The 71,886-nt window shown below is 44.7% G+C and overlaps 2 protein-coding genes and 1 pseudogene across 3 annotated transcripts; 1 reads left to right on the plus strand and 2 right to left on the minus strand.

Moving 5' to 3' along the window:
* The first annotated feature begins 4,652 nt into the window (after positions 1-4,652).
* On the plus strand, positions 4,653-57,411 carry LOC147433983 (hexosyltransferase GAUT11-like). 2 transcript variants are annotated; one of them, XM_086490610.1, is made up of 3 exons: positions 4,653-4,860; positions 4,954-5,183; positions 55,669-57,411. In XM_086490610.1, exons 2-3 carry the CDS (start codon positions 5,034-5,036, stop codon positions 57,115-57,117), a joined length of 1,599 nt encoding a protein of 532 aa, XP_086346736.1. In that variant the 5' UTR covers positions 4,653-4,860; positions 4,954-5,033; the 3' UTR covers positions 57,118-57,411. The 2 variants fall into 2 exon arrangements, with proteins under 2 accessions (XP_086346736.1, XP_086346737.1); XM_086490611.1 differs by having other exon boundaries at positions 4,653-4,855.
* Positions 9,522-20,002, minus strand: LOC147433984 (uncharacterized; annotated as a pseudogene).
* Positions 57,412-59,281: 1,870 nt separating the features above from the next.
* On the minus strand, positions 59,282-62,732 carry LOC147433985 (uncharacterized). Its single transcript, XM_086490613.1, has 5 exons — positions 62,492-62,732; positions 60,323-62,363; positions 59,971-60,023; positions 59,730-59,877; positions 59,282-59,655 (listed from the first exon to the last, which is right to left on the minus strand). The coding sequence occupies exons 2-5, from the start codon at positions 62,306-62,308 to the stop codon at positions 59,350-59,352; spliced, it is 2,493 nt and encodes an 830-aa protein (XP_086346739.1). The 5' UTR covers positions 62,309-62,363; positions 62,492-62,732; the 3' UTR covers positions 59,282-59,349.
* Positions 62,733-71,886: the final 9,154 nt, after the last annotated feature.

The following is a 71,886-nucleotide window of genomic DNA, read 5'->3' on the forward strand; positions in this document are numbered from 1 at the left end:
AAACAGGAAATAGAAGGAAGACAGCAACTCAGAGTAGGAAGAAGATGGAGAAGGAGAAGACACAGAGCTTGTGTACGAGATCTCTGTAGTCTGTCTCTCTATATTGGAATAATAATTGTGTGTACAAACTCAGAGCTACAAAGCTTATATGAAACCCTAAGAGATAAGGTGTCCTTTCACACCAGATGTCCAGGGGGAAAAACCCAGTGGGAGAAAAGTGCCCCTGGTGAAGCGCGTATACACACTAACACTACTACATGTCTACACTAACTCGACTATCAACTTCTTCTTTTTTCGCAAACTTTGATATAAATCTCATCTTGCTCATTACAAGAACTCTTGTCTAAAGTGGAAGATTTGTCTTCAGAATCTTTGCAATTCCATTTTGCTTCTTTATTGGCTTCTGGATGAACCTAAGAACCCTTTGATTGGCCCTCCTTCAATTCAGTTAACCCAGCTTCAATCAAGTCTGTCCTGACTTGTTGTACGTCATTAGCGAAGCTTTGCAATGTAGCTATCATGGACTCATCTAGTCCAAATACCAACCTTTCCTTCTGAACCTTTGAAGCCTCGAAAGGTAGTTCTTGAATCGTATGGGCTTCGGAACACTCTGGCTATTCTGGTAAATTCTTAGCTAGGTTTTCAATTATTTTTGGTGCGAGCTCCCTTTGCTCCTGCCATTCATCTACTACTTCTCCTTGCCCTTAGCCTTTCAGACGGCTCTCTACTACTCCCACTTCTTGGTCTCAGCAGTTTGTTTGTCCTCCTCCTCTTGGATCTCTTCAATGATTACCTCTTTACTTCTCGTTACCACCCTGATTGGCATTGGTTATAGTGCCTTTTGGTTAGTGGTTTCTGGCTTCGAACCTTCTGGGTAGTGAGCAGTAAAGTGGCCATACTTGCCGCAACCATAACAATTTAGGTTTTGTTTTTCATAATTTCCCCTTCCTTTGCCCCTACTAGTGCCTCCTCGATATCTCATTCTGCCAGCACCAATACTTGTACTAGCTTCATTATCCTTGGACCCACTGGTCCCATCTTCCTTGGGTGCTTTAGAGTTGGTCAACATGATCATTGTTAAGTCTTTACCCTTCTTAAAGTGGTGAATTCTTATTCCACAGTTATTCCAAACATGACCAAAGGCTTTACAATAAGTGTGTTGAGAACATTCAATAGACATATGGTCCTTTGATCTACACTTGGAACACTAGATCTATGTCTTCTTGATTGGGGATTTTGTCCTCGCAATTTCAGTGGACATCTCCTCTATCTTTCTAGTCCAGGACCCCTTTTTATTCCCCTTACCCTTATCATCTGACTCACTTTGAGAGGAGCTGGAGCTGCAACTGGAACTGAAACTCTCTTTAGTGGAGGACTCACTCTCACTAAATTGTTTCTTCTTATGCCCTTTCTCCTTCTTTGCCTACTACTCCAGTTTTAGAGCTCTTTGCACCAAATCATTGAACTTTTTTGTCGGTGTTGGAACCTCTTGTTCCCGTAGTTTCTTGATTTTGAACCCGTTCAAAAATCAGGCTCGCATCCCTTTTTTTGAAGGGGTTTCTCCGTCTGGTCAGTTCTTTGATCTCTCAACGTAGCTTGTGACCAATAATTTCCCTTGCTTAATCCTCTCCAATTCACACAAGATGTCTTCATCACCCCTGTTATATGAATATTCCAGCTTGAAGGCCTTAATAAGCTTGCTGTATAATTTGATTCGGCAAGCTGGGTAACGGTAGTACCATTTTCGTGCTGTACCAATAAAACTTCTCAGCATAAGTGCAGACGAGGTGACTATTATAAGATGCAAATATTTTTTGCCACCTTCCTCGATCCTTCAATAAGCATGATAACTGAACATGCTGAGAACTGGCTATCCCCAAGTACTTCTCTCAGAAGCATTCCCATCTGTCACATGCTTGACAATTATCTCAGGCCTCGTGCAATTCTCAAACGTGATCACTTGACCAACCTCTTCACCAAGCCTGCAACCAAATTCGTAAGCAACCCTCTTGGCTACAAACATTGCTACCACGCTTCGAGGTTGTGTGCAACCAATCTTCACTTTTGTTGTACTTGCTTCTACTAGATATTGTGTAACTTGTGTTGTTTTCCTTGAATCAATTCAACCTAAAACCTAGTTCTCATGGACTGTTCTAACTAGTGCATTTTTCAGCTTGTAAATGAGAAGCAGACCTTCACTTCTCATCTAAAAGTGTAGTGATCTTCATCCCATGTGATGGCATATTTCCCTCATGCTATGAAAAGGATTTGGCCCTCATCTAGTGACTATAAGCATTGGGAACACAAGCAAAAGTGATTGCACGTGCCCCCTTATTACATAATCCAACGACAATAGTCCATGACCAGACATACCATCCTACAAGCGTATTCATATGAACTTCTTGTCGAGGGGAACCCTCACTAAGCAGCCACTAAAAATAGCCTAGACCTTCCATTTCAAGACCATGTTGGGTACATCCTGCAATGAACACACTTAATCAGACAACATTCAAGGCCGAAAACTCCTAAAGAACATTTTTGAGCTTTATTGAGCATGCCACAATTTTTGTGACAACCCTTGACTAGCAATCTCAATGTGAATTCTCTCGCACATATGGAAGACTTGCGTGCCATAGACCTTCACGATGCTAGCATAGGTGATTACATCTAGAAACGACCCTTTACTTTTCATATGATGAAAACAACCCGAAGCTTCGTCGCCAAAGTCATGTTGGGAATATCTTGCAATGTAAGTTTTCCATTCTGTGCCACAGTCATGTTGGGATATCCTACAATCAAGATGTTCCAATAGATGACACTGCATACTGAAGTTCATGAAGATTTTTCAAGCTTTTGCAACATTTTGGAAGGAAGCTCATGAAGCATTTTTCATGTTTTTGCAACATTCTTTTGCAAGGATGTTTTTGGAAAAGTCCGTTGACTGGCAAAATGATCATGAATTCTTCCCATGCCAACATCTTGTGCAATGTCACATTTCAAGGTGCAAGTATGTTGGTAATTAATTCATGTCATCATATCAGTAAGCCACTCTTCAAACCCACGGCCTCATTATCTTCCTGCAACAACACTACCTTCTGTCTCCTCGCTTCAACGACTTTCATATGTGAAACTTCAAATGCATAATGGCACTACTTTTGTGTTGCAGAATGTCAGACATGTGCCCAAACTTACAAAGAGCTCGCTTTCTATAGGGCAATTGGATGATCTTGGCTACACTACAATTTTTGGTAATCGTTCTTGGCTGATCCGCAAAAGAACAACCTTGTCATGACGAAAGGTCGTAAAAACAGATCCCTGTAATCAATGTTTGTTTGGAGTGTCGATGAACACTGCATGAAGCTTACCCAATTTAAACAACCTCAATCTATCCTTTGCTTTTGACCATTCCTCCTCCAATTGACCAATGCCAAGTGGCATCCGTGCCCTTCCACCATTTTTGGCATGCTAAAGGCCTTAGTATCCATATGGGTGAAGGTCGTTTAAATTTGTTTGCTTGACATGTGTCCCTTTAAAAAAAATTGAACAGAAAGAAAGCATTTCTTTCAAAAGGCTGCTTTCATATTTTTTGGCATGCTGAAAAAGACTTTAAAAAACAAAGGATTAAAGAGTATGCATAGGAGTTTGATCCATAATGTGATGTAGTGATTTGATATATATATTTTTATACTCTCACTTGTAAATTTTCAAATGAGAACATTAATATATATTTTTGTTTTAGATTTAATGTGTCTTTTCATTTTTTTGTTTTTTTTTTTAATAATAATGTGTAATGTGCACCTTTCATCTTACTAATTAAGTGGAGTTTTTTTTGATATATGGTTGGGTTTACCCAAGAGTCGATGAATGACACTCAAAAAGGAATGTGCCTTCACCATGGAGGTTGTCAATTGGCATAAAAGAAAATTATACTTCTTTGGACCCGTAAAAAAATTAGCAAGCCTTCTCCCCTTGGAAGAGCATTTCTACCATCCACTTTTCAGCACGAAACGTGGATCGGTGTGATTGAATTGAATCCAGCAGTTACGTATTCAACAACACTACCACTACATTAAACATCAAAATCTTATAAAATAAATTTTATAGAGCTACCTTCGTCCCTTGTGAATGAAGAGAGATGTTGAAAAAAAAGTACGAGGTTTTTGCCGTCGACTCTTGTGTATCTATAATGAATAATATAATGTATATTTTTATTTTTATTTTTTCGTTTTATTTTGATTTTAAATGATAATATGTAATGTGCATTTTTCACCTCATTGTTTAAACGGTGCCTTTTTTAATATATAAACCATTTATGATTATTTATGTATAATGGATAATATAATTATATATTAAAACACAATGATAATTTCATGTGATTGTAACACTCATTCCTCCCTTAAGTTAAGAGGCCTTCGCGCCTCTTAGCCTTGTTCAAATAGCTCTTAGACAATCAAGGTAAAGAAATGAGCCGAGTTGAGAGGGTCGGGTTAATTCTCATTTGTTTGTTAAAACAAACTACCTACTACGTTTTTGCCTCAAATGTCGCACGTGCTAACGTGACTATGCTGGTCACTCGTCTTTGCCACTCCTGTGACCCGCTCCTCCCTCTCTCATAGACAGTTCCTCTCCTGTGACCCATCCCCCCCCCCCCCCCCCCCCCCCCCCCCCAAAAAAAAAAAGAAAAACCGGAAACAAAAGCAAACTCACACGCACTCGCACACACAGACGCAGGCACATTGGCATTCCTCTTTTCGTGGATCCGCATTGGATGAAAGCTCTTTACGGGGTGGTCTGCTGTACAATGATGGTGCTTGGAGCTGGATATGCTTCTTGGCGCTTTTGTCAGTTTTTCCTTGTAAGGTACACACACACACATAGAGAGAGAGAGAGAGAGAGAGAGAGAGAGAGAGAGAGATAGAGAGAGAGAGAGGTCTTCACCTCATGATTTTCCAGGGACCGCATTTTCCCATTCAAGAGTGCAATGGGCAGCCTACGCTAAGGGTGCAGTTTCTGGACCTGGGTGTTGTGCAGCAATGAGGCGAAGAGTTGGGGATCCCAGGCGCCAACAGCGGAGACGGTTCCCCACGGCCTTCATTCTGCTTATTATTGGTCTGTTCACGCTAATGATCTTGGCTCTTTATGGTCACCATCATCGACCCCCTGCTTCCTCATCAGCAAGTCAGGTGTGTGTGTGTGTGTGTGTGTGTGAGAGAGAGAGAGAGAGAGAGAGAGAGAGAGAGAGAGAGAGAGTGTAATATTATAATGTAGCGAGGAGTAAACTAAAAAGTATCTCAACTATATGTAATCGAGGAGATAAGTTGGACCGCAAGTGATGTTTTTCTGTTTGATGGAGCCAGTGATGTTATGCTTTTCAGCCTATTTAGGATGTCTCTTCTTTTCTTATTGCAAGTAACTTTTGAAGCCAATGCATGCGCTTGGCGGATAGTATCTTGGAGTCGACTGTCATTTGATGATTTCCTTGCATGATTATTCTAGAGTGTGCCTCTCTCTGAACATCTTCTGAAATTGTTTCACATTGGAAGTCTGTGGCAACTTGTATTGGATACTAGTTGATGAAGAATCGGTTTTTGAAGGCGCATCATCCACAAGGTAGTAGGAGAGGAGGTTTTGTAACACTTGGCCCAATACTCCCCTGTAATCACTTCCGGCGAGGGACCGGACGGATACGTAGAGATAATTGCAATCTACACACTTGACAACACCATCACTTCAAAACACTTGAATATCTGTGAAAGATAGAGAGAGTAGATGACACGACTCGGCGGAGTTCCGAGCCACGATGCACTATCCCCAAAGACTGGCACCCCTTTTGGTATTTCTTTATTAGTACACTTTGCAAAGTACAACTCATGAGGGTCCGATTCTCTTCGAGACTTTGCGTCCAGATGCTCCCGAGCAGTGGCACCTACTTGAGTTCAAGTGCTTTTAGGAATGATGCTTTTGAGGCTCTGCTTTGGCCCCTTCACTTCGTGATTCTTAGCTTGGCGTTGCTCCTTGAGTAGCTGGAATACTGAAATCCAACACCAACTCGCTTCAATTGGATCATTTATTCTCTTGCGTCAAATCGGGCATAATACTTGTAAAACCAAGGCATGCCCAATAGAACATCACATCCTCCCAAATCCATAAGGTAGAAGTCAACTTGATGTGTAAATGTCTGAACTTGAAGTCGGCGTGATCTAATCAATGGTGTCAATGAAGTATAAGTTCCATAGCCATTTGTGCTTCAATTTGCATCCCTTTGGCATATTGTTCAATGCCTAATCCTGCAGCTAATTCTGGGGAGATAAAATTTTGCATGGAACCCAATCAAATAGGATAATGGCATCTTGATCTTTAACTTTGACCACAACTTTACATGGTTCATTGGACGTGTCGACGGTAGGAACCCCTATCAAATCAGAAGCCAAACCAACTGAGGGAATGGGTTTCTTGTTTTTTGTGCTTCCATATGGGAGTGATCTTTTGTTATTGGGGTTTTCCGGACAATCCTAGGAAACATGGCCGCGCAGGCCACATTTGTAACACCTTCCTTCTGATTGTTATTGTGCCATCTCGTCAAGAGTTTGCTGTCGAATAGAAGTGTTGGAAACTGTACTAGGTCACGGTTGTGGAGTATCTTGGGCGGAGGATTGTGAACTTTGGTTTCTCTTCTGGGAAGGGGCGATAGTCACGAGACGAGCACCACGTGCCAATAGAAAAGAACAGACTGAATAGACTTTAAACACTTCAGTGACAATTGAACTGAAAGAGAGAGAGCACACGCGACACGAAGTGGCTGAATTCCACCCCAGAGAGTACTGGTCCCAAATGACTTCCCAGAAGTATCTTATCTAAAAAGGAATATTCAGTTGTTGGCACATCACAATGCAACACAAATGCTTACATATGCATGTTACAAGACACAACGAACAGCGCCGTTGAGCACTTCTCCAAGACAGACGGTTAGCGATATGAAGCTACTCAACGACTACCTCGTCACTCCCCCCGCAAATAACCTAAAAAGGTCCGGGCTATGAGTTCAGAAGACTGGTACAACCTAACGCTCCTTAGACCGCAGCCTGCGTCGCTTGGAGGTTCAAGCATACAACCAAACTAGACATCTCGTCTGCGTCGTTCAGAGGTTTTCTAGCATACAACGAAATGCTCCCCAGACATCCATCTGCATCTTTCTGAGGTTCAGACAATACCAAAACATCATTTTTCTCACTACTCCAGCCGAGAGTTAATTACCAATCAATAAAACTAGTATTTAAAACCAGAGTCAAACAGTTCAAATCGGTACCAAGACAGGTTTAAAACAAAGTGTCAACTTTCTCATACCAAGCACAAGGAGATCGCTTCAACCCATACAAAGCTTTCTTACATTTGCACACTTTATCTTCTTGCCCTTTAATGACAAAACCGCGAGGTTGTGTTACATAAACTTCCTCAAATATATCACCATTCAAGAAAGCAGTAACAATATTTGATTGATGTACATCCCATCCAAAATGAGCTACCAATGCATAGAAAACGCATAGTAGTCATACGACAAGTGGGAGCAAAAGTCTCTTCATAACTAGCCTTTCTGCTATGCATAACCTTTTGCAACATGTTGAGCCTTATAGCGATCAATCTCACCATCCGGCGTACGTTCTCTCTCTCTCTCTCTCTCTCTCTCTCTCTCTGGCTCATTCAGAGCTGACGAGCCGGTGAGCAGAGGAGAGCCAGGGCAATAGTACTTGCTCAATTGTTAATGCAAAAAGAAATACCAAAAGGGGCACGCCAATCTTTGGGGCCAATCTCTCTTGGCACGAAACTACGCTGGGCCGTGTCGACTCAATGAAATTGTGACTGAATTTTGCGAAGTGTTCTAAGGAAATCTCTCTCTCGTGTCGCGACAAATTTCAGACTTGGGGTGTCCAAGTTTGTTATAGTATGCACCAGCCATTTTGGCATACCTCTAGCCTACTCATTCTCAGCCCTTTCCACATCAAGTACATCATGTACATTTGCATCAGTAATAGACTGATTTGTAGCATTTTCTGAAACCCCCATAGGCTATACATTTGCCTCATTGGAATTTACATTCAAGTTTCTATCACTGAAAAGAGGCAATAAACTATCATAAATGTCTTGTGAGCTTACATTACTGTCACTAGGACATGACAACAAGGGTTGAACAGGATCTTCCACAAACACAACATCTCATGAAACCAAGATATGCTTTGTTTGTGGATGGTACAACCTGTAACCTTTGCTTTTAGTACTGTAACCAACAAAAATGCATTTAACAGCCTTATCATCCAATTTTCTGCGTTGCATTTGTGGCACCAAAGCATAAGCTAAACAACCAAAAGCGCGCATGTGATCAATAGAAGGCTTTCTATCATGCCATGCTTCATATGGAGTCGTATACTGCAAAGCTTTCGTAGGACACCGGTTGAGTACATAAGTAGCACACATGATGCCAAAACGAATGTGGTAAAGCTTGACTCATGACCATACATCGTGCCATCTCCGTAAGTGACTTGTTTTTTCTTTCAGCAACACCATTTTGCTGAGGTGTATACGGCACTATACATTGGTGTTTTATCCCACGACTAGCCAGAAATGCATTAAACTCATGAGACATATACTCCCTCCCTCGATAGCAGATACACTCTTGCATGCTTGGAGTAATCATCAATGAAAGTTACGAAGTAAAGCTCCAAGGATCAATCTGGAAGACAAAACATAGGAAATACTACTCGGATGCACTGGTAAGAGCAACCGTCACACCACAAATTCGAAAGCGAAGCAACCACCAAAGTTGCTTAAGAAAAACACCTGCCAAGGTACTAACTGCACTGTGGGCAAGGAAGTCAAGGACTTGAAGACACCGTGCATGGTACTCCGTTGAATGGAGCATCAGTAGGCGACTGAAGATTATAAGGTGGAAGCCCCCTGTAAAAGAGAAGTATCCTCAAAAGTACGCTCTAAGTTAACAAACTTACTCAACCCCACGTCGAAATAGAGTAAACACTGTCACTGAAAGCTCCAGAGCTAAAGCTGAGAGCTCCCTCCAAGATAGGAAGCCCCCTTCTCGCTCAATCTTGGGAAAAGAGAATGAGTACCACTAGAAAGAAATGTGAGACAATCTGAAGTAAAACTGCTTCTTGTGTAATTGAATAGCAAAACTTGAATCTCATAGAACTCAAGACTCAAAGAGTATCACACCATGGGTAAACTCGGACTGCTAAGGATAGGAAGACCTGATAGATCGTCACTTGAGGATCATGTTTGCCGAAGAAGCTGTCGGGGTCCAACAAGAACCTAGCTACTCAAGCAAACACCTTGAGATCAAACCAAATGTCCCCCACTCCCTTGCATCTTCCAAGATCAAACTTGTAGGTACAATCCAATACAATTTACTAAACTGCATATAGACTCTGAAGAGCACAAATACTCCCATTGTTGTAACTTGCTTCCTTAAAATCTCCACCAAAATTATCCTTTGTATTGAAGGGATATACCCACAAATACACTGTGCAATCAATATCCAATACACAACATGACACCAATACTCTAGGTAAGAGTAAAGGAACCGGCTTGGGGAACAAGCATGTGAAGAACACTAGGGCTGATCTGTAACATGCTAGAAAGCTGGGCAAAAAAAATGCGAGGAAAGAACCTGCTATACTTGCCCGCTGTTGCCAAATCTGCACCCGAAGGGCTGCCCCCAAGGTTGGAGCTCTTCAAAGGGATGTATGGAAGAAGCATCCCGTAGCGAAGTAGGAAAGCAGGGCTCGTAGCTCGCAACAGGGAACCTGCGTGCAGGTGCACACACACAGTGTCGAGCATCGCCTCTCCCCCTTACAAATGACTGTTGCCTCCTGCATGGGCAAGGCACGAGCTGCTTGACACTTGGCTCTCGTAGCCTTTAATAATTTAACTCTCAATATCTAAGGGGCGGTTTACCCGGCCATTACCCCTAGCTCAACAATGTGCGTGCTCCCCCATATTGGATACGTCACATTCCTTCCCCCTTCAAGAATTTTCGTCCTCGAAAATTTCTAGAATAGTCTCAAAGTTGGGAAACCTTTTCGGAGAGTGCTTACTCGCTTCCATGTTGAACTCTCTTTAATACAATCTTTCCATTTAATTAAGCACTCTTTATAAATTGTATTTCTAATTCTTTTTTCTCTTGTGTCTAGTATTTTCTCTGGCTCATGTGGAAGAGATTGAGTATCTATGAGCTCCACTATCTGATCATCTAGAATAAGATTGTCAGATTGACCCAATTCCTTTTGAGTATGCTAATGTGGAATTGTCACGATTGTGACTATGTTAACAGCATTACATCTACTCCTAGTTGTAGATACGCGAAGTGCCATGCCAAGGAGGACCCCTACGCTTGGATGGTCACACCCCTTTGCCCAAAAGATGCGTCTCTTCGCCAAAAGCCACACTCCTTCGACGGTTGGTCACACCCCTTCGCTCTATGGGTGTGACTCTTCGATGGTTGCAGCTCTTCGCCGAAAGGATGTGTCTTTACGTCTAAAGTCATGTCTCTTCACCAGGAGACGTGTCTTTTCATTTGTGTCTCTTCGTCTCCTATATAAGGAGCCTATTGTACTCATTTTCAAGTAGTGATTCAATCAATCAAACACAGAGTCTTCTGAGTCTTGTTTCTGAGTTCAATTCAAGTTTCTTAAGTCTTAATCATGAGTTTAAGTACTTAATTAAGGATTAGTGTCACAAACGGGAGCGCATCGCAGTATAGAATAAATTCGGATAAATAGAATTTATCACTTATTACTGAAGCCAGACGATATATATATATATATATATATATATATATATATATATATATATATATATATATATATATATATAGATAGATAGATAGATAGATAGATAGATAGATAGAGAGAGAGAGAGAGAGAGAGAGAGAGAGAGAGAGAGAGAGAATCGACACATTACTGGGACCAGGAGATGGGCTGGTCCCCCCCCGTAATAATATCTTTATTACTTAGGAGAAGTATATACAAGCACTTGAACGAACGTGTTAGGTGCAGCGGAATGAATGTTGTTCTTTCTCAAGATGAGTGCTCCGAATTGTACTCAAGGTTCCTTTTGTTCTTATGGAAGAGAGAGCCTTCCGTTCTTAATGAGAGAATGCTATGATCACAAACAAAGTGAAAGGACACTATGCGTGCAAGTGTATGAGACTGAGAGATAGAGAGAGAAGAGAATATGACACCAGAGACGTAAAACCCTCCTCCAAAGGCCCCACTCTCGTCGGCGAGAGTGGTCTACTTATGATTGCACAATCTGGTACAATGGGAATGCATGAGACTGATGCAAGTCCAGACTATGTTGACGACGACGACGGGGATGACGAGGCCGACTCTAGGGCTGAAATCTGCAATCGTGTATCTGCTGTCCAAAAACGCTATGGGCTGAAATCTGCTACAATCCAAAAACGCTGATTTGGGGGCTGTTTCTGTGGGTCTATGTCACTGAAAATTTGCAGGTTTAGGGCTGAAAACTGAGGTTCTTACCGGGCTGAATCTGTTGCTCTTTAGGGTTGAATCTTGATGGTCCTGTCCATTGCTGAAAATCTGCAGGCTAAGGTCATAAAGGCTGGAAACGCTAGGCTGATGCAACCCAAAATCGCTAGGTTGTTGGGTTCCCAAAAACGCTAGCTTGCTGGCTGATTCTGGCGATAGTTGCTGATGAAAAACGCTAGGGGATGTTGCTTCGTGGGCGAGGATGCCGATGCAAAACGCTAGGATCTGGGAGGTATGGCGATGACCACCTTGATGGAAACTCCAAGGTGCTAAGTCCTTTGCTTGGAGGGGAGACCACCAAGTTCTTGTTTAGAAGTTGCATGTTGAGCTTGGCTCCTGTTGCCTCTTCTGCCATTTAGTGCTAGTCTAGGTTTGCTTATATACAAACTTAGCAAAATTGCCCTACCTATTTTCCAACAAAAGTCACTTAAAAATAATAAGTGAAAAATGTCAAAAATAGGTAAAATAGGCTAAATGCACTGGAAAATTCCCCAGATGGATTCTAATGGGAATGCTGATGATCATGTTGTGTGCAACCAGAGGATATGCATCTACACTAAGTGACTGGACATGCACGGTCTACGAATAGACTCACAAAAGTGCCAGATCACTTCTAAATCTAGACCGACTGGACTGACTGAACCCTGATAATGCTGTAGCTTGTCCACGGACACATAGGGTTGGATGTGTCACGTGACATCCCCTCCTTTTCAAAGTGAGGTACTGGTATCGAACTGTATGGTGTCGAGGGAGATCGCCAATAGTATCCGGAATCTTGGAAGGGACTCTTCGCCGGCCCACTCTGATGTGTGGGTCACACGGTACTTGAACTTCATAAAGGTTTGCAATGCTTGCTTCTTTGGGCCGCGCCGAAAGTGACAGTCTTTTGTGGCTCCTTCGATGCTTCAACTTCGTCTAGAGTCATGCTTCTTTCATCTTCAAGAATCTCCATGGCTGAAAATTCCTGAAACCATTTCCAACACAAAACCATGAACATACCTATTCCATGTAAAGTGAGTGGAAAAAATCCTGTCTTCCTCAAAGACTGTGCATGCAATGTAGATGAACAAAGAGAGGGAGTGCCAAACCGTTCACCACACACATGCAAACAATGAGATCGAATCTTTCTCTTATGATTTAGAGCAATCCATTGTGGCAATTCACAACAGAAATGCCCATGCTTGGTGCTCATACTTTCATGTGTTCTTTCTACAAATGTGTCATGCCAAGGAAGAGACATGGAATGTGACTTCCTTGAATGCATACTTTTCAGCTTTTCATGAACAATCCGCATACATTCGTGCTCATTCATGAGTGAAACGTGCTCAACGTACAATATGTCATGCCTAGTAAAAGAGATCACATAAAGACACTGACTAAAATACAAGAAACGATCACGAATGAAACACGTGTACAATGCGTGCGTACTAATCATGCGAACACATAATACTTCCTGTGAGGGTTCTTTGGACCTAGGCTCGAGAGCCAAGATTGGTTCTTCTTGAATGATCGAATCGTCCTATGGGGGTTCTTTGGACCTTGACTCGAAAGCCAAGATCGGATCTTCGTGATTGATTGAATCTACAACGAGGTTAGCTTGGCTAGAGAAAGTATCCACTAACACATCATCCTTGTGAACAATCACATCATCTTCATGCAACTCATCATGCTTGTGAGAAATCACATCTTTATCATGTAAATCATCATGCTTGTGAGAAATCACATCTTGATCATGCAAATCATCATGCTTGTGAGAAATCACATCTTGATCATCATGCAAATCATCATGCTTGTCAGTGTCATCCAAATCATCATGCTTATCATATTCATTCAAATCATCATGCTTCTCATAATCATGCAAATCTTGTGTGTCATGCTTGGGAGAAGAAGAGACTGAGAGAGTCTCCTTTTCCCGAATCTCTTGCATCTGTGCCTGCATTTGAGAAAAGAGTTGCAACATCTCTTGCATTTTTGCTTTGGTCTCGCGATCAAATCTTGCTTGACATTCTTTTTCTTCCAAGTCGTACTGACGCTCTATGGCTGCCATTTCTTCTTCGTAGGCCTTTCTTTCTGCTTCTTTTCTTGGTCCAACTTCTCCATAGGAGTTAGTGCAATTCTTAACGTAGATGGGGAAGGGGGAGGGTCGGAAAAACCTCCTGCTGGGGAAAATTCTTCTTCGCCTCTCTCATGCTCTTTTCCGCGGGCGCACCCCTTGGCGGCCTTGCGCTCACACCAAGGTTGCTTTTTCCCACCTCACGTCGATTGGCTGGCCGCTAAGTGCACGGTCCGCTCTCAATGAGTGAAAAGAGGCACAAGGGGAGGCTGGACAAGCTATTCTTTCCTGGGATTCCTGTCACTCTTCAAAAACACGATTAGGAATCGACACGCACAAGGTTCGTGCGACCGCAACAAGCAAACAAAATTCTTGTGATTCTTTCCTTGAGTGATACAGAACGTTGCCAAAGCTCTGATACCAATGTTAGGTGCAGCGGAATGAATGTTGTTCTTTCTCAAGATGAGTGCTCTGAACTGTGCTCAAGGTTCCTTTTGTTCTTATGGAAGGGAGAGCCTTCCGTTCTTAATGAGAGAATGCTATGATCACAAACAAAGTGAAAGGACACTATGCATGCAAGTGTATGAGACTGAGAGATAGAGAGAGAAGAGAATACGACACCAGAGACGTTGTAAAACCCTCCTCCGAAGGCCCCAGTCTCGTCGGCGAGAGTGGTCTACTTATGATTGCACAATCTGGTACAATGGGAATGCATGAGACTGATGCAAGTCTAGACTATGTTGACGACGACGAAGGGGATGACGAGGCCGACTCTAGGGCTAAAATCTGCAATCGTGTATCTGCTGTCCAAAAACGCTATGGGCTGAAAACTGCTACAATCCAAAAATGCTGATTTGGGGGCTGTTTGTGTGGGTCTTTGTCGTTGAAAATGTGCAGGTTTAGGGCTGAAAATTGAGGTTTCTTTAGGCTGAAAACTGAGGTTCTTACCGGGCTGCATCTGCTGCTCTTTAGGGCTGAATCTTGCTGGTCCTTTCTACTGCTGAAAATCTGCAGGCTGAGGTCATAAAGGCTGGAAACGCTAGGCTGATGCAGGTCAAAAACGCTGGGTTGCTGGGTTCCCAAAAATGCTAGCTTGCTGGCTGATTCTGGCGATAGTTGCTCATGCAAAACGCTAGGGGATGCTGCTTTGTGGGCGAGGATGCTGATGCAAAATGCTAAGATCTGGGAGGTATGGCAATGACCACCTTGATGGAAACGCCAAGGTGCCGAGTCCTTTGCTTGGAGGGGAGACCACCAAGTTCTTGTTGAGAAGTTGCCTGCTGAGCTTGGCTCCTGTTGCCTCTTCTGCCATTTAATGCTAGTCTAGGTTTGCTTATATACAAACTTAGCAAAATTGCCCTACCTACTTTCCAACAAAAGTCACTTAAAAATAATAAGTGAAAAATGTCAAAAATAGGTAAAATAGGCTAAATGCACTGGAAAATTCCCCAGATGGATTCTGATGGGAATGCTGATGATCATGCTGTGTGCAACCTGAGGATATGCATCTACACTAAGTGACTGGACATGCACGGTCTACGAACAGACTCACAAAAGTGCCAGATCACTTCTAAATCTAGATTGACTGGACTGATTGAACCCTGATCATGCTGTAGACACATAAGGGTTGGATGTGTCACGTGATAGAACATATTACCACATTCGTTCTAGAATAAGACTTGATGGTTCCCGGAAGCCTCGGCTTCCTATTCCAAGGGCAAAACCCTTTTCCAAGGAACTTCCGTTCCTTATTCCAAATCCTCGAGAATCAAGGTTCTCGCCTTTGGATCTCACCTTCTAGACGCAGGGCATGGCATCCCTGCAAGTGTTTTCTGACTCTATTTCTAGAGTCTGCTTTTCCGGACATGAAGTCCTTACTTGGAAATCTCAACTTCCGGATCACAACTCAAGAGACTACCTCTCTCCGATCCGTGGATCTACTTCCCAAACTTGGGTACGAAACCCTTGGGCTGATCTGGCTCTAATTCCTCAGAGCGCTTTCTCGTGCAGAGGCTCATTCCTTCCTCTGCTCCTACTCCCTCACTAATAGGAAGTATACCTGCAAACAAATACTTAAGAGATCATAACACGAAAACTGTTACCTTTAAAGTTTCGATGCTCGAAACGCAACTTGGTTCTCGAAAATCAATTCCCTGGAAGAGATCTCTACGTAGAAAACCCTCTCTTCCAATCCTACACACAAAAGAGGTGTGTTTTCGGGTTCCTTCTCGTAAATCAGCCCCGTCTACGACGTTTATGGGCTGAAAACAGAGAAAAACAGCAACTTGTCGCGATGGAAACACGCTCCGTAGGCACTTCTTCGCAAGGGAACTCGCGCACTGGGTCTTGGCGACATCTGGTACACTTGGGGCAGCCATGGGCATCACCGGCAATGTCTTCTTTGCGGATGAAATTTGCAGTAGCATCTTCTTTTTGCAAGAACTGATATCCTCCTCTGAGTGGGGGCATGTGATGCTTTTATAGCTCTTGTCCACGGCTCGAATAGCTGAGCGTAGGTTGCTCGCGTAGAGATTGCGGCTGTTTCTTTTATTATTTAATTTCTTTCTTTCTTTTGCGCTGTTATGCCAGAAAAAGAGAGAGAGAAAACGTTGGCTGATCTGTTGCCTTATTTAATAAGTGGGCAGCCGTCATATTTTAAAAATAGTATGAATGTGCCCAAAAACTCAATAAAACCTTATAAGGTAAAAAACAAATGCTTTCACAGCACTTCCTAGGCGTCCCTTGATGCAATCACATGCACAGCTGCAATGCAGACATAGACTTCCTCGCGAGAAAGCATCTACTTTTCCAAAAAGCAATCCCACTTTCTTAGAAAGCATCCGTTTTTCCTCAAAGTTTCCTTTGAACCCATCTTCATTCAAGCGCTTGCTTTTCCTTGTGCACAATTCTAACACAGTTTGGAATTTCCTCTCGACTATGGATATCCCCTTTCTGATGCACCCGTCACCCACCTTGTGAGGCATTAGGAATACCCATCACCTAGTCCTTTTCTACCGAACTTACGATACAATCTCCTTCGCGATGCTCTATGTCACCCATATTACGACGCATCAGAGATGTCCGTTCCCGGATGGTTGGATACTTCTTTCCGATGCTCCCTGTCACCCATCCGAAGTACTCGTTCCTGGTGGCTTTACAAATATTCCCGTTCTCAGTGCTGTCGTCATTACTCTGAATGAGGTACTTAGAAATATCTGTACTTGGATGTCTCCAGTGAGAAAACCCCTCACTTAAAATTCCAATAATTCATTCAGAATTATTTTTCCTGGTGTTCCAAGCGAGAAAACCCTCTCACTTATAAATCCAATAATTCATTTAGAATCATTTTCCTGTCAGATAAAGCCAATTTAGCAACAATAGTACCTAGAATCCTTACAGTGTTTATCGACGAACTCAAACCCAACTTGAAGGACGATGTGCACAAATACAACCCTAGCACCTTGGATGCTGCAATTGCCTATGTGGAGCGTCTTGGCGATAATCGGTGCCCTACACGGAATTTTCTCCCTGGTGAAAGATCTTTAAATAACGCTCGCTTTTCACAACGCGATCACAGAGACAACTATAGCCAAAGTCAGCAACATAAGTCTAAGTTCAGACAGCAAGCAACGCAACCTTATTCAACTTCAAGGTTCTATTCTCAAGATCGATAATCTCAAGGCAGATCTTTTTCAAATGTTCCTCCATCAAGCCCAAAATGTGACTTATACTTTTTTGGGCACATGAGTGGTATTTCATGTCAGATTTTGGCTTTGTGCAAAGTGAGTGCATTTTTGGTCTTGGAGCTAGTGAGCAAGTGACTTTTGTGCATCATGTGGGTTTTTGGCTTGAACACAACATGTAAAAGAGTCCTAAGGTGAAAAAATACAAGCAGATGCCAATTTAAGCTCTTGAGCTATTAATCGCAATTGATAGTTGATGATGCAAAATTTTATCAAGTTAATTTTTTGATGACCCACATTTATCCTATACCCTCAGTAAGTAATACTTAGCTTCTGTTTGGTCTTCTTCTGAGCTGTTGACACCATTCGAGCACTTGGTACTCCGACTCTACCAGTTTTTGGTTCTTGCACTTTGTTGCGGCCATTTTCTTCAGTCCCGGCATATGGACACATCCCATAGGTTGTCCAGACATGCTCTGTCAAGTTTCGTCCAATTTGGAGTTGATTTGTGGACATAGCTAAAAAATGACGCTTTGTAGATCATCTAGTCGTTTTTGGTTAGGAAGGATTATGTACAATTTGCGGTGGTGACCATAGATGGTATCAATGTCCAAAGAAACCAAATCCATCTAATTTGAAAAGAAATTTCAATGCGGAAACATCATCAAACTTTGAACAACTAGATTCTGCTAAGGATAAAGGAAAATCAGTGGTCAATACAATTCGTGTCTGAGAGGATACAAGTATTCTTATGAAGCATGCTTAGTGTGGTTCTTCACTTTTGGAGCCTCTTTCAAAGCAAGTTTTGAGCCTTCTTGGAACTATCAATGGTCGTTCCATCAATGTTTTGGTGGACAGCGGATGTTCGATTAATTTCGTCAGCACTCAGATAGTGCAACAACTTGGCTTACCAACTCAGAAAACATCTCACTTATATGATGTGGAATTAGCAGATGGATCAATTTTGACTTGTGATCAGACAGTTCGACAGTTGCAGTTCGATATTCAAACTAATGCAGATCAATTGGATTTCGAAGTCATGCCTTTCTTGGTGAGCATTGGTTATTCCAATATGATCCCGCAATTAGCTTTCAAGGACATACTATCAATTTGTTCAAAGATGGACGTGAACTGGTTTTACATGGACTTTATCATGCGGAATGAGTGATTTAAGCCTCACGTGTACTAGTCAAACGACATGATACAGAGGATTATGAAGCAAATATGATCTCCGATGTAGATGCAGAAATTCTAATTGATAAATTTTTGAAATTATTAACTTCTCCTGAATCAATTACTGAAGACAAATATGATTTCAAGTAAGAAGTTTTTCCAAGTGATACTTTGTTACCATACAAAGATAAGGACATAGTTGCAGATTCTGAGTCTGAAGACAGCTATGCTTTCTTTGATTCTTTGCTGGATGATGATATGCCAATTGCAAGTCATGAAATGGCAGTTTCTGAAGAAGACTCTGAAGAATTTTGGGATTCTTTATTGGAAGATGATTACAGTCTCAAGCCAAAATCCTCTCCAGTGATTATTAAAGTTGAAGTTACCCCATCTGAAGAGTACCTTGAGAAGATTTCCTCTTCCCCAAATATTTCACAGTTACTGAAAGATTTTGAACCAGAAGTCTTACAACGCATGAAGAATTTTGAAGATCAATCTCTTGTTGCAGTCAACCTGATTATGCCAAATTCCTCTAAAAGGTCTTTGAATAATGCAATGACATGGGATTTAGCGGTAAAAGCAAAAAGGTTTCGTAAGAAGCAAAGGTTCAAGACAAAGGTTTCCGATAACTCAAAGATTGAAGATTTTCGAAGATTCAATGCTTTTTCAGAGTTCTATCAACATCAGAAGTCATTTCTTTGACACTGACTCTGATTTTAAATGGGAGGGAATGTCACGATTGTGACTATGTTAACAACATTACATCTCCTAGTTGCAGATACGCGAAGTGCCATGCCAAGGAGGACCTCTACGCTTGGATGGTCACACCCCTTCGCCCAAAAGACGTGTCTCTTCGCCAAAAGCCACACTCCTTCGATGACTGGTCACACCCCTTCGCTCTACGGGTGCGACTCTTCGCCCAATGGTTGCAGCTCTTCGCCGAAAGGATGTGTCTTTACATCTAAAGTCATGTCTCTTCACTAGGAGACGTGTCTTTTCATTTGTGTCTCTTCGTCTCCTGTATAAGGAGCCTATTCTACTCAGTTTCAAGCAGTGATTCAATCAATCAAACACAAAGTCTTCAGAGTCTTGTTTCCGAGTTCAGTTCAAGTTTCTTAAGTCTTAATCACGAGTTTAAGTACTCAATTAAGGATTAGTACTTAGAATCCTTACAGGAATACTGGATGTATGCCACTTATCTCTGGCAAGTGGAGTTTGTAAGCCATATCTCCAACTTTCTTTAGTATTGTGCAAGGTCCACATTACCTTGGTGATAATTTTGGACATGGTCTTGTCTTCATGGTTTTAGACTTTTTAGGCACTTTCAAATAAATTTGTTCCCCTTCCTCAAAGGTAAGAGGCCTTCTATGCAAATCAATATTTGTCTTTGCTCTATCTTGAGCCCTTTTAATACTGGCTTTAGCAAGTTTAAGCTTTTCATTCATATCTTCTAAAAAGTCTTTAGCTGCCTGAACTATTTCCTTTTGTAGTCCCACTCCATAAGGAGCTCTAGACTGAAACGCATACATTAACATGAATGGACTATATCTAGTGAAAGAGTGCTTGGCACTATTATATGCAAACTCTACTATAGGTAAGTACTCTTCCCAATTAGCTTGCCGCTTACTTACATATGCTCGTAGAATATCTGCTAGGATTTGATTAACCATTTCAATTTGACCATCCGTTTGAGGATGCTCAGCTATAATCATGCCTAGTTTAGTATCCAACCTCTTAAAAACAGCTCTCCAAAAATGGCTATGAAACTTCTTGTCTCTATCAGACACAATATCTGCCAGTAATCTATAAAGTCGTTAGAGGTTTTCTACAAGTAATCTAGCCAATTCAAGAGTTTTAACACTAGATTTGGTTGGAATAAACCTAGCCATTTTGGTTAATCTATCCACTATTTGTTAGGTGCAATGGAATGAATGTTGTTTTTATCTCAAGATTAGTGATCTTTATTGCTCAAGGTTCCTTTTAGTTCTTAGGGAAAGAGAGAGCTTTTCGTCTTATGGAGAGTGCTATGATCACGAACAAAGTGAGTGGATATTGTGCGTGCAAGTGAATGAGACTTAGAGAAGGAGAGAGAAGAGATACGACACCGAGAGGTTGTAAAACCCTCCTCCGAAGGCCCCACTCTTGTCGGCGAGAGTGGTCTATTCTTTGATTGCACAAAGGTGTACAATGCCTATGCAATGGACAGATGCAAGTTGGACTATGCCGATGACGACGACGACTCGATGGCTGAAATCTGTAGGCTTCTAATCGCTGAATTCGGGGACTGTTTCGGTGGCTGAAAATGACTGTTTTGGCTGCGTTTTCTTGGGCTAAACTTGGGGGAACTTTTGCAACCAATCTAGGGCTGATCTGCTGTGCTTCATCTGCCGATAATCCTGCGTTTTCCAATGCTGAATTGCTGATCCAAAAACGCTGGAATGGCAGAGGTGCTACTGCGTTTTATGGCTGAAAACGCTGGTTCAAAAACGCTAAGGCTATGGGTACTGCTGCTGCAAACGGGATGAATCTGCAACCGCTAGATGACTTGGGGAGTGAGGGCAATCAAGCAAAGGCTGAAATCGCCATGGGATCTGGAATGGCTGATCTAAGGCAAAAACGCTACCAGGCTGAAGTTGATGGCGATGATGCAAATGAGGAAACGCTGGGGATCTGGTGTTGCCCGCGGTAACTGCGAGAGGGAACGCCGGGCTGATGTGTATCCAAAAGGCTAGGGCTCTGATGGTGTAGCTGATGATGCAAAGCCAAAACGCCAGGGGTTCTGGGGGGTACCGCTGAGAAGTTGCCTGTTGAGCGGGAAGCTCCTGCTGCCTCTTCTGCCAGAAAGTGCTAACTGGGGTTTGCTTATATATTAACTTAGCAAAATTGCCCTACCTACTTTTGTTGGAAAGTCACTTAAAAATATTAAGTGAAAATCCCAATAAATAGGAAAATAGGCTAAATGCACTGGAAAAGTCCCCTAACTAATGCTAATGGATTCTGATGGAAATTTCGATGATCATGCCGTGTGCAACCGGAGGATATGCATCTATGCTAAGTGACTGGGCATGCACGGTCTACGAGTAGACTCACAAAAGTGCCAGATCACTGCTAACCCAACTTGACTGAATTGACGGAACCCTGCTGTGGTGTAGCTTGTCCACGGACACATAGGGTTGGGATGTGTCACGTGACATCCCCTCCTTTTCAAACTGAGGTACTGGTACCGAACTGTATGGCGTCGAGGGAGATCGCCAACAGCATCCGGAATCCTGGAAGGGGCTCTTCGCCGGCCCACTCTGCTGTGTGGGTCGAGCGGTACTTGAACTTCATAAAGGTCTGCAACGCTTGCTTCTTTGGGCCGCGCCGAAAGCGACTCAAAGTCTTCTGAATCTCCTTTCTTGCTTCAACTTCGTTTAGAGTCCTGCTTCTTTCGTCTTCAAGAATCTCCATGGCTGAAAATTCCTGAAACCATCTCCAACACAAAACCATGAACATACCCATTCCATGTAAAGTGAAGGAAAAAAATCTAGTCTTCTCTAAAGACTGTGTATGCAATGGAGATGAACATAGAGACGGAGTGACAACCCGTTCATCAAACACATGCAAACAATGCAGTCGAATCTGTTCTGTTTGATCGAAATCAATCAACTGTGGCAAATCACAATGGAAGTGCCCATGTTTGGTGCTCATACTATCATGTGCTCTTTCGGAAATTGTGTCATGCCAGGGAAGAGACATGGAATGCGGCTTCCTTACATACAAACTTTTCAACTTTTCACGACAAATCCGCATCCATTCGTGCTCATCCATGAGAGAAACGTGCTCAACATACAATATGTCATGCCTAGGAAAAGGGATCACATAACGATGCTGACTAAAATACAGGAAACCATCACGAATGAAACACTCGAACAATGCGTGCGTATCAATCATGCGAACACACAATACTTCTTGTGATGGTTCTTTGCACCAAGGCTCCAGAGCCAAGATCGCTTCGTCCTGAATGATCGAATCGTCCTGTGGGGGTTCTTTGGACCTCGACTCGAAAGCCAAGATCGGATCTTCGTGATTGATCGAATCTACAACGAGGTTAGCTTCGCTAGGAAAAGCATCCACTAACACATCATCCTTGTGAACAATCACATCTTGTTCATGCAATTCATCATGCTTGTCTTTTCCATCCAAATCATCATGCAAATCATTATCCTTCAAATCATCATGCTTCACACAATCAGGCAAATCCTGTGTGTCATGCTGTGGAGAAAGAGAGACTGAGAGAATCTCCTTATCGCGAATCCTTTCAATCTTGTCCTGCATATTAGCAATGAGAGATGGAGAAGGAGAAGTATCCACTCCATGAAAGACAGTAGGAGAATCACTGTCGGCATTGAGAGTTATAGTGTTAGCCGCAAATTTTATGACAGCATTAGTCTCACGAAACCACTTAATGCCTAAAATCATATCACATCTTGAGAGAGGAGAAACAACAAATCTTCTAGTGAAGGCAGTCTGCTGAATTGCAAACAACACATCAAGGCATTCCTCGGTGATGAAAGCGTCCATACCGGGACGAAAGCCAGAGACCTCGATAAGAGATCTTGGACTAACCTCGAGGCGGGCTCTCTCAACAAGAGAGGAACTGATCACATCATGTATACTACCTAGGTCAAACAATATGACAAAACGGTGCCCCGATGTACGACCATTACATTTAATGAGAGAATCATCAATGGGAGGGTCCTGAGAAACTTTGGGCACAATCGTGTTATCATTCATTGCATTGACAAATGTAGTGGGTGCTGTGGGTTCTTTATATTCATTCGACTCAAGCTTAGGACATGTTCTTTTTATGTGACCCTTCATGTGACAATGAAAACAACGACCTTCCTTAGAATAAGTGCTTTGTTCTTCCGACGTGATGTATCCTCCTACAATTCCTTGTGCTACCTTTTCATCTGGAGTAAGCTGAGGTTTAGCAATTGTGTTAGCCTTACCCTTAGATTCATTGGAAGAATTCTTTGATGAGATACTGTTGGCAGATTGGTTAGAAGAGTTATCATTCTTACCATTCTTACCGTTCTTACTGTTCTGAGGAGTTTGCGAGGTACTTGTGGAAGTCTTGTTCTCCTTAGGCTTTCCTTTGTCGTGCTTCATCTCCTGTGCGAGAGCAATCGCTACCGCGTTGTTGAGATCGATTGGATCGAGTACCTCGACATCGTACTTGATATACTCGTCCAATCCAAATAGAAAAGCCTCTTTGCGCTCTTCATCCGACATGCGTAGTTGGGTACCTAGCTGCAAAACACGATTAGAAAAAGACATAACCGGCATACCATTTTGCTTGACAGCGCGCCAAATGTCCTTCAATCGTGCGAGGTACTGAGGTGGCATAAACCGCGCCTTGAGCTTGTCTTGGAAATCAGCCCAACTAAAAGAGAGGGGCGTGAAATCGTCTGCTGCCTCTAGGTGCGCGGCTAGCTGTGCCTCTTGCCACGCGTGGTACCAATTAATGGCATCACCGGCAACGTACATAACTACCGTCAAAACTTTGCTATTGCTTGTCTTCTTAGTTGTCGCAAAATAAGCATTAAATTGATGCAGCCAAGAATGAATAACTGTCGCATCTATCTTACCGTCATACTTACTAAAAATCAACTTTTCTGTGACTGGATGGTTGGAATCAGCGTCGTGGCTTGCGCCACGTGACGAACTTCCACGATCTTTGGGTGATTCGATCTTCGAGGCTAGGACTTGGGCAATCAATTCTTGAGTGCGTAGCTCTCGTCGAGCCTCACGCTCAGCCTCCAAGGCCAACCTATGAGTGGCACGATCGGCCTCCAATGTTGCGTTTCGTGCTACCGCTTCTTCCTTCCTTAGGTCTTTTCTTTCTTTCCTTGCGTCGCGCTCGCGTTCTAAGGCAAGGCGCTTGTCTTCCTGTCTATCCATCATGGCCATCATCTGCTTCATCATTGCCTCCATAGGGTCTGGCGTAGATGGCGAAGGGGGAGGGTTGGAAAAATCTCCTGGTGGGGAGAATCCTTCGTTGCCTCTCTCATGCTCATCACCTGAATGCGAAGTATCCATGCCGCTTCGGGTGATGACCATGCACTATGATCTTGGGGTCTTAAGCTCGCGAGGAACTTGGGTTCTTGAGGGTCTTGAGGTTCTTGAGGTCCTTGATTTGTAAGAATCTTGGGTTCTTGAGGTTCTTGAGTCTTGAGGGTCTTGGGTTCTTGAGGTTTTCTTTCGCTTGCAAATCGCGTTGGAGAAGGATCTTCTCTTCACCCGAGTTCTACCCTTTTCTGCTGGCGCACCCCTTGGTGGCCTTGCGTTCACACCAAGGTTGCTTTTTCCCACCTCGCGTAGATTGGCCGGGCGCTAAGTGCACGGTCCGCTCTCAATGAGTGAAAAGAGACACAAGGGGAGGCTGGACAAGCCCTTCTTTCTTGGGATTCTTGTCACTCTTCAACAAAACACGATTAGGAATCGCCACGCCCAAGTAAACTTGGGTTCGTGCGATCGCAACAAGCAAAAAAATTCTTGTGGTTCTTTCCTTGAGTAATGCAGAACATTTCCAAAGCTCTGATACCAATGTTAGGTGCAATGGAATGAATGTTGTTTTTATCTCAAGATTAGTGATCTTTATTGCTCAAGGTTCCTTTTAGTTCTTAGGGAAAGAGAGAGCTTTCCGTCTTATGGAGAGTGCTATGATCACGAACAAAGTGAGTGGATATTGTGCGTGCAAGTGAATGAGACTTAGAGAAGGAGAGAGAAGAGATACGACACCGAGAGGTTGTAAAACCCTCCTTCGAAGGCCCCACTCTCTTCGGCGAGAGTGGTCTATTCGTTGATTGCACAAAGGTGTACAATGCGTATGCAATGGACAGATGCAAGTTGGACCATGCCGATGACGACGACGGTGATGACGACGACGACTCGATGGCTGAAATCTGTAGGCTTCTAATCGCTGAATTCGGAGACTGTTTCGGTGGCTGAAAATGACTGTTTTGGCTGCGTTTTCTTGGGCTAAACTTGGGGGAACTTTTGCAACCAATCTAGGGCTGATTGTCACCAGCGTGTGACTACTATCTATCCTTTTTGTTGATTTCTTTCTTATTATCTATTTACTTTCACTTTTTGGAAACACCCCTCGGGAAATCTAACTGCCCTGCATTGCATAGCTAGTGTGGAACTGTCCAGAGGGAGTCCAGGCCTGAGGGCAAGAGAGCACTAAAGTTGGACAAGGACTATGGTTAGCCAAGTGGGGTCATTGACTAGCCAAACTGGAATCCTTTGTTACAGAGGCTACATTTCAGTTCTGGGTGTGGCTGTAGTGTACAAAGAGGGTCAGATGGCCTAGAAAGATACAATGGCAGCATCTCCTAAAATTTAGGGAACTGTTATTTTGGGACTTGAAAATGTGTTTGCGTCATTACCTCCGGAATGACAAGGAGAACATTTTCTTACTCTGCCGTGAAGTCAACTGGGTGACCGGTTGGGAGATTTCTAAGCGGCAACCCCGAAACGGGAAAATGCTTATAAATGTGCCAAGTGGCACCTTTTGGTGCACTTTCCTCATGCAAGAGAAGGGGGCGCTGATTTTAGAGAGGAGAAGGGCTCATTTGCTGAATTTGTCACAGTTTAAGAGCTATGGAGTGCTTGCTTTCCCTCCTATGTACAGTGCGGTGCCAGGAGTGATGCCCTGCACGCTACGCACTGCCCTCTCTCTCCTCTATGGCAGTATGTTATGCCCCTCTAGTGGGCTTTTCATTTGACCAATGTACAGTTGTGTGGGTTCATGCGCGATTGGCTAGGCAAGAGCCTCTTGCACAGGTACTGGATTAGCTAGCGGCTAATCCCCCGCAGGTACAGGTGAATTCGGAGAGGTTTCACGCCAGAAATCTCGTTCGATTCAAAGGGCAAGTAGCCCTACAGGTGCGGGAGCTCGAGGACTTGCTACGGATGCGACCGGCACGCGAAACGGAGCCCAAAACAGTAAATTACAGCCTGCTGTGTATTTTTGCAGGTTTAGGGTTTTGGCCCTAAACGGTCCCTAATACCCCAGGAGGTTTGGGGACGCGAGGGGACCGCTGTGCAGGTGATCTGGCGCATTTTCGGGGCTGAAAACAGAGAATTCAGCATGCTGCAGATTCTCGCCAGGTTTTGCAAAGTGCCTGTATGCGTCGGGAAAGTCATTCAATGCGTGGGAATACTGACTGTGAAGGGTCCTAGTACAGTTATGTTGCCGAAATCGGGCCGGAACAGTTGAAATTCAGCCGAGCTTGTGTGGAACAGCTTGTAGGGAACCACAACATTTATTCCCTCTTTTAAACAATAAAGAAATACCGAAAGGGGCGCCTAAGTTAGGGGCCAATTTGGTGTCGGTCTACTCATACAGGTGCAATCTAGCAGCCTGTATCCCTCTCCCCTTTGTTGTGTCTTGAAAGTACAGGTAAAGTAGACGACTAATAATGGGTGAAAGCTAAATCAAGGTTTGAAGTAAAGTCTACCGCCCTTTTTGGATTGAACAGGCCGGTTACACTTATCTGCTGTGCTTCATCTGCTGATAATCCTGCGTTTTCCAATGCTGAATTGCTGATCCAAAAACGCTGGAATGGCAGAGGTGCTGCTGCGTTTTATGGCTAAAAACGCTGGTTCAAAAACGCTAAGGCTATGGGTACTGCTGTTGCAAATGGGATGAATCTGCAACCCCTAGATGACTTGGGCAGTGAGGGCAATCAAGCAAAGGCTGAAATCGCCATGGGATCTGGTATGGCTGAGGAAAGGCAAAAACGCTACCAGGCTGAAGTTGATGGCGATGATGCAAATGAGGAAACGGTGGGGATCTGGTGTTGCCCGTGGTAACTGCGAGAGGGAACGCCGGGCTGATGTGTGTATCCAAAACGCTAGGGCTCTGATGGTGTAGCTGATGATGCAAAGCCAAAACGCCAGGGGTTCTGGGGGGTATTGCTGAGAAGTTGCCTGTTGAGCGGGAAGCTCCTGCTGCCTCTTCTGCCAGAAAGTGCTAACTTGGGTTTGCTTATATATTACTTAGCAAAATTGCCCTACCTACTTTTGTTGGAAAGTCACTTAAAAATAATAAGTGAAAATCCCAATAAATTTGAAAATAGACTAAATGCACTGGAAAATTCCCCTAACTGATGCTAATGGATTTTGATGGGAATTTCGATGATCATGCTGTGTGCAACCGGAGGATATGCATCTATGCTAAGTGACTGGGCATGCACGGTCTACGAATAGACTCACAAAAGTGTCAGATCACTGCTAACCTAACTTGACGGAACTGACGGAACTTTGCTGTGGTGTAGCTTGTCCACGGACACATAGGGTTGGGATGTGTGATGTGACACTATTACCGAGATAGAGTGGTGCAATCCAACTATAAAGTCCATAGAGATACTCTTCCCTGATGGAATGCCTAATGGATGGAGTAGTTCTCCCATCTTAAGCCTTTTAGCCTTATTGATTTGGTATTTATTAGATTTAACCACATATTTTAGGACGTCCTTATACATTCCAGACCAATAAAATTGCCTTTTAACAATACTACAAGTCTTGTTTATACCTGGGTGTCCCGCACTTGGACTATCATGACACTCATAGAGTATCTTGCATAATCTCTCCATATTTTGGGACACATACTCTACCTTTGTATAGTAAATAGCCATCATTTATGGCAAAATTTTTCCTCTTGAATCCTTCTAAAGCACCCGTCGATGCTTCATTCTCATTGGAAACTTCTTGTTGTGAATTCTCTTTTTGGATGGTTTCGCATATCTTGGAATATGCAGGATCAACCTTACATTTCCCTCGAAATGATTCAAGCAGGTCACTATTGAATCGAGTAAAACTTAATTCATTTATCATAGGCATCTTGCTAAGGGAATTTGCTACCACATTATATTTCCTTGTGCAATACGTAAGCTCAATTGAACTCTTGTAAGAGTTCAATCCATCTGGCCTTACGACCGTTCAATTCATTTTGATTGGAAATCCATTTAATGATTTCCTGATCAAATACATTCATAACCTTAGCACCATTTAAATAGTGCTTCCATTTCTTCAATGCATGGACAATAGCATACAACTCCCTCTCATATACTGAGTAATTTTGCTTCGCATGGTCTTAACTTTTTTCTCTCAAAAGCTCTTGGTCGACTCTCTTGAGTTAGAATTGGTATCTACAACAAAATTACTAGCATCTGTCTCAACCACAAAAGGTTCATGGGAATCCACTATGTATAAAATTGGAGCTGTTCCTATTGCTACCAATGATTTTTGTATACTTTTCTTTTGATTTTACCCCCACTCAAAAGTTTTGTCCTTTCCTTTGAGTTGGTCAATCATGAGAACTGCTATCTTGGCATAATCCTTAATGAATTTACGATAAAATTCAAACATTCCTAAGAAGATCTGCAGCTCTTCTAGGTTCTTAGGTTCAAGCCATTGCAAAGTAGCTTGAACTTTTTTTGGATCCATCCCGATTCCATCTTTAGAAATGATATGAATAATATATTTCACTTCTTCAACAAAGAATTCACATTTGGATTCCTTTGCATAAAGGGAATTTTCTTTGAGCAATTGGAACACTTCTCTAAGATGTTCTAAATGCTCCTCTTGAGTACAGTTATAGATGAGGATATCATCAAGAAGGACTACTACAAATTTGACTAGTTAGGGTCATAAAACTCTATTCATCAGCTTCATAAAGGTAGCTGGTGCATTGGTAAGCCCAAAAGGCATTACCAAAAACTCATAATACCCATATCTAGTCCTAAAGGTTGTTTTTGTGATATCTTCAGCCTTTATTGTAACTTGATGATAGCCGGACCGTAAGTCGATCTTAGTAAAATACTTGGCTGCCTCTAACTGATCAAAAAGATCTTCCATTCTAGGCTTGGGGAACCTGTTCTTGATTGTGAGATTATTTAAGTCGACTATAGAGCTATCTTTGTTCTTGACCAATAAGATTGGTGAAACCCATAGAGGTCTAATAAAACCTTTATCTACATAGACTTGTAATTGCTTTTCTACTTTCAAGTGCTGTGCTTGGCCTAATTGCTTTTCTACTTCTAAGTGCTGTGCTTGGCCTAATCTATAAGGCGGTTTACTTTGCATCTCTTACTAAATCAATAGCATGATCTACTTCACCTCTTTCAGGAGGCAAATCTTTGGGCAAATCAATAGGAAAAACATCTCAAACTCTTCTAGCAAGACTTTTGAATCACTTTCATAATCACTACGAGAAGACAAAGACGAGTAAGAAACCTGATCTTTCATTTCCACATCAGAGTCCTTATTTACAACAGATTGACACCAAAGCATATATACATCACAAGGCCGTTTATTTACAAGCTTTTGCAACTCAAGAGAACACATCAAAGGACTGTATTGTGCATCGTGGTCACCTTGTATAGCAAACTTTTTACCTTATTATTCAAATTCTAGTGAGTTTTGCCGGTAACTCTGTTTCAAAGAAGGTCCTAGTCCCCACAACCATTCCTTTTCACAGCCAAGTCCGCATGATTCATATTCATAATTTGGAAGTCAAGGATATCTTTATATCAATATATTCCATATCTTCTTGTCTTCACTATGCATCATGGAGACGACATATTGGTGAACACTTGGTTGTTGAGAAAGTTTTTCTTGACAAGAGCATAATTTACAATGTTATGTGTGGTTGAGTCATCTACCATGACCCTAACCCTTTTCCCATTCACAAACCGATGCATTTTCATCGGTTCATGTGGACCAAAGCTCGATTTTCACATTTTGGTGGACAAACAACAATGGTGCTCCCTGTCCTTATGCAACACTTCTATGAATTTATACTTTTCATTACCATTTATCGGAAGTGTTTGGACCACATAGATTTGCCTATCTTATGACTCTTGTCAGGACTTTTACCCTTTTTATCATCTTTTTTTCTCTTGTTCTTTGGACATTTCCATTGAGAATGGTCGGGTGACAAACAGGTGAAACACAAGTTTTCGTTTTTTGCCTTTGCAAAGTCCTCTTGGTTCAGCCTAAGTCTTGGTGCAACCCTCCTTTTAAAAAATGGTTTACCCTCCTTATTAAATGGAAATTTTCTTTTTTCTTTTTAAAAAGGTTGTGATACCCCCGTATCTGTGGACTTGGGCTCAGTCTGAGTGGATTAAAAGCTGTCAAGCGAGTATTGTCTTCATAAATTTGTGCAAATTTAATTGCTTCTTCCAATGTTTTAGGTGCACTTCCTTTTACCTCTTGCTTGAAGTGTCTATCTAATCCCCGTATAAACCCTCTAGTTTTGTGAAAGGTGTGTATTCCCTAAAGCCCGAGGATTATTTCTCTGTATTCTCCAATGTAAGTAAGCAAAGGCCTACCCCGTTGCATAGCTTTGTCCCAATCCTCCCAATTTCGTTCTAGTTCAATTTTAATCAAATAATTCTTTCACAAAAATGCTCTCAAATTGAGCGAATCCCGTGGAATCTTTCTCGATGCTTTGAGACTCATCCACCATTTGTAGGCTTTTGAACCCAATGACAAACTAGCCTCAAGTGGTTGGTCTTGGCATTTCTGCGGGAAAGTATAGATAGCATCTTTGTTTCTATCTTTTCTTCACCATTAAATTGAGGAGGTTTTATGTCTTTGAGGATAGGGTTTTCTCTAGGTCGTGATTAGATATGGAGAGAAGGTATAGCAGTCTCTTTATTAACTATTCCACCATTCCTAGACGTGGAAGGCAGGCATAGTGGATCAGATGGCACATAAAGTTGTGTCATCGGCTGCTTTCTTTTCTGCATGTACTTCGTCAATTTTGTCATTTGATCCTTGAGACCATCAAGAGTAGCAAGGAAAGTCTGTAATTGTATTTCTATTTGTTTTAGCTCAACATGAGCATTGTAGTAGATAGGCGTGATGAGAGAGTGTTGGTTCTTGCAACGATAGGTGTTCTCAAACTGGCAGATAATTGGAGGTGCAGACGTAGTGTTTGTTCCGATGTGCTCCGAGTTAGAGGGTCGATTGCTTTCGCATTTGATGATGTAGTGCTCGGCGCTTGATGGTCCTAGGGAGCAATGGCTAAACCAATTCAACTCCACCTTCAATGATATTGATCCACAATTAAACCCAGATGAGATGACCGTTATCCTCCTTGGTAAAGAGGCTGGCAGGAAGCGGATACCCTCATGGGTATGCCGTGATCGGCACTCGAGGAATGGAATTGCAGGGCATGTCCCTGTAGTGAAGTTCCTCAGTGAGGTTGTGCCCCAGTACTTGAGTGCTCTCCATCCCGTTCTGGCGAGGCTCACGCCCCCGCGGGGGCAAGGTACTTGAATGGCTCTAAGGGCTCATTTGTCGTTGCTTTGGGAGAAAAGCGTCATCTCCCTTGAGAGGGATTGGAATACAAGTTTAAGCATAGGAAGGGAGGTGCCACCAATTTTAGCCGACGACACCACGTATGAACTGAAGCCCTTCCAAGCGGACACATTCCAGGCGTCCTCGGGTGCAGGACATGACACAGATGCAATGCAGACACAGACTCCTCGTGGGAAAACATCTGTCCTTCCGAGACTGTTCCTGCTTTTCGTAAAAAGCTTCATTGAACCCATCTTTATTCTTGTGCTTGCGTTCTTACGCGTATTTTCTTACTCAGTTCGGATTTCCTCCTTAGCCTACGGGATGCCCCCTTACGGATGCACCCATCACCCATCATGTGACGCATCAGGGGCACTCGTAACCCGGCCCTTTCCACCGAACTTACGGAAACTCCTTCGCGATGTTTACCGTCACCCATCAAATGACACATCAGAGTTGTCCGTTCTTGATGGCAGTTCCTGTAGCTACAATCTTTTAACAGTTCTTAGTGCACACAATAAAATATCCAAAAAGATTAATCATTAAAAATAAGAAAATAGTCCAATTAGCAACAAGGAGTGTGGAGTTCCACCCCAAGACAGCACTGGTCCCAAACCCTGGGGCCCCTTTCGATATTTCTTTTTATTGCTTGAACTCGGTATAATGCTGGTACTCCATCCTAAGCACCTCTATGCGGGAGCGTGCCAGAGAATGAGCACTTGGCCCATATTTATAGGCCCTTGGCCATGAAAAGTAGTTACATGAAAAGCTTCTTAGTTCTAAAAGCATCTGGTCCAAAAGCAGGTTGCACAAAAGCAAGAAGTCCGTACAGCTGCCATGTGGCACTGTCAGTGAGTATTGCGGGATTGTTCGTAAGTGTGCCACATCAACCTGTGAACGTGTTTTGCGGGGGGATCCTTACAACAGTGCCACATAATCACTTGAAGAATTCGCAAGAGAGTTGGAGTGTACGACTAAATAACATCTTGCAACAAAAAAAGAGCTCGCTGTTGCTGTCTCCCCCGCGCTGTGCCCCCCCCCTTCCCCCCCCCCCCCCCCATCGCTGCCCGCCTGCCCTCTCTCTGCCCCCCCCGCCAGCCCTCGCTGCCCCCTTGCTGCCCTGCGTGTCCGCGCGCTGCCCATCCCCAGCTGTAGCAGTTCGCGGCACAGCCACTGTTGCAACCCCACCCGCCACTGCCGCCCCTGTCGCCGCTGCCATTCGCTGCCGACTCCCCCTGTTGCGTCGCTCCCGCCATTGCCCCCGCCCGCTGTTGCCAGTGCTCTCGCAGTAGCTGTTCCCACCCGCTGCCCCCCCCTCCCCCTGCCCGCTTTCTTTTCCTCACTGGTTCATCCTGCACATCGGTACTCTCGGCATTGACTCCGTTTTTGGGGCAGTGCCTGGCGTGTCAAGTTGCAGAGTCCGCCCTCCATCCTCTTCTTACGCCACAGCAGTAGACACAGATGGAGGCTCCAACTTCGCCTCAGAGGGACTCGCCTGAAGCCCCCTCGCCCGACCCCGCTGAGCCACCATTCGACTTGCTCTTTCGCCGACAGAGCAAGCGAGCCTTGCCGCAGAGGTAGAGCGCTTATAGGCGACTTCGGTCATCTGCAAGATTCTCGGCACCCGACCTAGCAGAGGAGAGCTGCGAGACCTTCTCCAGGCTCGCCTTCTCGCAGAGGTGGGCAAGATCTTGGATGTCCAGATTCCCGGACGGGGGTACTACCAGATCGAGTTTGAGACTTCCGAGATGGCCTCCAAGGTCATTGCTATGAGTCCACTGGCCATCCGAGCATCACGCGCCCACTTTCGACAGTGGCAACATGGTTTTGACCCGACTTCGGATGTGCTAGTCGAGGAGGCAGACATCCCCATCTCAATCTGCTTTCCGGGTTTACGGAGGGAGTACCTTCCACTTCTCTCCAGGATTGGCTCCGCCATCGGGACAGTCCTGGAGACACCTCGTACGACAGCATCAGTAGCTGCCAAGGCGGCTGGCATCCCTTCAGTTCGAGTTTTGGTCAGAGATACCCACACGCTCCCGAAGGTCATCCTTCTGCCTCGGGTGAGTGGGGGTTGGTTTAGACAGAGTGTGGAGTACTCGGGTCTCCCGAACTAGTGCTTCATTTGCAGACAGATGGGCCACCTAGCGAAGGCCTGTCCTCGGAGGAGACCACGACCTCCACCTCAGCCTCAGCCCCAGCCTGCCAAGGCTGGGCCGCAGCCAGAGCTAGTGGCACAGCGCACAGATTCAGAGCCACCCTCCGAGCCTGGGGCTTTAGCGGAGGAGGGGTGGCAGCAGGCCCGTGGCCGTCGACGCCAGGGGCCACAGCGACAGCCTGGCACTCAGAGTGGCCCTCAGGTGCCTACTCAGCAGCAGTGGGTTCCCACGGGGAACCGCTTTGGTCCTCTTGAGCAGGAGGAGCCCCCTACACCAGCATCCACCTCCGCTTCACCCTCGCCAGCCGCCCCCCCTTCAGAGTTCCCCTCCTCCTCCTCATCCCCCCCCCCCCGCCTTTTGCTCCCGTCTACTCCCCACCTCGCCCCCCCCCCCCCCAGCTCCTTCTCCCCCTCCTCCTGCTTCAATACCACAGTCGACTCAAGAGACTGGTCCCTCGCCGGCGGCTAGGAGATCTCTTGGCAGCGCTTTTGCCACGAGTCGCCTAGCGAGAGAGGGTCAGCCTTTCTTGCGGCCCCCTCTGCAGATTCAGACATCTTCCCTTGCAGCTATCCCTCGGGGTCTGACGAGCATTGACCTCCGACGCCGCTGGGATTTCTTCGATTACGGGTTCACTCGCTTTCTCGGCGATTCCGCAGCAGACCACGAGGCAGCCTGCTTCAGGGTCCATGCTTTGTTCCTCGCAGCTAGAGGGACAGAGGCCTTGGACTCGGCAGTTGGTTTCTCCTTCCCCCTCTGTGGTAGGACCGAGACAGAGTGGTCCCTCGACTCCGTGGTGGGATGGTTGCATACTCAGGTTCTCGAGTTCTTCCACCACATGGGAGAACTTGGAGTTACAGATTTGCTGCAGACTTTGTGGCCACTGGCCAAGTTTGCGGTGACACCCCCAGACTCAGCAGGATGTAGGCACATTGTGGTGTACTTTTTTGTTGATACGCAGTGTTTGCCTTGCTATGTATACATTCATGAGGACTCCTGGACAGAGGAGGTTGCTTTACGCACGGCTCGCTCTGCTTGGGCTTGGGCCAGGCACTCACTGCAGACTCGCCTATCTAGAGGACGCTCGGATGCGGATTACTCCCCATCCAAGCCAACCTCGAAGATAGCCCGTCTTGCTGCTGCGGCAGTATCTGTTCTCTCTCGTTCCCCATGAGGATCGTCTCGTGGAACGTGCAGGGACTAGGTGGGCCCCAGTTTCAGCGACAGCGGGACCGATTGTGTCAGGAGCTTCAGCGATGCCTTGTGGGAGGAGAGATTGATCTCCTTATGCTTCAGGAGCACCATTTGTCTGAGAGCCGCATTTGGCGATGTGGTCAGATTTTGCGTGGACGTTATGATACCTTTTGGTCAGCTGCTTTTGGACTTGGAGGCATCCAGGGAGGGGTATGTATGACTATTGCGGACTCATTGCAGCAGGCCATTGTGGGCAGAGGGATTATTGTGCCAGGCAGGGCTCAGTGGATCACTATGCAGTTTCAAGGTGGCCTTGTGGGCTTCCTGAACATCTATGTGCCCAATGTGGCGAGTGCTCGTGCAGAGTTTTGGTCACAGATTGTTGAGTCCTTACCACAGGTTGACCATTGGTGTGTAGGAGGGGACTTCAACATGTTGGAGGACCCTTCTGACAGGATCGGAGGCAGCCATGCTACTGTGCATGGAGTCGAGTTAGCAGCTTGGGAGAGGTTGTGTATGACTTTGAGGGTCTCTGATACTTGGCAGCATTCTGGCTTTGTGAGGCCTCCAGAGAGTCTTGCCTTCTCTAGATCGGACCGCAGAGTGGGAGGAGTGAATCTATCGCGGATAGATCGCTTCTACACTAGTGACCACTTCAGTGACCTGGGGGGGGGGGGGGGGGGGGGGGGGTCAGTGGGCATCTTGGCAGGGACTTCCTTCTCGGACCATGCACCAGTGATCCTCACAGTGGCAGACAGGCAGAGGAGTGGGAGCACGATGCTTCGCATCCCAGAGCGGGTCTTGTTCGACTCAGCACTCAGAGAGAGGGTAGAGGCTCTCTGGACAGAGGGCATGGATTGCCAGGCTCTACCTGCAGACAGAGTGGCCTTAGGCCTAGCTCAACTTAGCCACTTTTTTCTCCAGGATTCTCTGGCTCGACGGGCTGCAGCGAGAGAGGAGGAGCAGCGTCTCAGATGAGGCATTGCTTCACTACAGAGGATGCAGGAGCAGCATCTAGACAGTCCATGGTTGGAGGAGCAGTTACAGCAGGCTCGACAGGAGCTTGCTTGCACAGAGGAGAGGCGTCATGAGTTTGCCTTTCACCGACAGGCATCTCAGTGGACTCAGGTGGGTGATAGAGTTACAGGTGCCTTTTTTGAGACTGTGGGACCTCGGAACTCACATGCCAAGGTCAATCAGTTGAGGAGACCCGATGGGTCAGTTATTTGTGAGCCCGAGGATATGCGTGCAGTTGCTACTGACTTTTACCGTGAGTTACTGTCGGCTGAGCCCCAGTCAGAGCGACAGGATGCATGCAGGGAGCAGGTTTGGGCACAGATGCCTTGTCTTGTTACTGAGGAGATGCGCCAGAGGCTAGAGATGCCTCTTCAGCTTGAGGAGCTGCACACGGCTCTTAGGGCCCTCCCTCGTGGTAGCTGTCCCGGTGAGGATGGGTTGACTCCCAGCTTCTTCTTGGAGTACTGGGACCTGCTTGGCCCAGATCTTTGTAGTGCCTTTCAGTACATTCTGTACACAGGAGTGATGCCGGATAGCATGAGTGAGGCCTGATTTACCTTATTCCCAAGGAGGGTGGCTCCTTGGATGAGATTCGACAGTGGCGCCCCATCACCATCCTCAACTCAGCCTACAAAATTCTTGCCAAGGCTCTAAGTTTGAGGATCCAACCACTTTTGGAGAGCCTTATACATGGGACTCAGACAGGTTTTGTCAAGGAACGCAGTATCCTTGACAACATCTTCACTTTTTGGGAGGCTTCTGCCCTTGCACGGCTCCGTGGAGAGGACCTTGTGATTCTTCTTCTCGATTTTGAGAAGGCATACGACAGAGTTGACTGGGACTTTCTAGAGGGCACGCTACGCAGGATGGGCTTCTCAGATGCTTGGATCAGAGGGGTGGCAGCTTTGTACAGACAGGCTCACAGTCAGGTGCTTTTGGCAGGAGGTAGAGGTGAGCGCTTCATGCTCATACGATCAGTCAGACAGGGTTGTCCTCTTGCCCCTTTTCTCTTTCTGTTCTATGCGGAGGCGATGAGCAGATTTTTGGTGTCGTAGCAGGTTGGTTTGAGAGGCTTAGCACTCCCTATACGGGGAGATGAGCTTTTGGACGCTGAGTTTGCCAACGACTCAGCCTTGTACTTAGAGGGCCAGGTGGCCAATCTACACAGATGTGAGCAGGCTTTGGAGACCTTCTGCTGTGCATCGGGCGCATTGATCAACTGGAGAAAGACAGTGGCTTTCTCGATTGGTAGTGCTCCTGTGCCAGATTGGATGCCAGGAGAGGGTTTCAGGTGGATTCCTCCAGGGACTGCAGTTCGGTACTTGGGTTGTCAGGTTGGTCTGGACTTGTCCCCCGAGTAGCAGATTGCTCCTCTTCTCCTGTCCATCAGGAGAAAGCTGTTACATTGGAGCTCAGCACGACTTTCGTTGGCTGGTAGAGTAGTAGTTGCCAACCAGGTGTTGTTGGCGACTATGTGGTACATCACTTCTTGCTGGATCTTCTCGAGTTCTTGTATCAGCCAGGTAGAGAGGCTGATCAGGAACTTCCTTTGGTCAGGTCGCGATACTCAGATTGCCCGAGCCAAGGTGGCTTGGTCGGTCCTCACACTTCCTTGCTCTCAGGGTGGGCTTGGGATCATTGATCCTGCACAGCAGAGCAGAGCCCTTCTTGGGAAGTTTGTCGTCAGAGGACTTCTTCCAGGCGAGGAGCCCTGGAAGGAATTCTTGTTGCAGAGGCTTCGTGCCAGGGTGCCTCAGTCAGGAGGCCCTTGGCAACCTTCGACCAGATGGATCTTTACAGAGTTGCACCGAGTTGGTTTGAGCAGGAGACTAGAGGACTCATTCGCTGTGAGTTTGCTTCGATCTTGGGAGCTCTTACGGCGTGGCCTAGAGCAGAGACAGCCAACGTGCACGGAGGAGCGCCTACGGCAGCCCCTCGTCTGGAACCCCATGGTTAGCACTCAGAGAGGCCACTTGGTTGGGAGTCGGCCTCATGTTTCTTTGGGTCCCATGGCGGCAGGTCCAACGCGTTCTCTAGGTGACTGGCTAGAGTTCACAAGTTTGTCAGAGGAGGTGCAGGTTGTCCAGCTACAGGGCATGAGAGGGGTGCAGAGCATGTGTCAGGACATCTCAGAATCAGTTCCAGCTGAGTGGCTCACGCCTCTCGAGCCAGTAGCACCCCGGTGGATGGGAGCCTTCACACGACTGGAGGTTCTCATTTCAGTCAGGGCTTGCTCAGAGACTGCCCCAGCCCTGTTCTTCAAGCTTCAGGGTGGGGGACGATTACAACAAGTTGCAGTAGAGGCCCCGCAGGTAGCAGAGTGCTGTTTCCAGAGGATCCGAGTTGTGGGCATCTGTGGGAGGACTTGCGTCATAGACCCTGACCCAGCAGCTCTTAAGACTGGACACTGGAGGCTATGGGCTTGGGAGTGTTGTCCACTGGTACGAGTACAGTGGGATTCTGGAGAGTGGCTATGGAGGGACTCCTTCTCTTCTGCAGACCGCCCAGGAGTCCCCTTCTTTCAGTACACTGTTCGGTTTGGACGTCATATACTGGCAGCACAGAGAGAGGCCCGCCCCGCTGCAGCACGTCATTGGCAGGAGGAGGGCCTCACAGTCGAGTTCTTGGCAGCTTTTTGGCAGAGGCTGTGGGACTCCAGACAGCCGAGGCGAGTCACCTTGTTCCAGTGGCTGGTTGCACACAGAGCCGCAGCAGTAGGGAGCTGGCTTGTGCATAGTGGTCTCTCGGTCGCATGTGCAGCCTGTGACCAGTTGGTGGAGAGCGAGCGTCACTGTCTTTGGGACTGCCCCGCGGCCCAGCAGGTGTGGCTACGTGTTCTTCGGCTGATGCTTGCCCTCTCCACGGCTCGACAGTACACTTGGGGGGCAGCGGCTTGGTCCACCCTCACGGGCCCAGCACTTCAGTTTGAGCTATCTTCCACCAGCAGGATGATAGTGATACAGGGGGGGCGACCTACACTGCAGCCTGCTACAGAGCTTACTCCACAGGAGTGGAGCAGTGAGAGAGAGGAGTGTTGGGAGCTCATCAGCGGCCTAGCTCTCTGGTTCATCTGGCGGGCCCGCTGTTTCCGCATCTTTGAGGCTCGTCCTGTGCCACATGCAGAGACTGTTCAGGACTTTTGGCTAGAGCTGATCCATACTCTCAGAGGACAGCTTGAGGGACTTCAGGGCTGCTCCGACCGCATGCGGGAGCGCCGCGAGGCTTTTCTTCGACTCTGGCGCCCTGGGCCTTTCTACACCATAGTCCAGGGGGTGCTCAGATGGCACTACTGTCCACCTGTGTGGCTCTTCCCTCCTCCCATTTCTTGATTTAGCCTCATTGTATATATGCTGTTTTTTTCATTGGGAGAGTCTCCCCATCATGCTTGTTGTAGCCCTCCTTGCAGAGGTGGATGTAGCCCTATGGGCAGTTTTCATTAACTAATAGAAGGATCTCTTTCTCGAAAAAAAAAAAAAAAAGAGAGTTGGAGTGTGTGTGGTCCTGCGTTAATCTCTTTAGGTCACTTGGGCCCCATCAAACGAGGTCTTATAAGTTGGTGGGAACTCCTCTTAAAAAATAGGCCACTCGGCAAGACTTAGCAAGTCGGTAAAACTTCTTTTGCTGCTTTTGCTTCTTCTACTGCTTTTGATTCTTCTAGTGTTCAGGCCCCTCGGCTGGGATCTATGTCACAAACTGTGATGTGGCTGCCCAGTGTACACACACCCCTTCCCCCCTTAAAGCATGGACAATCCCAAGGAAGGACAGTCTGAATGATGACATGGCTATTGCGTACGGTCAACACCCGAAAATGGCGGAGGGCTGGTCACGTGGCAGCAGTACGGACGTCCGAGATTTACGGCACTTTTTGCGGAAGCTAAAAGCTGCGGCAATTTAGCTTTTTGGCTACGCATTGGGAGAAAGAGAGAGAGAGCTCTTCTGCTTTATTGTTCAAAGCTATTTATTTTCAGCTTTTGGAGCTTGCTTTACTTTACAAGCAAGAGAGAGAAAGAGCCTTTGCTTTATTTTTAGGCTTTTGATTTTCAGCTTTTGGGGCTTTGCTTTTAGCATCCCTTGTAACCTTTAAATTTGTGGGCAGGTCATAGAGTCTGAGTGTGAGCGCCTGCCTGCACTCTTGTACTTTGAACATAGATTAATAAAAAAAAAAATACCGAAAGGGGCGCCTGTCTTTGGGGCCAGTACCTCTAGGCACGGAACTCCGTCGGGCCAGTGTCAAATCAATTGTGAACTGTGAACTGTTTTGAAGTGGTTATTTGGTGCTGTCGTCGTAGAATTTTTGACTTGGAGTGTCCAAGTTTGTTACAGTGGTATCAGAGCATGGCCGATTTCTCTCCTACGGGAAATCCGATCCCTAAATTTTTTCCGCGACACCTATGGCTTCAGGCAAAGATCAGTCGACTCCCTCTGCATCCGGAGATGCGGGAAGGGATCACAACGAAGATTCATGCAAGAAGTATGGCCCGCCTCAGCCTACTCAGGCGGAGCGTCGAGATGGAGCGTCGACAATTGATCTGCGATGCAACAAAGATGATGCTTAATTTTGCGAAGGACCCGAAATTTGCAAAATATATGAGCTAGACTTCTTCGATGAGGTGCACACGCATTGGCAGAAAACCACAAAACCACCCGAAAAACCCACTCTCAAGAAACCTCCTACTCCCAAGAGGTATATAGAGAAAGAATTAGAAGAGGTGGTTGATGCACGAATTGCTCAGCTTTTTGATGCGCAGAACAAAGCTAAAAAGCACGACAAAAAGCAGAAGAAAGGCACTGACTTCCTGGATTATTTGGGTCGTCAGTCTACTTTTGAAAAGGCAAGAAAGCAGAAGAAGCGTGTTCGATTTGAAGGAGTACCCAGTTCTAGTTCTTCTTCTTCTTCTTATGACAGTTCTTCTAGCTCATCTGACTCGAGCGAAGAAGACAGAAAAGGCAAAAAGCGAAGCAAAAAGCAACGCTTCGGAAAGGGCAAGAAAAACATAAAGAAGTCTAAATCTTACCCCGTGGTTGACAGTTCTATCGAGGACTCGTCTAGTTCGGACTCGGATGACAATAGCTTTTATGCAAAGAAGAAGATTTTTTACAAAGCCAACCAGTATGACTTTCTGCAAGACGAAAGCAAGAAAGTCCGAGAGTTTAAGGAAGGTGGACAATCAATTAAATTTGACATGTTTTCTGGTTATAGAGATGCTTCGAAAGCTTTGTCTTTTGTACAACAGTTTGACATCGCTTTCGCGGGAGGGCGTTACTCCGGGCACTCTTAAGATTCGGAGAGCTGCCTCTTACTTTAAGGGGAATGCTCGAACTTGGTGGTCCACGCTTCTATTAAACAAGACTGCGCCAGTTAAATGGCTGAAATTCAAGAGGCTTTTTATTTCTTCTTGGCTGACTCGAGAGTATGAATGCAACATACGAACTGCTTGGAACCATCTTCGGATGATCAAGAAGGATACAATGGACGCTTATTGCGAAAGATTCTGGAGCTCTTTTCTACCCGCCTCTTCATTCAAGAAGATCTCATTCAAGGAACAGATTAAGCGGTTTACCTTGGGTCTTCCTACAGAGATCCGAGATCATTGCTTGGAACAAAAGTCAGCTTCCATTCAGGAGTTGATGAGTCATGCGAAACGGGGTTTTGCCATGCACTCTGGCAGTTTGACCTACCCCACCGATGAGATCATGACGCAAAGAGTCAAACAGACTTCGATAAATGAAAGTAGAAAGAGGAAGAGCAACCCATAACAGAAAGAAGAGGATGCACGACCCAAGCTTACTCCTCAAGAGAGGGCTCTCTACTTAAAGGAGGGGAAGTGCTTTGAATGCGGGGAAATTGGGCATATCTCCGCGAAGTGCCCTAACAAGGCACCGAATGAACAAGATGAAGAAGGGCCAAAAAGTTCCAAAGCAGCTGAGGGACGTGGCAGATAAGGCAGATAAAAAACAGAAATGGTACCACTGTGTGGGACCCGAACCGAATTAAAATAAAGGAAAGTACAAACTTTGCCGTTTTTAGGGCAAAGCGGAAAGATCAGGAAGCTCTTTGAAGGAGCCAAGGCCAACTTCTTTGAATTGGCAGCTCGAATTGGAATTATGCCCTACAGGCTGAGGCCACAGGTGGAGGTAGTTCGAGTGGCACCCGGACCGGATGTTGCCATTACACCGAGCATTGGCAAACTTCATTTTCAATGACAGGGGTGTTTAGGGCACGAGGAGTCCTACGTAATTTCCTTGGAAGGTTGTGACGTTCTACTCGAAATCCCTTGGTACCACAAGAACAACGCCGTGGTTGACTACCGGGCCGAGAAAGCGACTTTGACAAATGAAGGGCTCAGAGATTGTACTTGATGAACTTCAGTTTCTTTACTCACTTTTTTGGGAGAGAACTGAACGATGGATGAAGGTCGAATATGTTTTGACCTGAACAAAAGAACGCCAAGATTTTCTCCACACACATGCCGATTGCTTTTTTGAGGGCCTGCCAGGCGAGTTGCCACCAGTTCGTCCTGAGGATCATTCCATGGATCTGATACTGGGAAGCACACCACCGAACCGGCCACCTTACCGTGTGAGCCGAGCTCGGAACGAAGAGATTATAAACCAAGTGAAAGACCTCTTGGAAAAGGGTCTTGTCCAGCCTAGTACTTCACCGTATTGCTCTCCAGTGTTGTTGGTTTTGAAGAAAGACGGATCTTGGAGAATGTGCCTCGATCATAGAGCTCTCAACAAAATCACCATCAAGAACAGATTTCTGATTCCTAGAATCAATGATATACTTGACCGACTTCAGGGATCCTCGTGCTTTAGCAGGATCGACATGAAAAGTGGATATCATCAGATCCGAATCGCGTCGGGAGATGTTTACAAGACGGCCTTTTTGGTTATTTGAGTTTTTGGTGATACTTTTTTGGCTTAACCAATGCTACTCCAACATTTAACCGGATGATGGATAGGATTTTTTCTAGAGTACAGACTATTTGTTGGCACTTTCTTTGACGATATCATTGTTTTCTCCAAGGATGAGGCAGAACATAGAGTTAATTTGCTCCAAGTCTTTTGGGCATTACGAGATCACAAGTTAGTGAATAATGCAAAGAAAAGTGAATTTTTACTACCAGAGATACACTTTTTGGGACACATTGCGTTAGTAGCAGGTGTGCAGATCGATCCGGCCAAGATAGAGACTATCCGTGATTGGCCCGATTTGAAGAACGTCCAAGAAGTTGGAAGCTTCTTGGGATTGTGTTTGTACTACAGGCGGTTCATTCGAAAGTTTGCAGAGGTTGCTTCCCCTTTGCATATCTTGACACAGAAAGGAGTCCCTTTTTCGTGGGGATCCACAGAGGTGATTGCTTTTCAAACATTGAAAGAGAAATGGACTACGGGACCAGTTTTGACTTTGCCGGATTTGCAGAAGTCATTTGAAGTATATTGTGATGCTTGTGGTCGTAGTCTGGGTGCGGTCTTAATGCAAGAAGGCCATGTCATTGCTTACGCCTCGTCCCCACCGGGATGCAAATGTTACTTGGAAAGGGAGCAAGGTCAACCTATGTAGGGACGACAACTCTCCGTCACGAGTTTAACATACTACCCGTACCTGCCTTTTGTGGGGGTCAACGAGCAAGGGCTTTTGACAAGTATCGCTCGGTTTCATCTACTTGGATAGGCTCCTTGGTAAACAAGAAGCCTAAGAACCAACCGTTCAAGAAGTGGACTTGGATGACAAGAACGCAGATCTGGATGAATAAGTATATCCTAGCGGCTGACTTTAGCTCAGTTCGCTACCATGCATGGGACAAGTGGGACGAGAGGCATTCATGCCTGGGGTTGGAGCCCTATAAGGAGGCCGGCTTTGAACAAACACGTGGATACCTGCTGTAGCTCAATAGGAGCACTATAGTGAATAGGAAGGAGGAAAGAATGCTGGCTCTCGCGAGAGTAGGTGGGGTCAAACTGGCGGCGGATAGCTACATGCGCGGACACAGCATTTGCACGCTGTGCTCCCAGTTAGAGGGTCGTTCGCTTTCGCATTTGCTAATGAACTGTTCAACGGTTGATGAATCTAGGGGAGGTGGCTAGATCGATTCAACTCTACCTTCAACGTAATCGACCCTTCGTTGGACCCTGAAGAAAGGACTGTTATCCTCCTTGGTGGGGAGGCTCGCGGGAAGCGGATGCCCTTCTGGGTACGTCGTGATCCACACTCGAGGGACGGAACCGTAGGGCACGTGCCTGTGGCGAAGTTCCTCGGTGAAGTTGTACCCCGATATTTGGGTGCTTTGTATAGGCGGATGGGAAGATCATGCTCCCCTTCCTATGCTGTTATTTTGAATATGATCCCTTCTGGGGGAAATGACGTAATTCTCCCCAAGCGAAGCCAAATGAGCTACAAGAGCGCCCAAGTGCCATTTCCTCCCATGGGGGTCAACTTCACCTAAAAGGGGTTGGGAGGTGCAAAAGGGAGACACCACCAACCTCAGCGGACGCCACCTCTGAGCTGATGCCCTTCCAAGCGGGTATGGCATTTCCTAGGGGAAAACCGTCGGGTTTCAAAGGCAGAGTTAGTGAGGTGAGCGATAAGTTACCTGGAGGAGGCAACTCCAAAGGGAAGACCGAAGAAAGTCCCGCAGTACCTAGGCCTCTGAACAGAGGTACTTGGTCGCTGTCACGCCCACATCAAGTTGGCGAAATGGGTCTCTCAAGGGATTAGTCATGGCCCTAAGAGTGTAGATTATTCTGGCCTCTTGTAGTCCAGAGGAAACTAGTGACAAAAGCGTCTGCCTTCGGTTTCTGGGTGCATAGTCCTGGTCGTTCTTCTTGTATACTTTTTTGTGTATGAGGGGAGCGGCTGGGCGTGCCCTACCCGACTCCGAAAACAAAACAAAACAAAACATTGCTTACGAGAGCCGATTGTTCTCAAGGCCGGAATTGACAACACAGATTTATAAGAAAGAGCTTTTGGCGGCTATCCATGCTCTTATTCAGTGGCGACATTACCTACTCGGAGCCGATTTTACGGTTTTCACAGATGATGGGAGTTTACGCTACTTCTTGTCATAGAAGTAGCTATCGGAAAAGCAGATGCGGTGGGCAAACATCTTGTCACAGTTTACTTCCGGATTGTCCATGTGCCCCTAGGGACATAAGAAATTGGTGGCAAATACTTTGTTCCGAAAGCCGTTGGTTCTGGCTATTTCTGCGACACATCATAGAAACTGCGAGGATATGGTCGGTCAGTACGCCACAGATACAAATTTTGCAGATGTATTCAATTGAATACAGAAAGGGGAGATAGTAGCGGACTATTCCATTCGGGATGGCTACTTAATGAAGAAAACCATGTTGTGTGTTACACAGCCGTTGAGGGAAAAGGTTCTAACTGAATGCCACTGTCCGCCTTTTATGGGTCACCGCGGCATTGCTACCACCTTGAAAGGGGTAGAGAGATATTTCTTTTGGCCGAGACTCAGGAAGGATGTGGACGAGTTTGTGCGCAGTTGCTTGGTATGCCAGAAGGTCAAGTTTGACAGGCATAAAGCACTCGGATTGTTATAGCCTTTACCCATACCCACCCGCCCCTCGGAAAGTATTGCAATGGATTTCATTTTTTTTGATCTCCCGAGAACACAGTGCGGGCACGATTGTTTATTGCCCAGATCTACAGATGGCATGCTTGAGACAATTGTCTCCGACAGGGATCCGAGGTTCACGAGTTTGTTTCGGACGGCTATTTGGGAGAACATAGGCACGCGGTTGCAGTTCTCGTCATCGTTTCACCTACAGACTGACGGGCAATCAGAGATTGCTAATTCAGTGTAACACAATTAACTCTTTGATGATGGGGAAGGTGCCATTTGAGATTCTTGAATTTGCTACGAAGGGTCAACCCTTCCTTAGCACAAAAGATAAGATTTTTGAAGCTGATGAGTATACGCGCGACTTAGACACGGCTTTTGCCAAAGTCCGCGAGGCTTTGCAGAAATCTCAGGGAAGACAGAAAAAGGCAGCAGATTGCCATCATTGCGATTTGAAATTGCGCGATGATTTGAAATTGAAGGAGGATGATTGGGTGCTCTTACGTTTTGAGAAGGCACGCCTGAGAAAGAAGAAGGAAAGGAGAGGCTTTTTCCAAAGTTTAGTATGCGATACTACGGACCTTTCCAGATCTCCAAAAAGATCAATGATGTCTCCTTTGGACTGAAGCTGCCAGAATACTTTGAGGATTCACAATGTTTTTCTTGTGAGTCTCTTGAAGCCTTTTGAAGGTGATGTGCCTGATGATGAACAACCCGAAATGGACGAAAACGAGCAGATACTCGTTCCAGAACAGACATTGGCATAGAAAGAAAGTAAGGGTAAAGCAAGAAGGCAGTCCTTGGTTAAATTCAAGAACTATCCTGCATTGGATGCGAAGTGGATGGAGGAGGAGGACCTAGCAGATACTCCTCAGATTGTGAAACTTTACCTTGAAGCTTTTGGTTTAGCATAGTCTACTCCAAATGGAACCCAGAATTCAGCTTGGCCGGAGATCTGGTGCAGTGGATTTGCGCGAGAGGGGAGTTACTCCGCTCCTTTGTCAATAGATGCCTTGATTTTTTGAATACTAGAGTCACTGATGTCTCTTTGAGCTTCAGGGATACTGAGAGTTGACAGTATTTTGCTGAATGACTTTATGAAATGGAATTCTGGAAAATATGAAACTAACTTGTTCTAAGTGCAGGAATTGATAGACGAAATGACTGTAGCATTTCGGTCTGAATGATCTCGATAGACATGGTTCCAATAGGGATTAGTCAATCGGGCATCTATGGGGTCTTGAGTGGATGTAGATGCGATTGCTAATTGCATTGCCGATAAATCATGGTCTAAGATCCGAATGAATGTTGAATGTCATGTGATGTCCTGTGATGTCGTGTGATGTGACTGTCAATTGGTACATGTGCTAGATGTGTGTTCCTAGTGCGTAGGTACTAACAATCAGTGTCTGCTAAGACGGTCTATGGCCTCTGTCTGTTTTGCAAGCGTAATTGAGGGCAATTACAATGCTTTCAAGAGGGGGTATGTCACAAACTGTGACGTTGCTGCCTAGTGTACACACACACCTTCCCCCCCTAAAGCATGGACAATCCCGGGGAAGGACAGAATGAATGATGACGTGGCTGCTGCGTACGGTCAACACCCGGAAATGGTGGAGGGCTGGCCACGTGGCAGCAGTACGGACGTCCGAGATTTATGGCGCTTTTTGCGGAAGCTAAAAGCTGTAGCACTTTTGCTTTTTGGCTACGTATTGGGAGAAAGAAAGAGAGAGAGAGCTCTTTTGCTTTATTGTTAAAAGCTATTTATTTTCAGCTTTTGGAGCTTGCTTTACTTTACAAGCAAGAGAGAGAAAGAGCCTTTGCTTTATTTTTAGGCTTTTGATTTTCAGCTTTTGGGGCTCTTCTTTTAGCATCCCTTGTAACCTTTAAATTTGTGGACAGGGCCTCACAACTCAGAGCATCTGGACGCAGAGTCTGAGTGTCAGCGCATGCCTGCACTCTTGTACTTTGAACACAGATTAATACAAAAAGAAAAACCGAAAGGGGCGCGCGCCAGTCTTTAAGGCCAATACCTCTAGGCACGGAACTCCGCCGGGCCAGTGTCGAATCAATTGTGAACTGTGAACTATTTTGAAGTGGTAATTTGGTGCTGTCGCGGTAGAATTCTTGACTTGGAGTGTCTAAGTCTGTTACAATCTATGGTTGGCTCTATTCTTCAGTGGCTTGACACATTAGCAGTTTGTGACATCCCCTCCTCCTTGGAAGAAAGTAATCGTCCGCGATTACAGTATATTTGCAAAACAACTCAAGTTAGCTTAAAAATTTCCAAGGGTCATTTCAAGGGACATTCTGAGCGACAATCAGTTTTCTCATTCCAAATTGGAGCTCTTGATATCTTGGGTCGTTGGCTTCCCAAAAAAATCTCATTAAATAAGGAGTATATTCTCATTCTAGATCAAAGCTCTTGATATTCTAGCATAGTAAAATTAGCCATCACACCTAGACCAAGCTGATCTCCAACAGGTGTCTTCATGCACTAAAATTACATAACCAGGCAATCTCACCCAATATAAGGAATATTCAGTGGTTGGCACATCACAATGCAACACAAATGCTCACATATGCATGTTACAAGACACAACGAACAACGTTGCTAAGCACTCCCTCAAGATAGACGGTTTGCGGTATGAAGCTACTCAACGACTATCTCATCACTCTCCCGACAAATAACCTAAAAAAGGTTCGGGGGATTGCTACAATCAAATGCTCCCCATATCGTAGCTTGTGTTACTTGGAGGTTTCAAGCATACAACCAAACGCTCCCCAGACGTCCCGTGTGCGTAGTTCGGAGGGTTTTCAACGTACAACGAAACGCTCCCTAGACATCCCGTCTGCTTTGTTTTGAGCTTTTCAAGCATACAACGAAACACTCCCCTGACATCCATCTACGTCATTCCGAGGTTCAGACAATACCAAAACAACATTTTTCACTACTCCACGAGAGAGTAAATCACCAATCATTGCACCAGTACTAAAACCAAAGTCAAACAATTCAAATCGGCACCAAGGCCAGTTTAAAACAGATACCATCCATTCCAAACAAATTCCTAACAGGATCACCAAACAAATTCTCAAACGACATTCAGAAAACTGCTAAATCAAACTGAAAAAGCATTCTCCACGTGAGTCGAGCTCGAAAGTCGATAGGGCTTCCCACCTGAAACCTGCATCAAAATTAGGGTTAGATTTCTTCCATCAGATTGTAGCCGACTGCAGCATGGTCCATAAGCTCTTGATGTCACGTGACACATCCAACCCTATGTGTCTGTGGACAAGCTACAGCATGACAAGGGTTCAGTCAGTCTAAATTTAGAAGTAATCTGGCACTTTTGTGAGTCTGTTCGTAGACCGTGCATGTCCAGACACTTAGTGTAGATGCATATCCTCTGGTTGCACAGAGCATGATCATAAGCATTCCCATCAGAATCCTTCAGGGGAATTTTCCAGTGCATTTAGCCTATTTTCCCTATTTTTGACATTTTTCACTTATTATTTTTAAGTGACTTTTGTTGGAAAGTAGGTAAGGAAAATTGAGTAAGTTTGTATATAAGCAAACCTAGGCTAGCACTAATTGGCAAAAGAGGAAGCAGGAGCACAAGCTCAACAAGCAACTTCTCAACAAGAACCCCCTTGGTGGCGTTTTCCCTCCAAGCAGAGACTCCCCTTGCTAGCGTTTTTCATCCAGATGCCGTAGCAAGACAACCTCAGCAGATAGCGTTTTTCATCAAGCTTCATTGCAAGATCATCCTCATCCCTAATGTTTTCTGAATCCCCAAATCGCCCTCCATTGGCATGGCGTTTTTCAGCAGATAAAAGACCAGCAGATTTCAGCCCTAAGACTAGCAGATTTCAGCCTTAAAAACCAGCAGGTTTCAGCCGCAAGGACCAGCCCATATCAGCGTTTTTGGTGCCAGAACATTTCAGTCATCAGCGTTTTTGGTGCAGCAGCGAATCAGCGACAGAATTCAGCCATTAGCGTTTTTGGACAGCAGATAGGAAGCGTCAGTTTTCAGCCCTTAGATCGGTCTAGCCATCCCCGTCGTCGTCATCGATCTAGCCTAGACTTGCGTCAGTCACATGCATTCAGTTTGTACCAGTTTATGCAATCAATAGTAGACTACTCTCGCCGACGAGAGTGGGGGCTTCGGAGGAGGATTTTACAACGTCTCTGGTGTCGTATTCTCTTCTCTCTCTATCGCTCAGTCTCATACACTTTCACGCACAGTGTCCATTCACTTTGTTTGTGATCATTGCACTCTCTCATTAAGAATGGAAGGCTCTCCCTTCCATAAGAACAAAAAGGAACCTTGAGTGTAGTTCGGAGCACTCATCTTGAGCAAGGTTCAAACATTCATTCCGCTGCACCTAACATTGGTATCGGAGCTTTGGCAGTGTTTTGTATAACTCAAGGAAAGAACCACAAGAATCACAAGATTTTTTTTTTGCTTGTTGCGGTCGCACGAACCCAAGTTTACTTGGGCGTGTCGATTCCTAATCGTGTTTTTGAAGAGTGACATGAATCCCAAGAAAGAAGGGCTTGTCTAGCCTCCCCTTGTGCCTCTTTTCACTCATTGAGAGCGGACCATGCACTTAGCGGCCGGCCAATCGACGTGAGGTGGGAAAAAGCAACCTTGGTGTGAGTGCAAGGCCGCCAAGGGGTGTGCCCGCGGAAAAGAGCAGAACTCGGGTGAAGAGAAGATCCTTCTCAAACACAGATTGCAAGCGAAAGAAAACCCTCAAGAACCTCAAGAACCACGACCCGCAAGAACCCAAGTTCCTCGTGAACTTAAGAACCCAAGACCCTCAAGAACCCAAGTTCCTCGTGAACTTAAGAACCCAAGACCACAATAACCCACAAGAACTCACGACATTAGTGGATAGTCATCACTCGAAGCGGAATGGATACTTCGCTTGGAGGTGATGAGCATGAGAGAGGCGAAGAAGAATTTTCCCCACCAGGATGTTTTTCCGACCCTCCCCCTTTCCCATCTATGCCAAGGATTGCACTAACTCCTATGGAGGAGTTGACGCAATTGTTTATGGACAACAAGTTTGAACGCGAAGCAAGAGAAGCAGAAAGAAAGGCCGACGAAGAAGAAATGGCAGACATAGATCGTGAATACGAAGAAAGCGTGGCAGCCATAGAGCATAAGTACGACTTGGAAGACAAAGAAAGACAAGCCAAATTTGATCGCGAGAACAAAGAAAGTCAAGCCAAATTTGATCGCGAGAACAAAGCAAGACAAACAGAATTTGATCGCGAGAACAAAGCCATAAAAGAAAAGAGCGACCAACACATGAAAGAATTCTTGCGACTCTTTTCTCAAGTGCAGACACAGATGTAAGAGATTCAGGAGGCGGAGACTCTCTCACTCCTTCTCCCAAGCATGACACACAGGATTTGCATGATTATGAGAAGGATGATGATTTGAATGACAATGATGTGCATGATGATTTGGATGATAATGATGAGCTTGATGATTTGGATGACAATGACAAGCCTGATGATTTGCATGATCAAGATGTGATTTCTCACAAGCATGATGATTTGCATGAAGATGACGTGATTGTTTACAAGGATGATGAGTTAGTGGATGCTTTTTCTAGTGAAGCTAACCTCATTGCAGATTCGATCAATCACGAAGAACCGATCTTGGCTCTCGAGCCTAGGTCCAAAGAACCCTCACAGGAAGTATTATGTGTTCGCATGATTAGTACGCACGCATTGTTCGAGTGTTTCATTCGTGATCGTTTCCTGTATTTTAGTCAGCGTCTTTATGTGATCCCCTTTCCTAGTCATGACATATTGTACATTGAGCACGCTTCACTCATGAATGAGCACGAATGTATGCGGGTTGTTCATGAAAAGCTGAAAAGTATGCATTCTCAAGGACGTCACATTCCATGTCTCTTCCTTGGCACGACACATTTGTAGACAGAGCACATGAAAGTATGAGCACCAAGCATGGGCATTTCCGTTGTGAATTGCCACAGTGGATTGCTCTAAATCATAAGAGAAAGGTTCGATCTCAATGTTTGCGTGTGTGTGGTGAACGGTTTGGCACTCCGTCTCTTTGTTCATCTACATTGCATGCACAGTCTTTGAGGAAGACAGGATTTTTTCCACTCACTATACATGGAAAGGTATGTTCATGGTTTTGTGTTGGAAATGGTTTCAGGAATTTTTAGCCATGGAGATTCTTAAAGAAGAAAGAAGCATGACTCTAGACGAAGTTGAAGTATCGAAGGAGCCACAAAAGACTTTGTGTCGCTTTCGGCGCGGCCCAAAGAAGCAAACGTTGCAGACCTTTATGAAGTTCAAATACCGCACGACCCATACATCAGAGTGGGCCCGCGAAGAGTCCCTTCCAGGATTCCGGATACTATTGGCGATCTCCCTCGACGCCATACAGTTCGGTACCAGTATCTCACTTTGAAAAGGAGGGGATGTCACGTGACACATCCAACCCTATGTGTCCGTGGACAAGCTACAGCACGACAAGGGTTCAGTCAGTCCAGTTAGTCTAGATTTAGATCTGGCACTTTTGTGAGTCTGTTCGCAGACCGTGCATGTCCAGACACTTAGTATAGATGCATATCCTCTGGTTGCACACAGCATGATCATAAGCATTCCCATCAGAATCCTTCAGGGGAATTTTCCAGTGCATTTAGCCTATTTTCCCTATTTTTGACATTTTTCACTTATTATTTTTAAGTGACTTTTATTGGAAAGTAGGTAGGGAAAATTGAGTAAGTTTGTATATAAGCAAACCTAGGCTAGCACTAATTGGCAGAAGAGGCAGCAGGAGCACAAGCTCAACAGGCAACTTCTCAACAAGAACCCCCTTGGTGGCGTTTTCCCTCCAAGCAGAGACTCCCCTTGCTAGCGTTTTTCATCCAGATGCCGTAGCAAGACAACCTCAGCAATAGTGTTTTTCATCAAGCTTCATCGCAAGATCATTCTCATCCCTAGCGTTTCCTGAATCCCCAAATCGCCCTCCATCGGCATGGCGTTTTTCAGCAGATGAAAGACGAGCAGATTTATTTCAGCCCTAAGACCAGCAGATTTCAGCCTTAAAGATTAGCAGATTTCAGCCGCAAGTGCCAACCCATATCAACATTTTTGGTGCCAGAACATTTTAGCCATTAGCGTTTTTGGGATAGCAGCGAATCAGCGACAGAATTCAGCCATTACCGTTTTAGGACAGCAGATAGGAAGCGTCAGTTTTCAGCCCTTAGATCGGTCTCGCCATCCCTGTCGTCGTCATCGATTTAGCCTAGACTTGCATCAGTCACATGCATTCAGTTTGTACCAGTTTGTGCAATCAATAGTAGACCACTCTCGCCGACGAGAGTGGGCCTTCGGAGGAGGGTTTTACAACGTCTCTGGGGTCGTATTCTCTTCTCTCTCTATCTCTCAGTCTCATACACTTTCACGCGTAGTGTCCATTCACTTTGTTTGTGATTATTGCACTCTCTCATTAAGAACGGAATGCTCTCCCTTCCATAAGAACAAAAAGGAACCTTTAGCACAGTTCGGAGCACTCATCTTGAGCAAAGTTCAAACATTCATTCTGCTGCACCTAACACTTGAATAGTCAAAACAGGCCTCGACAAACAGTGTTCCTGTGGCGGTGATGATAGTCCCAAGACATAGCAATCACATTGGATCTCCAAGGTTATCAGCTCGAGAAGAGACACCTGTTGAAAGATGCCCAAAGACTGCAAGTTGTAATTTGCTAGTGTTTACGTGGCAAGCATTTCAAGATACCCCACTCTGCCAAGAGCTGCACTTCAAAGGAAGATGTTTGAAGGCATGTAACTTGGGTAAAATTTTTCTTGAAAGCTTGCAGAGTCCTTGGAGTGTGCGGCTTGGTAGCTATAGACATCCATCACTGCATGGCACTGGCTTGGAGAAAAACGATGGCTCGAAAAAACTTTGATACTTCTCTTGCAAGTGATCTTTATGGCTTATGCCTCGTAAGGCAGAGTGATGAAGACGGGAGCGTGCCTGATGCACGATGGAGTAAAGGTGGGAGTGGCTAATAAGTCCGGGTTAGCGACACGAGGAGTGGCTGATAAGTCCGGGTTAGGGACACGAGGAGTGGCTGATAAGTCTGGGTTAGGGACACGAAGAGTGGTTGATAAAATTTCTTTGGAAGTGCCAACTTGCTTTGTCTGCTCTTTGGTGGGACTAGTATGCTTTCAGAAAAGCACACGCTTGAAGCTCTGATACCACTGTTACGAGAACGAGCACCACGTGCCAACGGAAAAGAACACAATGAACAACTTTAAACAACTGAATTGAAAGAGATGCACGACACACAAGATGGGGAGTGCGGAGCTCCACCCCAAGAGAGCACTAGCCCCAAACCCGGGCGCCCCTTTCGGTATATCTTTATATTGCTTGAACTCTGTAGAATGCCAATACTACCCTCTACACCTCTATGCTGGAGCGTGCCAGAGAATGAGCCCTTGGCTCATATATAAAGGCCCTTGGCCATGAAAAGCAGTTAACATGAAAAGCTTCAAGTTCTAAAAGCATCTTGTCCAAAAGCAGGCTGCTCAAAAGCAAGAAATCCGTACAGCTGCCACATGGCATTGCCAGCGCAAATTGCGGGACCGTTCATACAGTCTGCCACGTCAGCATGTCAGCGCGTTTTGCGGGGGATCCGTACAACAATGCCACGTCATCACTTGAATTCGCAAGAGAGTTCCACTCTGCAAGACTTTGCAAGTTGGTAAAACTTCTTCTGCTGCTGCTGCTTCTTCTACTGCTTCTGATTCTTCGAGGGTTTAGGCCCCTTGGCCAGGATCTGCAGGTTGGCTCCATTCTTCAGTGGCTTGACATGTCAGCAGTTTGTGACAAGGCTCCACGCTCTTTCTTCAATGAGTGGCACTCCCATAGGTGACTTATGGCATTACAGGTTTGGCCATTTGAGCAATTGATGCTTTTTGTCTTGCCGTTTTTCATAACACTAGCCATGTTTGTAACTCAAATGAAGCAAGCATTGTCAAGGAACATGCCAAATTTCATGAGTGTGTTTGTGTCTAAGCGTGGGTGTGGATTCTGTACAGCTTTCTCGTGTTCCCCTATGTTCAAACTCTATCTGACCCTTTCTTTGGCTGAAGGATTTTGAAAGTGCGATTTAGGACTCCCAAGTGCATTGTCTACAGAGTGAAGACTTTTGGAGGCTTCTTGCATTTAGATGACCCTTGCTTCTCTTCTTGCACTTACCTCGCACTTGCTTTCATACCAAGGTCTTTAAGTGTGACATCACATAGGTTATGTGTGCCATGTGGAGCTGCTACTATGGCCCCAATGCTAAGAGAAGTCTAGGAAAGGCTAAAGAATCTTAGTTTGGCAGCTTGTGAGCCTGTTTGCTTGTCCAGGTTTCCATTAGATTAGTCATTACTCTCACCTAAACCTCTCTTTGTAAATAATTGTATAAGTCGTAGTCAGTATTGTTGCATTTATTGGCATCGAGTGTCGCTACGCAGACCAGGATAAGGAGGATTCGTGCATCTCTCCATCACTCATTAGAATTTAATTGCCTTGAATTGATTCTGTTTTACTCTAAATTGACGTTATTTATGGGGAAAAGTATCCACTGTTTCCAGAGGCTCACTCTTTGTAGCTTTGGGATATTACTAGGGGGAGCGGATTTCGTGATTCTTATATTGATTAATTTGATTTCACAACTCCACTGCGCATTCTGGTAGAGCTTATTTTGGAATACGAGATATTCTTAGAAGAGAGGGGATGTTCAGTGTTTGAGTCCTGTCTCTTACGTTTTGAGAGTGTTTTCCTGTTTCTAGTTCTGGTAAAGACTTACACTGGCTGTTGCTTATGTTTGGCTACTGCAGCATGTTAATGCGCATATGACTGGTCAGCCTGCTTTGAACTTGACAAAAGAGATGCTAAGTCCAGGCTCCCTAACTAGGCAACTTGGGGATCAAATGACACTAGCGAAAGCTTATGTTGTCATTGCAAAGGAAAACAACAATTTGGAACTTGCTTGGGAACTCAGTGCCCAGATTCGAGCATGCCAACAACTTCTATCAAAATCAGCTGCACGAAGTTATCCTATAAGCCCAGAGGAAGCGGAGTCGATAATACGAGAGTTCTCTGTGCTGATATATCAGGCCAAGGAATTGCACTATGATAGTGCGACTATGATCATGAGACTTAAGGCCCAAATTCAAGGGCTGGAGGAAAAGGTCAACACAGCCACTGTACAGAGCACAACGTTTGGGCAATTAGCTGCAGAAGCTGTCCCCAAAGGTTTGTATTGCTTAGGGAACAGATTAACAATGGAGTGGGCAATGGATCCTGATCTTCGCAGTTTTATTTCAAGGCAGAAGCGCTCTGCAAAGCTCACGGACAACAACCTCTTTCATTTTTGCATATTTTCTGACAATATTTTGGCTACATCAGTTGTAGTGAACTCCACAGTCCTCAATGCAGATCACCCGGACCAACTTGTCTTTCATCTAGTGACGGATCAGGTCAATTTTGGTGCAATGCAAGCATGGTTTGGAATGAATGACTACAAGGGAGCCACTGTTGAGGTGCAGAATATAGATAGCTTTACTTGGTTGAATGCCTCTTATGTGCCTGTGCTTAAGCAGCTCCAAGATGCTGAAACTCAAAGCTATTATTTCAAAGGAGGCCAAGATCCCAAAAGTGCCGCGAAGTTTCGGAATCCGAAGTATCTGTCCATGCTTAATCACCTTCGTTTTTACATTCCAGAAGTATACCCTGCTTTGAAGAAGATGGTTTTTCTAGACGACGATGTAGTGGTTCAGAGAGACTTAACTGAATTGTTCAGGTTGGATCTTCATGGAAATGTCAATGGTGCTGTGGAGACATGCTTGGAGTCTTTCCACCGGTATCACAAATATTTGAATTTTTCGCACCCGAAGATCAAGGCAAGTTTTGACCCAGATTCTTGTGGGTGGGCATTTGGAATGAATGTGTTCGACATCATCGCATGGAGAAAGGCAAATGTAACTAGCCGGTATCACCATTGGCAAGAACAGAATGTGGACAGAACTCTGTGGAAGCTTGGAACCTTGCCTCCAGGGCTGCTAACATTCTACGGTCTAACAGAACCATTGGATCGAAAGTGGCATGTGTTAGGTCTGGGGTATGATCCAAATGTGGATGTGCAATTAATCGAGGAAGGTGCAGTATTACACTACAATGGGAATATGAAGCCATGGTTAAAGCTGGCTATGAGCAGATATAGACCATTGTGGGAAAAGTATGTCAAGTTTTCACATCATTTGCTACAAGAGTGCAATGTCCATTAGTCTGCAAACCCCATTTTCGAAGAGCTTGGAGCCATCAAAAGTTTTGCAATGCCTGGGCCTCGTCCTGATGGGAAAGCAGGAGACGTCTTTTTTTGATGCAGGCAATATTGTGGAAAACAACATTGAGTGTACTCAGGCCAACCGCAGGTGCTGCTGCTCTGCATGGTCTCTCTCTGTAAACAAAAGTCTCCGAGCTCTGCCAAAAAGCAGCCTCTATTCTTTTAAATTGTGGCTAAAGGAATTATTTGACTCTGTTCAAACAGATCATTCTTAAGCCTGCTTTTGATTCGTGTTCCTCGTGGATGTGTGCAAGATGAACCAAACTTTTTTTTATGCTGCATTGTGGGTTTTTATGTTGGCTTTCTTCAATAAGATTTTGTGTGTGTGTGTGTGTGTGTGTGAGAGAGAGAGAGAGAGAGAGAGAGAGAGTTCATGTACATGTATGTTTGGCATTTCATCCTCTTTATATGGTTGTTCATGATTGTGCTAGCTTCATGTGGTGTCCATTTGGGGCTTTCTGCCTCGCTTGTACGGGGTCTACCTATGGCTGGCTTTTGGGGCATAGGTGTTATTTTGCCTAACTAATAAGCTCTCTTTTGAGAGAGAGAGAGAGAGAGAGAGATCTTGCATTTAAGGAAATACCAAGGCAGACACACTGATAACCTGTAATAGTGCTTGAACACCGGGTCATTCCTTAGAAGCCAAGAGCAATGAACCCTTTCTGATAGCTCCTTGAGAGGTCATACCTTAGGTATTATGAACCCATTGTATTATGTAAAGAATACATACAATTTGAGAGAGAGAGAGAGAGAGAGAGAGAATTATGTCTCAATGGTAAGAAGGTTTATTTTTCCGCACTTGCCATGGTTTCGGTTTGCTTCACCTTATTTCAAGGCAACCCACTCTTTGTTCAATTGGACCGTCTGAGAAGAGCATGCAAAGGGGCATTGGATCTTTCGAAGCAATCCAAAAAAAGGTTGTGCCATTGACAGCTAAGAATGTTGGCCTTTGCTCTGACTTATAAAGTTCATGGGGATAGATGTAGCATAGTGAGGAGCCAAGTGGAAAGGTAGGACTCGGGAGCTCGACCTTTCTTTTCTCTCTCAAGTGAAGAAGCACTCCACTTAAGAATTACTAAGTTCATGGTTGAAATCCTCAATTGCAAGAGCACTTTTTCCCAAAAACATATGTCTAGGCATGACTGTATGTTCTCTGCTTTGTAATCTCGGTCAACGTCTGAAGCAAAAAATTGTTTTTGAAAAGATGTAGAGTTACCAGAGTGATCCAGAATAAGAAATTCGTGTCCTGGATTTTATCCACATATCAAAGACCCATGATTTCTGATGAAATTTACATGATGTAGTCTTACCCAGTCTAATGACCCTTCCATGACAGGCCAACTCATCAAGTAGTAAGCATTGATTCATAGAAGTACATGTTATGGGAGTCATTTGTATGCATAATATTTTTGCATAAACACTTTTAATGCGAGAGCTGTAGGCACACAAATTTAACAGATGTGAGTGTGAAAAACCCCCTGGGATATTCAACCACCACAAACCATAAGGGGAAAATCGCCAATGATAACTAGTTATAGAAGATGGACAAAACATCAAAAGCTAGTAACAAGGGAAAGAGCTGAAGCAGGAACAAGCCACCCAAACTTGACTAAGAGGCCAGAAACTCTGCCAAAGAATCTCCAATATCCAACTCTCTCTCTCTCTCTCACAAGTAGCAAAGAGCTGAAGCTACAACACGCCACTCAAACTTCGACCGTCTCTCTCTCTCTCTCTCTCTCTCTCTCTCTCTCTCTCTCTCTCTCTCTCGTATTAGGTCTTGAGTTCTAAACTCGTTGGATCGATCTTCGAGGTCTCTTGGGATTGTTCCTAGGGTGTAAGAATCTCTCTTCTTCTTCTCTTTCAAGTCAATCGACCAGTTACCAATGTTGTAATAAATTAAAGCAAAGCCTTCCCCTATCATCACTTGAAGAGGATAATGCTCCCATACCATATTCTTGTGATGATCACTTATGCTAACAAAACAAGAGCCAACGACAATCTTCCAGAGAACAACAGATAACTTCCATAATATGCAACTCTGGACTAACTTGAACGACAAATCATGTAATACCAAACAAACTATGACGCTAACGAGGGATCTCAAGTGAAGAATAAAACAGCATCAAAGCCTTGTTTATGTCGTACTCTACAGTGAAGACTGCAATGGGCCTCTTTAGGATATGTCATCGGACAAGATTATAGCATCTGTACAGTAGTAGCCTGAAGGTAATACCCTCTTTATGTAAGGCTTAGTAGATGGCTCATTCTCGACAAACCCGACTGCAGACCATGCTTGAGACCATTCCCAGACAAGGAGAAGAGCTCCTCGCTCAAAAACTGGTAAAATCACCACCAATAGCAATTTATGTAACTCCATTAGAAATTCCAAAGCTGCTGAAAGTTCACCTATCCCAGGAGCTTCAATGGTAGGGTATGTTTGGGCATAAGGGACAACACAGGAAGAAAACTCGAATGTACACTGCCGGCAGGGACCTTTTAAAACCACCGATGTAGTTCAATAAATTCCAATAACGATAATCAACTCGAGCTCACGCTGCTGAGCTTTATTTTGCATTCCCTCATGACTCGCAGGTGCGTCTCTTCTTCCGAGGGAGATTTAAGCAGGTAAACAAGACCAGCCAGCCCCTGCTCCTTATGACTGGAGTTACAGCTTGAGCTTTCTTGACATGGGTTGAAAAACCTGCAAAAAGAATAATTTACTTAGTGCATGCTCGGCAGATCACAAAGAAGCGAAGGATTTGAGAAATTGGTATGGGATATATCTGAAGGATACCTCCTCTTCTCAGCCATTGCACTGCTCCGCATCCTGGCGAAGGATAACATACCCTGAAACAAGATAAAAACAGTACTCAGATTCAAGCTCTTTGTATGCATGAAATTCAAGCTTTGATACTTTCACAATGTCTCCTTTTGACAAACAGTGTACTTGGATACATTTCTATACATTTAAGTTACTTTAAAAGACCACCATTTACGAATGCATGTATATTTGCAATGATAACCTTAAGACAATTTTGACTGATTTTGCGGTCCATTTGACACCCGTGAATCACACAATCACTTGTTACCTAATTAAACAAGATGTTGATTGAAAAGTTCAAAAATTGTAAAAGAACTGCGTTTACCTTGAGAAAAGAGACAAAAGGCAACTGCTCATGATGCCCTTGCCTCTTAGCTCCTGTTATCCAAACATCTCCTTTCAATTCTCGTAGTTGCTGAGCTATGTCCTGCAATAGTTTTAATTCCATGTTCTCTTTCCTCAATGAATCTATTGCCACCTTCATAAATGCCCTTTCTCCTTCAAGAGCCTGAAGTCGTAGCTTCAGGTCGTGAACATCTTCAGCCGCTGCACAGCTTTTCATAGCCTCTTCATCCACGGGACTTACTTCAGTCAACAGCTTACCATTTGCTGGAGCATTATAGCCTTCCAAATGACCGGTGGGTATTGTATTTTTGAAAGAAGTCACTGACCTCTGTTCAGCTGGCTTACATTCAAACACCTGTAGAGAATCATCCACAACGACATCTGTGTTTGCCATTGGACTCTTACACCTTTCAATGCAGGAAGGTGGGCCAAAGCTGTTGGGATCGCATTGAACCTCATAAACATCATGGACACCTTCAATTTCGGCATCTCCTGTATCCAGAAATCTTGATTCGATTTTTAAAGCCTCTAAACCAGCCCCCTCATGATGTGCCGAAATGCCATTGTCCTGTTCACTATGTTCTGCATTTGTTGTGATCCTCTCGCTGTCTAAAAACCTTATATCCTCTGGATCTAGATGCGTATCCGTTGCAAAACCTTCCCTCAACTTCCCACAAGTTGTCGAAAATGATGGCGATAAGTGCTTATCAAGAATTCTTGTAGCTGCTGATTCATCTAGGGTCCTTGTCAAATCATGAGAATCCCGATCAAAGCAATCAGAATCAAATGCTTGGTTGTGACCTAAACAGGCAAAACGCTCTTCCAGACGGGCTACACGATTCAAAATTGATATGCTTACATCTTCTAGATCTTGTGTGCCAAAGATACCTTTTGTGTCTATGTGTGGCTTGTGGCCCTCATAATAAGTGTCCTCAAAATCATGACCTTGATGTGACGTAACTTCAGACAGTTGATGACGCCATTTCATCGTGTCACCCAATTCTTTCTCTTCTGTGACATCTGTAATTCCAATTTGAGAGTAATAAAGCGGCTCATTTGTATTCAACCAAGAGAGAGAAGCCGGCTGGTTTCCCTCCAATAATAATGGCTGCTCATGGTCCAATTGATTGCCCTGTCTAGACTTTATCTTCAAAAGCATACTTCTGTAAGCTTCTACATGTTCCTGCAAAGAACGTACTTCATTCTCCATAACCGATAAAGCCTCCTTCAAAAGTGTAATTGCTTCTTGATTGTAGGTTTCTCTCTCCTCTGAAGCAAGCCTATAATGCCGTGATTCCACTGAAGCAGCTGATTTCTCCTCCTGAAGCCGCCTGATCATTGCCATGGCTTCATTAGCAGCTGTGGCAGAAGCACACCTCTCTTCTTCCAATTCTTTATGTAGCTTTCTGAGAGCTTTCCTTTCATATTTAAGTACTTCTCTCAACCTTATAATCTCCTTTTGACTTTCCTTGTCAAATGAATCGTCTGGACCGCGAACAGACACTTCACTCATTGCTACATGGACTCTTTTCTTGGATGATAAACCCAAGCAAGCTCCTTGTATATGTTGTGATTGCACACAGCGACTAGCTGGTGAGCAATCTGTGGAGTTAAGTGGGCGAGAAGTGTCAAACTCTGGTTTATATGATGACACTCCAGATTTTGAGCCCCATTGAGATGGATTGGCAGGCTTATCAGGCTCCTTCTTTTGAAATGCATCACTATGTGTGCTGTTCCTCATGTTACAAGTATCTCTGACAATCTGTGGCATGGTGACCCATGCAGGTTCAAACGAGATATTCTGATTGCCGCCCTCTGTCTTTGGCATGATGAAGCCTTCAACCTGGAGCCCTGATCCATCATTGGATTTCCTCTTGATGCATCGGTACCAACAGCACAACCTGGTTGGTGCTAAACTGGGAGATTGCAATGAAAGAGGAGGGGTGCGCCCAATGTCTGTTGTCATGGACCTTCTCCCTGTTCAGGGGAGTAGTGTCCGATAAAGAATCCGCAGTTTTGATCTGAAACAAAGCAAACCAATCAAACCCTCCATGGTTGATCGACATGGCCATTGAGCTCAAAGAAAGGCGAAGAAGATTCTGGGACCTTCATGATGTTCAAGTAAACGATTGGAATATCAAAACCTTACCTTCTGTCCATGTTAAGGGAGAGCCTTGTAAATAAAAAGGGCGTTGCTAACGAGCCCGCAGGGCATGGACGGCTGGAAGAACAACACATTAGAGATCGGATGCCGGCAGTGCTCGCTCTGCAGAGAGAGAGAGAGAGAGAGGGGGAGGGAGAAGAAGTGCTGACGTGAAGGTCGAAAAGATCGTCAGACAGAGATTGAGCAATTGCAGAAGAGGGTTTCGTCGATGGGAAAGAGTAGCGCCATTTCACTTTTGGCTCCAATTCAACGTCCTCCCATTGCCACGTGCCCTATAAGCCTAGGAGGTCGGATCGATGGCCACCCTTAATTGGTGGAGTTGGGATGGAATGTTCACCGTCCGATAGAAGATCAATCCGTCACATATATAATAGCATATTATTACATTGAGTTGAACGATTACTGTCAAGGGGAGTTGGCCTAGGGTAAAAGTCCCCATTTAGAGACGCTGAAATTGGCGGGGGCCTTGCGCGAGATCTTATGGTCCATTTCAATCGTTCATAGGCTCGGTTGATAGCCAGCGAGTTGGGGCATCTGCAGCAAAAGGCGCCATCACCTGCGAGGACTCATAGCGAAAGCAGCACATAGAACTTCATTTTCTCGTGTAACAAAAGGAGGGATGAGTTGCACGACGCTCAGAGGGGTTTTTCAAGCCATGGCTGCCAGCGCAGATCGCACTCGCAAGGGATGCCTCAGATTTGGAGTTACTTGCACTAACCACACAAGCTTTCGCTCCATGTTATCTCTAAATGGGTGAAAAACAGTTTATATTTTTGGGCGTGCGAGGGCCCTAAAGAGGGCTTCGTCTTTTTACTGGCACGCTTACCCTAGCAGTTAGGGTAGAGGAGCCAGTAGGGGGATGGGTAACTTGGGGAGCTTGAATCTCCCTCCCCCGAGCTCAATTTTTTGCGCTGAGTAGCTCAATTTAATCGCCTTTTCATAAGCTTTCAGGAAAAATAATTTGGGATTGGTCGGGTTTGAAAGTCGGTAGTCGCGGCGCGATTTTCAGAATCAAGTGTATTAAAAATCGGCATGAATAAGAACACCAATGGGGGCCAAAAGAGGTAAAATGCAACCACATCGTCTTGAACCCACGCCCCGGCCAATGAGAAGGCTTTATTTTAAATGAACTAGCCGTTTCAACTCCACTTTTTTGTGCTTCTTTTGGTCCCCAAACATATTAAAATTAGGGGTTCATGTGTCTTTTCTCGGGGGGGGGCGTACCACAACTGGCCCCTCTACCCTAAGGTGAGGGGCTTTAAACACGCCCAGTTCTTGAACTTCACCAGATAACAATGGTTCAACCCCTGCAACATACGGGTGGGGTGCAATCCCTCAAAACTAGGTGATGCTTGATTGCCACATAAGAAAAAGATGAACAATTACAATGCCAATTTAGCACAAAAGAAAAAGATGAACGATTACAATGCCAATTGAGCACGCATTTTATGCTTTAGAGCCGAGTCCCTCTAGCATTTAGTGAGACTTATTAGTGAACTATAGTCCCGATTTAGAGGTCAGTCCCCATAGCATTTAGGAGAGTTAATGAGACTTATTATTGAACTATAGTCCCGTTGCTCTAAGTTTGCCAACAAATATAGGAATGCAAAGAAAAATCGGCCTACTTTTACCTCCAAGAGCATCATGTTGTTACCAATACTCGATAAGACCACAAACTACTCCGTAATGGACGTAAAGCTTATCGAACGAGGTGAAAATTCACTCTGGCCTACAAAGGCTATTGAGAGGAATTTCATAATAAGAGATTTCTATGTGAGAGAAAGATAGAAAGTTATTGTAGCATTTTATAGAATATTATGTTTTTTTGGAAAAAAGTGTAATAATGTATTATGATGATTGCAATATACTCCAAAAGCATAAAACATAATGTCTGACACAATACTCAATGCCCTTTTTAAAGAGAGAGGTACATAAATGTCAACACCCTCTCACAAGGGCCTAAAAGAACTAATTATTTTTTTAAAACTTATCAATTAGCTTGCCATGTGGCACTAATTGCAAACTTTATTGTGGAATCAAATCCGCCTTGGTGTGGGGATTGACTTCTATTGGTGGCAACAAGAGCCTTGGTGGCACCCTCATGTCCCTTGGTGGCTCAAATACTTATGTCTTGGCTAGTTTCTCATCTTGAAGGCCTTGGTGGATTGTCGTGATGTCCTTGGTATGTGGGATGGTGCCTGGATCGATTGTGGATTTTTTTTTGGTGGTTCCTTGGCTTGCTTCAGTGGTTTCATCCTTGATGGCTTGGTGGACAAGCGAGGTTGAGGTGACAACTCACCCTTCTTGGTGGCAGCCCCTTGTTGGTTGGCTCTTTTGCTGCTCTCCTTGTTTATGGTATCGTTGTCTTCACTACAGATTGGTGGCCTATACACTGTATGTCAAGGTGACTGACTTGTTAGCTAGCTTCTATGGTATCGAAACTTTATCGGTTTGAGTGGGGTTGCATTGTAATTCTTTTTATTATAAATATGATTATACTACCGTTCATGTTTGTGAGTATTGCAAAAAAAAAAAGAATAATTTTTCGAGTATGTCAATCTAGAGGAACATAGACATGTCAATGTACAAATGCATCTCTTGCAACAACCAAGAGGATCTCTATCCAATGTAATTTGCACAAGGTAAGTTTATTTTGATTTTGATACTTTTTTCACGGTTTTACCTGGTAGTCCGTTTTTTTTAATAGCAAAACTCACAATTGTGAGTGAAATATATTAATCAACCCAAATAATTACAAGGTCTTGTCATGCTTGTGTTGAGCCATAACATCATCCAGGGACCATAATTACATCTGCTATCAGGATCGCCATCCCAACCAACTCGCCCCCTTATCCTTGATACATAAGGTCCATTATCATGTTCTTTTGAGATCTTTTAATTACCGATAGCCAAGATTTTCCCCCGTACTAGGTAGTCCTATGACATGAACTAGCTGCAAACCACAAATGTATAAGTGATTCACACTGTAAGTCTTAACAATATAAAATATCATGCTACAATATATTTTAACCACAACTTATTTGCTAGTTTTGGTATCTCAAGTTGTAATGATTTATTATAAAGGTAGTGCCATAGTGCACACACGCCTCTTGCTAGAACTTCGCTTTGAATAGAAGGGCAAGATATTGTAATTTTTCCACAATACACTCTAGCTCTTCTCATGTGATACACATGCTCTTTCTTAGAAAAGATTTGACCTTCCTATTTCACACACACTAGCAAGGTTCCAACACGTAAGTGAGAGAAGAAGGAAGACATGTCTGAGGTCAAGTCAGAGTAAGTGTATGCCACTTCTTTAACTATAGTTTCTAGTGGTCCTCCTTGGTTGACACTCTCTTCAATTGACACTCTGCTCTCTATTTCTCTAGCTAATCCCTAATTTGCTAGTACACAGCCTAATATAAGGTACATAAAGACTCATAATGCTTAATGGAATTGGATACCTAACCATTTGATCCAATACCAATATAATTCGGTTGTCATACTTCTCCTAGTCTGAACTATCCTTTAGTTCCAACTTGATTTCACTAAGTCCTGCAAAATGAAACAATCTGCTAGTCAATATATTGGTTGCAAGTATGATCCCCAAGCACATACAATGCACCCTGCTCCATGAGTTCCTTTGCTCCCCTAAGGCTCCAACACTTCTCAAGAGTGCTTTCCTAGTTGCAAAGGTTGTGAAGAAGCAAAATTTAACACCTTTCAAGGAGATCTTCAACAAAAAAAACTCAAAGCAATTAAGGCAAATTCAAGCAAGGGGTCTTTGAAGGGCCAAGCATAAAAGCAAAGAAAGTCCAAAGCAAAGGATTCGAACAAGCTTCAAAAGACTTCACATCCAACATTCAAGGGGAGTTGAATAGCTCCCACAAAAATGAGCTTTCATCATCAAAGATTGAAAGCTTCTTCAAGGGAATCAATGCTTCCTTCAAAGGGGTTAAGGCTCAAGCTTTAGGAAATAAATTCTGCTCTCTCTCTCTCTCTCACACACACACACACACACACAAAATTCTTGTCATTCAAAGCTAAAATCTTGCATCCAAGGAATCAACTTTTTCAATGTATGCCCAAAATGTCATGTACAGAGATGATATGTTATTGCACTTATGTGAGGAGAAAGACATTACCCTTGAAGTGTCTTTAAGTTGTAAGACCTCCATGTCTAGCACCATGAGAGAGAAGAAAGGTCCATCTTCCCGTCGGGGGGGGGGGGGGGGGGGGGGGGAGGGAGCAACATCATCATCACCTAGCATTGCATTCAGTTTTGCATTTTCCAGTAGTCCATCTACTTTTTCAACCAATAAAGTTGTCAAGAAATGCTACAAATGTAGAAAGCCCAGACCCAGGCATGCATCTTCCTCCTCGCTTGAGGAAGGAGTTGCCGCCAAACCCCGAGGCCAAAAACCCATGAAGAAGGGCAAGATTATTGCTTTGCAAGCAAGAGAAACGTTTTCAAGAATTTTTTGGCAATGGTAGTAAGTATTTTGCTTTCTTGAGATTGTTGCTCGCTTGAAGTTGCTACTTGTTTTTGCTTCAAATCGTACCAAGTTTATTCTCCATACATCGTTTTGCTATCCAAAAACTACATTTCACAAGATTGTTAGTCACAAAGTGCTTTCACAAAATGCAAAAAGAATTTAGTATGGATGTGGGCATTAGATACCGTGTCTAGATTCTCTTTATAATACTTACAAGCCTTTAAAAGCAATTTGCTTGCATGTGCTAGTAAGCCTCCCCAATTTTGGAAAGCAACGTTATTTATACGAGTCTGAGGAGATGCTATTGGGTTTAGATAGAACTACACAAGCTAATGCAAAAGAAAGCAGGACGTGGCATGTAAAGCCTGGCTGAGTGGGACGTGTCGTAGGAAGGTGGCAGCAACACAGAATGCCAAAAAGGAGGCGGCCATTTATTTGAAGTAGGTCCAGTTATTACGCGTGTGTCTTGGGGCTTTTTGTGACGAATGCGAGGCACAACCTGATGTAAGTACACTGGATTCTTCTGGTGGTCCATTGGCCCGCAAGCTTTTTGAACTGGATTGTTGTGTTGGTGTTTTTGACTGTGTCAACTCACTATTGCAGTATGCGTTTGAGTATAGCAGCTTTGTGCTGCTGGTGTTTTTGACTGTATCAAGTCAGTGTGAACATTATGCTAATAAGGACCATGCAGTATACTCCAGCTTGTTATAGAATTGATATTTTATTATCTATTGCAACTGACAGGTGGCAAAAGAATCAACAGATAATGGATTATGCAAAAGGATATTACATTTTATGTATATTTATTCAAGTGCTTTTTTATGAGCTTTGGCCATTTATGACCGGCCGGCCAATTTGTACTCACATTGACCATTGAAGAAATCTATAAATGAAATACGTGCAAAAGGGAAATGGTCACTCTTGCACGGGGGAGATTGCACCCAGTGTCTGTGTACTTCTTCTCTCCTCTCCCCTCTTCTCTCTCGCCGTGCCGGCGTAGCACTCCGCTCTAGGAGGTGCGCCTGCACTTGCTCTCTCCCTCTCTCCCACTCTCGTTCTCTCTTTGTTCATGTGCAACATTGGTTACGTACTCGTGGATGTGCCAAATATGCCGATTTGTGCTTTTCATGGATTGCAACGTGTTATTTACGTATTTTGCAGGGCAACCGCGCCTTCCGTCTGTAGCAGTGGTATCAGAGCTTGAGAAAACGCTCCTGGTGGTATGATCTTCACACCCATAGGAAGGATCATCCCAATTAGACCTTACAGATAAGTTATTCAAATTTTGATCTATATGCCTGAAATTTTATAATTATGGAGATAATCATGTGCTAATTGTAATATTCTTTGTAGCATTATATTTAATTTTAGTATGTGAGAGAGTTAATTTACGGGATCAGAAATGTTGGCAGAGATACTCGTACATTATAGAAGGGATACTCCGAGGAATTATTCACCAAAGGATGAGAAATAGGTAAGAAGAATGTGGTAGAGAAGAGATTAGGATTAAGCGTGTTTATTTGGCCTAGCTTAACTTTTGGGCTTGATGGAAGAGCTATCTAGTACTCGAGACAAAGAGGATGAGGAAGTTTAATGTATTGCAAAATAGCGATAGTGGGGCGGCCAAAGGGGGAAGTCAGAATTCCAAGAGACCTCTAAAAACATGGAACAACACAGCGTTGGCGATCGTAGTAGGCATAGAAAAACAACCTCTTCGCAGGGCAATTTTTTTTAAAAAAAAAGCTACTAATAAGCCATAGTGGAGAGAGAATAAATGCTATTATGTTGACAAAGCCATGTCATGCGACTGCACTGCTGACGAGTGAGCACCACTCCCACAACCCGAGGTTAGACATGGAAGTGATGACCACCTCACATCTTTGTTCATGCAGAGGCGCGCAACGATGCAGCAATGCTGGGGAAAAACTTGTGCGTGCTGCACAAACGCAGAAGAGCACCTCACCACACGCACATGACAATCGGACGCCATAGGCCGGTTACATGCCTTGTCATTGTTGGTTGCCAAAGATGAGCTATAGTAAAATAGCCGCAATAAGGCCGTGCAATATGGATCACCCCATAGCGCCAACCTTTTGAGCAGTGGTGTCGGGATGAGGTAGTGCTCACCCTCAAGCTCTGAGGTACACACAATAAACCAAGGTTGCACATGCAGCCCCACGTTTTTTTGGCTCAACGCTCGTTAAAGAACCAGACATGTGTGCGCTCTCAGTCACCCAATCTGCCACACCCATTTGCATGCAAAGGAAAACGACTCTCCAACACCCATGCAAGGCGTTTCACTAGCACTATGCCGCAACTACCTCTCTCTCTTACGACAGTCTCCAACCAACTATCTTCTCTGGCCACCACCCACCATCAACCTCTCTTTTGTTGACGCTCATCACCGACCACCATGGTCTCTCTCTATCTCACACATAGTCGTCGGCCTTTCTGCTCTGCATTTCCAACTCACTCTCGCCCACCACCTCGCTTCCCAGCATGCGTGCATGTACTGGCTGCGGTCATAATCCTTCTCTCACCTCACTCACCCCGCATCTACAACCAGCAATTTTCAATGTTCCCCAACTGCACCAGCTAAAGAGCGGCCCATATTTCATCGCTATTATCAGCCACCAGAGAAAACGGCGCTCTCACTCTCTCTCTCTCTCTCTCTCTCTCTCTCTCTCTCTCTCTTCAGATGGCTGCCCGAAATTGGTTGCGCACTACTCAACCACCATGCAATCTTTGTAGGACAGCTAGACATCCACTCTCTCTCTCTCTCTCTCTCTCTCTCTCTCTCTCTCTCTCTCTACACAGTAACTGCCTCGAGCTCTCTCTCCACCACTCATCCCCCACGAGTTGTTTTCCCATTCCCGCCAACGTCCGTATCCATAGGAATTGACGACTTGAATACTGCCATATGATCTCATCCACTCGTCCCTCACCCACTTCATCTTGCAATGCCGACAACCAACCAGTTAGTTGCTCTCTCTCTGTCTCTCGTGAGCTGGCGGCCCCTTGAGCCTCTCTTCCCATGCATCCACTGTTCACACAATATGCACACCGCCTACCTCTCTCTATCTACAGAGTACCTGCCCTGAGATCTTCCTCAACTTCTACGCTGCCACCTTTGCGGCGAGGACAATCATCAACCCGGTTGCAGTCGAAACTATTGCAACAACTACAGACGCACCTACTGCGGCCATTTCCACCCGCCACACCTTTTGTGGGTTGCCCTTGCTGCGCAATTATCACATAGCCATCACAATAGCCCAGCCTGATGTCGAAATCCCTGCAGCCATAAGCTACCCACATTGAATTTGGGTGACGCATGCTTGTGCCCAACACCCCCCCCCCCCCCCCCCCCCCCCCCCCCCCCCCCCCCCCCACACACACACACACAAACATGAGCTCTCTGAGATAAATGGAGGCTTGAGGAAACAACCATGCAGCGACAAGCTCCAGGTGGAAAGGGAAAGAGGCATCACTGTGAAGTTTGCCTTCCTCTCCTGCGATGTAGTGGTAATGTTATGTGCTGTATAACTGCCAGTTCGTTTCACCACTAGGTGGGCTGTAGTGGAGCATGAGGTGGGGATTCGATTGTGAATGGGCTCTGGAAGCATGCTACTCGAGTGCGTAGGTCCCATTTTGGGCAGTCCGCAGTTCTTGTCACATCCAGAGTATGTGTGTCAATTGCGAGCAACTTTGTCAAGCTTCAACTGAAGATTTGATATGCCAAGGCCCAAGAGGGATGCAACCATCAAGTTCAGTAGCACCCATATCAACTCACACCATCATAACAGGTGGGATCTACTAAACTCAGGTTTTTTTCAAGGACTGCTTGGACAACGCTTGGCAAAGAGCATGCACGTGTCTAACATTACGCAGTTCTTCTCAGAACTTACTCATGCTATGTATCATAATGGGTGAAGCCTTCTCTTGGTTGCATGGTAAGTGTCGAGTGTCCTAGTTTACCCGAAACTTCTCGAAAGTCCCGTTCCCGTTCTTGTTTCTGAGTCCTCATCCCTCTAAGTACTTTCATAGGCTTGTGTAGGTGAGGATGCAGAAGACTACTAATAAGCCTTGAATGTGCTCAATTTTCTCAATGCACCTATATATCGACTGAATATAGCTACTTGTTTCTGTTGATTTCGTTTCAAATTGTGAGAATCATTTTCAGAATTTACCATTAGCATGCACAATTTGTAGATTACAACATCGATGTAACGCATGCATGATATGAACTTAGAACTTTGCATTGAGTTGTGTTAATATCACCTCTGCATGTTTTGGACAGAAGAGAACTTTTGTATGACTCCATAGTAAGCAGACCATTTGTGTAACAATTGATCTCAGCCTATCCACAAGGCTCCAATGTTTGTTCATCCCTTTGGGTAGCTCTATTTTGTACTGTGAACAAAGTTGTTGTTTAAAACTGTAAGGATGATCCTCCATGTTTGTTCATCCCTGTATAGCGAGTTTCGGTAGCTCTACTTTGAATTGTCTCTCTCGCCAGTTACACTACCTTCTTCAGTGACTGGAACCAAAGTATTATTATTATTATTATTATTATTTTTCTTTCTCTATCTCTCTCCCCCAATATCACTGCGTATAGAAGCGCACATTGACAAACCTCTGCAGTGCCATGGCAATACTTTCACAGACAACACCCGATGCCAACCATCCTCAGACATTGAGTTCATTTTAACCTTTATTTTACTTCATTTTATAGCTAGGCACTAGTTTAGATCTACCAGGATTGAATCAATTTGGTCTCCTATATAATTTTTTGCATTTTGAAGACGTTTAACATAACATTTCATTTCATATCTCTCTCTCTCTTTCGCCCCGCTCTTCCCCTTCCCTTTTGGACCGTCATTGATA

The sequence above is a fragment of the Adiantum capillus-veneris genome, chromosome 19, assembly GCF_014529385.1.
Source record: "Adiantum capillus-veneris isolate H3 chromosome 19, ASM1452938v2, whole genome shotgun sequence".
Classification (NCBI taxonomy): domain Eukaryota; kingdom Viridiplantae; phylum Streptophyta; class Polypodiopsida; order Polypodiales; family Pteridaceae; genus Adiantum; species Adiantum capillus-veneris.

Coding starts and splice junctions, on each gene's coding strand:
- LOC147433983 (XM_086490610.1), top strand. CDS start 5,034: ATGAGGCGAAGAGTTGGGGATCCCAGGCGCCAACAGCGGAGACGGTTC. Junction 5,184..55,668: donor CTTCCTCATCAGCAAGTCAG/GTGTGTGTGTGT, acceptor TGGCTACTGCAG/CATGTTAATGCGCATATGAC.
- LOC147433985 (XM_086490613.1), bottom strand. CDS start 62,308: ATGACAACAGACATTGGGCGCACCCCTCCTCTTTCATTGCAATCTCCC. Junction 60,024..60,322: donor CTTTTGTCTCTTTTCTCAAG/GTAAACGCAGTT, acceptor ATCTTGTTTCAG/GGTATGTTATCCTTCGCCAG. Junction 59,656..59,729: donor GCAAAATAAAGCTCAGCAGC/GTGAGCTCGAGT, acceptor CCCTGCCGGCAG/TGTACATTCGAGTTTTCTTC.